Consider the following 72,089-nt stretch of genomic DNA (forward strand, 5'->3'; position numbering starts at 1 on the left):
GGGGTCAGGAAACTCGATTCTCGTTAGGGGCGCAGGGATGGGGACAGGGACGGTGACAGGTTCCCCGTTAGGGATCGGGGCCAGGGACGGGAAATTTTTTACCATCGAGTGATCGCCGGCTCCGCCCCCGCCTCGTTGCCATTCCTATCTAGGAGACGATGGTCATGTTTGGTGTAACTGTTAAAACAAATTATAGATTATAGATTATAACTTTAATCAGAAACTGTTAATCTGTTTGGTGTAGTTGTTGGATTATAGATTTAAGTTGTTGAGTAGTGTTTGTTAAATAAGCTGTGAAATAACTTTTTCAATTAACTTTTATTTTTTATTATTCACTATTTGTCTACATTTCTCATTAAAAATAATAATAATATTCAATAGTCCATTTTGGTCTTTTTCTATTTTTAAAAAAACAAAAAATAAAAAAATCTAAGAGTATAACCGTGAATTAATATGTCCATAGCAGAAGCTGATAACCAAAAATAAAGGGTGAACAGCTTCTCAGAATCAGCTTTTTTTACTCAAAATAAGTTGTTAGAATCAGAAGCTGTTTGAAATAAGTTTAACCAAACAGTCCAAAATAACTTTTTAAAAGTCAAAAGCCATAAATTGACTCAAAAAAGCCCCACCAAACGCCCCAAATGACCGAATATGTGGTTGATAGGTGAAAAAAGGTGTGACCCATCTCTCCATTGAAGTCATCGATTGTTGCCTTATCATTTTAACCACATTCCCAAAGAGTTCAAAGCTTGTTTGACATTGGTAACAATTAATGGCTGTTCATTTCCTCTACGTGATCTATTTTGACTTGTTTGTCTAATATTTGTAGTTTGGTCAAACACTTGAAAATTATTTTGGTTTTGTGCTAGGCTGCTACTCTAGCATTCACTAATATTCTCGCTAATTCGTGGATCTTGTTCATCACTTTATTTTGGCCATTAAAAAGTTGGTCATCCAAAGTTTGATCTCCAATATTTAATTTTTGTTGGTTAACTTATAACTATTGTTAACCCAGGGGTGGGTGGCCTTGTGGTAAGAACATGGGTATTAAGCCCCCATGTCATGAGTTCAAATCTCCCATGGGCCAATCTCCTAGGCGTAGCACAGTTGGTTAGGAGGTTGGATTTCAAGTTGTCTAACTAGTACTTAGTGTGGGTTCAATGCTCCCCCGTTGTGCGAGTCTTGACTTAAGCGGAGCTTGTCTTGGGAGGTCGGGGCAAGTTCCCAGGTTATAGTCTCCTCGCTCGAAACGGCTAACAGGACACCTTGGTGATCTCTACAAAGAGGCGCTGCCTTGGTCCTGCGGGAGAGTAGGGAGGATTTTCCTGTAACCAAAAAAAAAACTTATAACTATTGTGTTCTATCTACACCCTCTTCATGATGAGTATTGTTTCACTATAGTCTTGTTCTCACCATTTGTGATACAAGAAGGTTCTATTGGGTGTGTCAAAAATTATATATTATTTTTTTTGTCTTTCGAAGGTTAAAATAATAATTGCAAGCATGCCAATTAGAATTAAAAAATTCTTACAAATTAAATGTAAAGCCAAACACTTACTAGACAATTGTGAAAAAGTTCTTTTTTGCCTCAATGTATAAGACTTTATAATAAGGCCTCATTTGGGAACAAATTTTTTTCGTTTGGGAAGAGCTATTCCAGGTGTTTTTTGGCTATTTTAGCCACAAAAGATAAAATAAGTTATTTTAGCTACAAAAAATAAAACATCACATCTAATCCATAATCATTACACTCTTCTCTCACAAAAAAGTCAAAAAGTCAAAAAGCCCTTTCCAAACCAAGCTTTTTAGCCCAGGCTAAAATAGTCAAAAAAGTCAAAAAGCCAACCCACTTCCCAAACGGAGTAATTTTTTGACTTTTAAGCTAAAATATGATGTAAAAAAAACTTATATGTTTGGGAAGAACTTTTTGAATTTTTACAAAAATATGTATAATAAAATAATATAAATAATTAGAAGTGAGAAAATTGAATTCAACCCGTGAGACTTCACCTGACCTGCTGTCAGGTGAAGCAATGCCAAGGATAATTTTGCAGCATGTAGTGACCTGTGCATTAAGGGAAACATGGGGTTGTTGACAAATTTATCAAGAATGTGCATACGTACAAAATATATTTTTTTTTTTTGTATATAAAAATATTTTAAAAAATCTAACATAAATACAAAAAAACATATAAAAATATTTTTAAAAATCTTTAAAATATTAACATATGAAAAGTACAAAAAAAACAAACTCTTTTTTGTATTTCTTAATTTTTGTAAATATTTGTGAACACATATTTCACTTTTTTCATACATGTACAAGAAGGTGCATACGTACAAAATTAGTTTCGAATTTGTAATATACTACAAACAAAAAAAACAAGGAAAACAAAAAAACTAATTTCCAACGAGGGCTGCCTAGTACACTATCTTTGATAGAGCTACTGTGTATAGGTTTGTAGGCAACTGTGCATAGGTTTGTAGGATAAAAATTGTAAATTTTTTGATTTTTTTTTTGGTGACTTTTTGACTTGTAGGCTAAAACTACCACTTACCAAACGAGGCCTAAGTGCCACTTAAAAACCAACTTTTGTAAGAAAAATAATTAATGAAAGTGAATGCAGAAATAGAGAAAGAAAAAATGTAATTGAGCAAGTGAATAATGCAATTAAAAGAGTTGAATAACCTTGCTACTTTTACTATTTCGAAATCAAAGTAAATGCAAGTATAAGGAAATAAACTTCTACTTTAACTACCCCTAGAAAATAAAAAATTGAAAGGGAGTTCGTAGATTTTTCTGGGGCCTTTCTCTTCAATGCTTCAACTATTTATAGGCTTTTGGATACTCATGATAATCATTGAAGTACTCATCATAATCCCTACTCATTCTATTAAATTTGTTGCTCATAATTCTTTTTGTATTTTATTTGAATTTAAATCTTTGGATAAGTGTTCCACCGCGTCATTTGCTTCCGTGACTTGCAAAAGTCATCTTGTGCCTTTGATCTCTTGCCATGACCTCCATCTTCATGATCATAGGGTAACATGTGTCCAATTTCTATTAAAGGGTTAAATATGACACTAACAAATAGACTTAGAATTTTGTGCAAAAATGATTATAATAAAACAACACTTTCAAAATATAATTTCATATGAACTCGTAAATTTAAAAGGCAATTTCTTCATATCCACCTTGACACCCCTTGTTATGTGAGTTTTTTTTTTTAATATCCCTAAAAAAAATAAAAATAAAAAACAATTTAGAGAATTGACTCACTTTTCAAATTATTTGGAAAACTAACGCACTTTTTGAACATACAATTTTAACTTGAAATCGCATTTTTAATATGCAATTTCAATTGTATATTCAAAATGTGATTTCATGTTGATATGGATAACGACATGCTGACATGGCAAGTTGAAATCGCATGTTGATAATGCAATTTCAATTTGATAGGGCTTCTATTACACTGACATGGCAAGTTGAAATTGTATTTTTTAACATGCAATTTCAACATAAACTCGCATTTTGAAAATGCAATTTTAAGTTACGCCATTACAAAACCCATTATGCAAATAACATTTAAAATTGAAATTTAGAGGTTTATTAGCTGTTCTCCACTCATCAGCAAATATGAGCCCTGTAGGGAGAAATATGGGTCTCCTCACTAGCTAGCAATCAAATACAAAATTAAGCATTGAAAAGACAATTTCAATGTTGTTCCAGGACTATAAATGAAACCAAACAACACCCTCCCTTACATGCAACCCGTCTTTTATATGGAGATACAAACATCTATATTGCCACGACCCAAACTTGGTACCCAGAGGTTAGGTATCGCAACAAGACAAAAACTGAGGTTCTAACCAATTAATAATACAACGGAGTGAAATAAAAGGGTACCCAAATATTTATTTAATTAAAACATATACATTGGAGCTTTTATTTATTTATATTGTCAGAGGTAGACTATAATTAAAGTGCCTTGTGCCCACACCACGTGTCACGACTCAACCCCGGTTGCTTAGGGTTAGAATCGCAATTTGCTAAATAATTCTAATTTTAACAAATTAAGTAGCGTAGGTGCAAGGAGAATGTAAGTAAGAAAATAATGAAATAGATAACTAACTTCATTAATTACCCTACTATTAAAATAAAAAGGACATACATCCCTTGGGTTTTTATTATTCGGTGACAGACAAATATTTTAAAAAAAGAAAAAAAAATCCGCATTAAATTCCATATTGATCCCACTACACGAGGTTACAATCCTTCTTACATTTCGTCACCTGAAAGTGATAACAACTATAAGTACATAGCAAAGTGTGAGATATTATGCTAAGAGCATAGAGGGGCACAAAATAATCATGGATAGTTATTTTAACTAAAACATTAAACATTACTTAATTTGAATAAACAAACTATTTAAGTGGCAGAAACTGAAATTCAGAAATTATGTAGGCAAATAATCATAACCAGAGTACAGAACAGAATATAATAGAGGTCAATGTATCCATGAAAAACAAAAGGCCACAAAGTGATCATTCAGAAACTAATGGTTATTTAAGTCCCCCAAAGCATAAGACTCCCGTCGTGGTACTCACCAAAAATAAATATTTATATAATCATTGTCAAATAATTTCTAAAATTTAAACAAGAATAATGTTTGAGAGCTCGAAAATCTCCCCACCTAATCCCCCTAATGCCCAAAACGACGTCGTTTTGGGCATTATTATTTTTTTTTTCTTCGTCTTCTTCCATGTTCAGTCGCAGAGAGGAAGAGGGAGAGGGAGAGAAAGAGAGAAAGAGAAAGAGAGAGAGAGAGAGAAGAGAGCCCCCCGTCGTCGTCGTCTTCGTCCAGCCCGATCGTCGTTCCCGTGGTCGTCCAGCCCAGCCAGATTGCCGCTCTGCCCAGCCCCGCCTCCGCCTCCTCCTCCTCCTCCTCCTCCCCTGTGATTATGGCCCCCTCTAGTTCCTCTCCTCCTCCTTCCTCCTTCCTCCTCCTCTTCCTCCTCCTTCTCTGCTTCTGAAAAAATAAAACAAAATTAAGGGGATTCAGGGGAGCTCATTTTCGAGCTCCCTAGCATTGCCGTTTAAACAATCATATCTATGTGTTTCAATTTAAACAAATGGAGTTTATAAAATAATTAACGTACATGAAATCTAAATATAAGTTGTAGAATATAACTTGTATAAAATAAATTATGATAATTTAAAACATGCGTAAAATATATTATAGTAACTCAAAAAATAATATAACTCCCCTTAATATTAACCTTTACTTATTTTCTTCCTCTTTTTTTTTTCTGTTCTGATGCCCGTGTCTCACGGATTTACTACATCATCATCGTTTTTTTTTTTAACTCATGTTTATTGCCCGGCCCCCCCCCTCTTATACTTGGGTCATAAGGAGGTGATTCCCCCTTTACCAAGGTGAATCATCATCCAAGCATTAAATTTCCTACAGGTGACCTAAGTTTGAGACGCCATTGTTATGAATTGGGATCCTCCCCTTCATTTCGGTCCTTCATTCCCTCCTTGCAAGGCCTTCGGGCCCACTTTGAGGCCCAATTTTGATAATCCGAACCGTTCATATTTTTAGATTTATTCAGTATATCATACCTGTAAAAAATCAAGTTAATCGAATATCATAAAGTATGTGTTCGAAACTGTTTATTAAAAAATAGTTTGTAGTCTCAATTTTTTGAACGCATACTTTCTGATATCCGATCAACTTGATTTTTTACAGGTATAATATACTGAATAAATCTAAAAATATGAACGGTTCGGATTATTAAAACTGGGCCTCAAAGTGGACCCGAAGGCCCTGCAAGGAGGGAATGAAGGAGGGGGCTCAAAGAGGGGATCTGGACTCCATTGTTATGCCCAGGGCTAAAAGTGCTCCCGTTATTTACCTTTTCCTTAATTCCAATCTGACCCCAAAAGATTTTTATAATTTTTCATGATTATTTTGATTTGGCCCCAAACAATATATTAATCACATTATTATTTTTCTAATTTTATTTTCTATTTATTTACTTATTTATTTTTAATTAAATTAATTAAACAATTGAGATGTCACACCACACATTGGTCGTGCTATTTCGAACTTATGAACAAGGAATTAGTACTCTTCCCTAAGATTCATTACTTGAAAGTATTTAACAACTATAAGCGCACGACATAGTGAAAAATATTATACTAAGAGTATAAGGGCTTAAAAAAATCACCATGAATAATTATTTGATTAAACAAAGAATAGTTTCATATCAATAAATCATTTTAAATAATGGATGTATAGTGCATAAATTATATAAGCAAAATAATCCTTACTACAGTACAAAATAGAACAAAAGGTCAATGGATATTTAAGTCTCTCAGACATGGAACCTTCAGAAGGCCAGATATTTAGGTCCCTAGGCATGGAACCTTCAAAGGGTTACGAAGGTGACAACAAAATATAACAGAATAGAGGATCAGTGGATCCATGACAAACAAAGGATCACAAAGTGACTAATCAGAGGGTCAATTATTATTTAAGTCCCCCAAGACATGGGACCGTTAGAAGGTCACTAAAGTGACAATTCAAAAGTCAATGGTTATTTAAGTTTCCCAAGACATGAGACTTTCGTAGTGATACTTATAAAATAATTGTTCAAAAAATACATTTAATAAACAGTTATATCCATGGGTTTCCATTTTTAAGCAAATAGGATTCATAAAATAAATAATATAGTTGAAGTGTTAATATAATTTATAAAGTATGATTTGCATAAAATAATTCATAAAACAATTTAAAAGTACTCAAAATATAATATAACTCACCTTAATATTAATATATATTTTCCTTGGCTACGCCTTTCTCTCGTTGTTCGTTTGTTTGCTTCCATTCTTTCCTAATACACCTTCTATTTATATGAGACCTTGAGCAGGCAACTGGATTAGGATTGAGTGGCCATATGCTATGGCCCTGTTTGGTAGAGCTGTGAAAAAATGATTATGGATTATAACTTAACAGATTATAAGGCCTGTTTGGTAGAGCTTATAAGCTGCTTATTTCAATTTTTAGCTTAATTTAAGCTAAAATATTGTGTTTGGTGCAGTTTAAGTTAACCAGCTTATAGCTTAAATCAAACTATTTCTCAGCTTATCTCAAAAGCTGGTCAGGGAATGCTTAAATTTTTTACTTAAATGCACAGCTGGTGTGAGGGCTAAAATTACTTAAATGCCCTCGTCAATACCCAAATATTAATATTAATTAATATTACTATTAATTAAAAAAATAAAAAATTGCATATTTCTGAAGAAAAAGAAAAAAATCAGTATTAATTGAAAAATAAATATTAATTGGTATTAATTATTAATAAATTCATATTGTATATTTTTATATTAATTAAAAAAATAAAAAATTGTATATTTCTGAAGAAAAAGAAAAAAAATCAATATTAATTAAAAAAATAATATTAATTGGTGTTAATTATTAATAAATTAATATTGTATACTTTTATAACGAATTAATTATTAATTGATACTAATTAATAACAATTGTTGATTATTAATATTAATTGATACTAATAAAAATTAAATATTAATTTTAATTTATACTAATTAATAATTTTAGTATCAATTGAGACTAATTAAGCCATTAATTGATACTAATTAATAATTTAGTATTAATTGATACTAATTAAGCAATTAATTGATACTGTACGGGGAGCAAATATTCCGGCAAGCCCGTACTCCTTTCTTCCAAGCTCCGTTTATGTCCGATCACCTGCGCGCAAATAATGGTGAGCTACCCGGCGGTGTGTGGCCGGAAAAACCCTCCGACGATCAAGTTAGCACACACCTTAGGATAGAGAGAAAGAGGGAGAGAGGAGTTTAAGTGTAAAAAATTCCTTACAAAGTGTTCATCTGTCGCATATGGGGGGCGCAGACATGCTTATATACCCTCTGTGCCCCATATCTACTCCCAGTCATCTCCTGACACATGGCTCCGCTATCCCATCTATCAGCATGAACCTTGCTGAACATCACCTAATCTCAACTGCCTGCCATCACAGCTGAAGCTCGGCAGCCGAGCTGCTCTATCCGTTGTTGTGCCGTGCCGTGCTTCATACCCAAGCACTTCACTGGCTAAGACCAAGGAAGACCGGGCGAGGCGGCATCTCGCAAAGCCTAGCCCGAGGCACCTCCTGTGGTCGGCCTTTCTGCCGGTCAAACAGTTACCTCGGCTGACCACGCCTTTCCGAGCGCCGGTCACTCAGCTTGTCTGGCTTCGGCCATCCCCTGATCGAGCAGCTCGGTCCGACCGAGCACTGCCTTGCCGAGCAACTTCTTTACGGTCTGGGATGGCACACACTCGGCCCAAGTTCTGCCCGGCCCAAGTTCTGGCAGCCCATCTCTGGGCGGATAGTCGATCATCTCGGCCCCATGCACCGTTGGGCTTCCAACCTACTCGGCCGTTACCTCGGCCCAACTCCAGATCATAAATCACCCTCTCAATTGCCCCTTAATTCCGTCCGCGAAAGCGTGACTGAGATTACTCACTTCGACCGAGATAACATTTCTCCGGTCTTCAAGATGCCAAACCTCGACCGGGCTAGTTAACATAACTGTCTGCAAACTTGCCCGGTTATACTCCTCGGCTGACATCCTTTACTTCAAAAGTAGCTCTGTTGGCTCTTCGACTCTTCAACCCATCGCTTCAGTCCTGACGTCGCCATAAATGGGGAGGACACGTGGCGGGCTGTCATTGGTCATCGAGCAGCCAACCCGCCGTTTTTGCCAGAATTTGAATTTGGGCGGCCTCTCGTTCCTACATATACAAGACCCCCCTTATACAATTTCTTCCTACTGCTTCTTTTCCATCTGACGCTTCAGAGCTCAAGCCATTTCCTCTCAGCCTCGACTGTCATTCTTCGTGATTGGAAGAACAGCTCCTGCCCTTCACAGGTAAGACCTTCGATCCCTCTTGAGTTGCTATTTTCTTTCATATTACACACATTAGGGTACAAAAACGTAGCTCTTAGGGCATAGACCATAGAAACCGTCCCAAACCTCCCACTGTTCTTGGTGTTCTTCATCTTCCTGAAGAACACTGAAGAACTGGGGCGAACCGGGCTCCTGGTCTTCTTTTGATCCAAAAAACCAATCTGACCGAGCAAATAACATGTTTGTCTCAACCCCAGCAAAAACCGAGATAACAAAAGGACTTGGTCGCTCAACCGGGCTAACATCTGGTCTGCTTGGGCGATCGGGCTCCTTGGTTAGAATAGATAACCGAGGTGGTTTGGCGCTCTTAATGACCGAGCTAAAGTCCAGCTCCTTTTACGCGACCGCGCTCACACTTACACTTGCCATCCTTTTCCTGTAGAGTCCAAGGGGACCACTGTCATTCCTGAGGCTCTCAGGACCGAGCAGCAACCAATTACACAGTGCCAAACCCCTCAGCCGGGATACTAAGCCGGCCACAAATGGGGAAATTTCGCTTCCTAGTGGATACTCCGGCTGCGCTAGCTGCTTTCAGGGAGGAATACGGCGTCCCGGCCGATGTCCACCTGGAGCTTGCAGAAGAAGAGACCACGCCTTGGGGTAGAACAAAACAATGCCCCTTCACCGTGCTGTCGGTCGTCGAAGGAGGACTCCGCTTCCCTCTGAACCCACTCATCACCGAGTTCCTACGCCGAACCGGGCTAGCACCCACCCAAGTGTCTACCAACACTTACCGGATAATAAACGGCGTGCACGAGCTAAATAACCGGTTAGGCATTAGCCTAGGTTTAGCCGAGATCCTGCGCCAATACACCCTAGGCCACACCGGCGACGGTCTCGCCTATTATCTCAAGATTAGACCGGGCAGAGAGAAAATCGTGACCGGCACACCAGACAAGGATCTTCACGACGATGATTTCTTCTGGGTGTCTGGTAATTACGAGACAGCCGAGGTACCGGGCTGGATGATTAGCAAAAATTTTGGGAGCACATGTAAGCCGCGCAAATTATCTCGGTTAATACACTTTCTTGATGTTTCTGTACCTTAATCATTCTCTTCCTTGTTTCTTTTGCAGCCATCCAAGCCTTGCAAGCCAACTATAATTTCCCCAACGTAGAGGCAATCAGGACCGCGCTTCGCTACCGCGACCGAGATTGCAACCAATTGCTCGGCTACAGTCCCACATACAGATACTCCGCTCCCCGCCGGAGTAAAGTTACTGACTTCCTCCGAGCTCCAACACCTCCATCGGATCCTACTCTGCCAGACGTTCCCCTCATTCGCCTGACCGAGGAACAAGAAATGGCCAAGCGCAGCAGAATCAAGAACCTGCTTACCGCCACATCCGCCGAGCTGCCGAGCGTTGTAACTCGCTCGCCAGCCGCCGGTCAATCCAGTGGCGCTGTGGTCGCCCTTGCCTCTCAAGCGACCGGGCAATCCAGCGGAGAACCCTCTGCACGACGTGCCGGTAAAAGAGCTCGGGCAGACCCATCCGCCGAGCTGGTCGCAGAGCTCACTACCGAGCATCCATCTGACGCCCCCGTCCCAGTGCCGGCCTGGCGTCCACAGTTGAAGTACCGGGGTCAAGACATCCCGGCAACGGCTTCGATCAAGGCTGACAAAGAGCATCTGCTCGCCTTCGATCTGTCCAAAGCTCTTCTACTACCGAGCGACATGGTCAGCAGCGACCACGTCCCTGACACTCGGTTGGTCAAATCATCAGTGAAGTCTATGGCTAGGGTAAGTCAATGTTCCTCTGAAAATTTCACAAGTGTTTTCCCGGTCCTTTTCTAATCAACTTTGCTTTTTGCAGGCCATTCAAAAACAACACCTGGTTTTGGAGCGCATCCACAGACTTCGGCAAAAGGCCAATGACACAGCCAGCCAGGTCGAGAGCCTCCAAGCCGAGCTCGGCCGGGCTAAGTCTTCACTTGAGATGGCCAATTTCGATAACAACAGACTGCTCGGTTAGCTGGATGCGGCCGAGAAAAAACGGGATGAGCTCCAGACCGAGGTAGACGAGCTCAAAAATTCGAAGAAGAAAGCTTGCCGGGCTGTTAATAACGCCGGCTTTAACGAAGCCGAGCAGAGCTACAAGAAGCAAGTCTTTGCAACACAAGACATCTACTTCAAGGCTGGCTGGAAGTCCGCCTGCGAACACCTCGGCCAGGGCTCTGACACCGACGTATTTGCCAACCCTCCTCCAGCTTCGCTACTGGTCTACCTCGTGCCTTATGCAAACAACGTCTTCAGCGCTTTACAAGCTGAGACCGAGGAAGGACTTGAAGAGGGATATGATGAGACAGATTCTGAGACAGAGGAGGCCGAGGTGTAAGAGCAGCCCGGCAATGATGAGCCCGGTGCCCAAGACACAAGTCCAACCATCAACCTTGATGCTGGCGAGGACGAGTTTACCAATCTCTCCCCCCTAGTTTAGTTTTCTTTTCTTTTTTGTATTTTTGCTTTCAACGCTTTTGATGTAGCCGGGCTATGTCCCCACCTTTTGTATTGATTTTCTTATCAATGAAAAAGCCAAATTTTGCCAAGTGTTTGCGTGGTTGCCATCAATTCCATTTTCAGCAAAGCATCTCGGTATAAATCATTGTTTGAACAAAACACCTCGTCGACCGGAATTCATAACTCGGTTGAAGTACTTAAGCAGAACAAAACAACAAATTCATGAACTGAAATGACCATCTCGGTTGGTAATAACAAAGTTTGAACAAATCATCAACACTTCCAACCGGATTAGATCATCTCAGTTGGGAATCTGAAGTTGGACAAAACATTAACTCTTCCAACCGGAGTAAATCATCTCGGTTGGGAATCCAAAGTTGGACAAAACACCAACTCTTCCAACCGGAGTAAATCATCTCGGTTGGGAATCCGAAGTTGGACAAAACACCAACTCTTCCAACCGGAATAAATCATCTCGGTTGGGAATCCAAAGTTGGACAAAACACCAACTCTTCCAACCGGAGTAAATCATCTCAGTTGGGAATCCGAAGTTGGGCAAAACACCAACTCTTCCAACCGGAGTAAATCATCTCAGTTGGGAATCCAAAGTTGGACAAAACACCAACTCTTCCAACCGGAGTAAATCATCTCGGTTGGGAATCCGAAGTTGGACAAAACACCAACTCTTCCAACCGGAGTAAATCATCTCGGTCCTTAACATTAAAACAACAGTCCAAGTGCTAAAGCAAAATTACTTCTATAAATTGACAGAAAGAATTACATGCTGTAGTGCAAGCCAAAAAATTTCTTTGCACAAGAAAAGAAAGCAAAAGCTTTAAAAATAATATAGTTTCAAGTTGGCCGCATTCCATGGCCGGGGTATTGCTCTTCCCTCTAAATCCTCCAAGTGGTAAGCCCCCTTGCCGCCAGACCGGTGATCTTGTAGGGTCCTTCCCAATTTGCCCCTAGTTTGCCTTCTCCTGGCACCAGGGTGTTGCCCATAATCTTCCTCAAAACCCAATCACCAACCTTGAATGGTCTGGGGTGCACCGTCTTGTTGTATTTCTTGGAGAGCTCTTGTTGGTAGGCGGCCACATGGATGAGGGCCTTTTCCCGACGCTCTTCCACGAGGTCTAATTCCAAGGCAATAGCTTCGGCATTCAGTTCGGGCTCGAAACTCTCGCTTCTTAGGGTGGGCATGCCAACTTCCAAGGGTATGACCGCCTCCATGCCATAAGCCAAAGCATATGGAGTTTCCCTGGTAGAACGTCGCGGGGTTGTTCGGTATGCCCAAAGGACGCTGGGTAATTCCTCAGCCCATTTTCCCTTTGCCTTTTCCAGCCGTTTCTTCAACCCATCCAGTATAGTCTTGTTTGATGCCTCGGCTTGACCATTGGACTGCGGGTAAGCCGGGGTGGAGTTGTAGAATTCTATCTTTAAATCCTCGCAAAATCCTCTGAATAGGCGACCATCAAACTGGGTGCCGTTGTCAGAGATCAAGATCTTGGAGACGCCAAACCGCGTGACCATGTTCTGCCAGACAAACCGCTTCCCGTCTTTCTCTTTGATGGTTGCCAAGGGCTCAGCTTCAACCCATTTCGTGAAGTAATCTGTGGCCGTGATGAAGAATTTCCGGTTGCCCGGTGCTGTTGGCAGTGGTCCCACTATATCTAGCCCCCACATGGCGAAAGGCCAAGGACTGGTGAGGGGAAGAAGTTCCCTAGCATGCTAATGGATCTGATGGGCGAATTTCTGGCATTTTTCGCACTTGCGGACGTACTTTTGTGCATCGGCCTGCATGCACGGCCACCAGTATCCCTGCGAAATAGCTCAGTAGGCCAAGGATCTGCCCCCTATGTGGCTGCCACAAATGCCTTCGTGAATTTCATACAAGAAGGTCTCCACACTATTCGGGTGCACGCACTTGAGATAAGGACCAGTGAAGGACTTTTTATATAGTGCACCAGATGGAGAGAGCCAAAACCGCTCTGACTTCACCCGGATTTTGTGGGCTTCTTTCTTGTCAGTTGGTAGAGTCCGGTCTCTGAGGAATAAGATCAAGGGGTCCATCCAAGAAGGACCTAGCGCGGCGCTGAGTACATCCGTCTGCCCGGCGTTTTCAATGCTTGGTCGTGGAAGAAATTCAATTAACAGGGGGTTTGGAGACGTACTATCTACCATGGAAGCGAGGCCGGCCAACTCATCAACTCGGCTGTTTTCTTCACGGCCAATCTGTTAGACTCTGATTGCCTCAAACTGCTTGATGTGTTCCCTGACGAGAGCTTGGTACTTCGCCATCCTGTCGTCCTTTGCTTCGTAAATCCCAGAGACTTGGTTAACCACAAGCTGGGAATCACTGTACACCAGGAGCTCGGCAGCCTTCATTTGGATTGCGCTTTTGAGCCCGGCGAGAAGTGCCTCGTACTCAGCCTCGTTGTTAGATGCTAGGAAGCCAAGCGTGATAGAATGTTCAATGGTTAGGCCATCCGGGGAGATAAGAACGATACCTAGGCCGGCACCATGACGGTTGGACGCTCCATCAACAAAAAGCTTCCACATTTCCCCCACAAAAAGCTTCCAGCAGTCTGATGGGTCCTGAGAGTTGCGAAGGGCAGTGGGATCACCACTGCTCGGCTGTGCGGTTTCAAGTTCTGTGTTGACCGGTTTTAATTCAGTCACCCTTGGTGATTCGGCACCGGACTCAGCAAGTTGTTCTATAATGCTCAAGTCCGTAGGCGAATCATCAAGTTGCGGTGTTAAACCTGCCGCAGGTTCTGGGCTGTGTGGGTCCATTCTTTTCCCCTTTGATGATGCGGGACCGGACAGAGTGAATGGGTCGGTGATACTCAACTCCGTCATCACATCACCGGGTAGTATAACCGTGCAGACTGATGGTGCTTTAATGATGCGCGCAAACTCCGCGTCGCTACCTCCTCTAACTGGTTGTACCGTGGTTGGCCTTGCGTGCATCTCATCATCTGCCTCGGTAATATCGACCGGGCATACCGGATGAGTGCCAGGTGAGAACTCGGCGACAAAATCTGCCAAGGTCTGGGCTTTGATAGCAGTGCGCGGCTGGAACTTGACATCAAACTGTCCCAACTCGACCGCCCACTTAAGAATTCGGCCTGAAAAGTCCGCCCGCTTAAACAAGGCCTTGAGGGGAAACTCGGTCAGTACGACGATGGTATGGGCGTGAAAATAATGCGCCAACTTCCTCGAAGCCATCATCAATGCCAACGCAAGTTTTTCCAGCGGTAAATATCTCGTCTCAGCCGGCAGCAAGGTCTTGCTGACATAAAAAATTGAGAAGTGCTTTATTCCTTTAGCACGGACTAGCACCGCACTGACCGCATGTTGGGAGACGGCAAGGTAAAGGTAAAGTTCCTCTCCCGGCTTTGGTGTAACCAACAGTGGCGGAGTAGACAGATATTCCTTGAGCTCGGCCAAAGCTTGGTCATACTCTGCGTCCCACGAGAACTTTGACTTCAATGCTTGAAAGAAAGGGCGGCAGCGATCTGATGACCGGCTTATAAACCGATTAAGCGCGGCGGCCATCCCGGCCAGATGCTGTACATCCTTAGCCGAGCTGGGTTGCTTCAATTCTTGCACGGCTCTGATCTGAGTAGGGTCTACTTCGATGCCTCGGTTTGTGACTAAGAATCCCAAAAATTTTCCAGATCCCACGCAAAAGGCACACTTTGACGCATTTAAGCGCAACTTGTACTTCTTCAGAATGGCAAATATCTCGGCTAAGTCGGACAAATGGTTTGCTTCATGTCGGCTCTTTACCACCATATCATCGATGTAAGCCTCCATTGTCCGGCCAAGCAAAGGAGCAAACATTTTGGTTACCATCCTCTGAAAGGTTGCCCCGGCGTTCTTCAAACCAAAAGGCATAACTCGGTAGTAGAAGAGTCCCCTTGGAGTCGTGAAAGAGGTGATCTCTCGGTCAGGCCCGTGCATGGCAATCTGATGGTAGCCGCGGTAGGCATCCAAGAAACTGAGCCTGTTGTGCCCAGCCGTCAAGTCCACTAGCTGGTCAATGCGCGGCAAAGGGAAGCTGTCTTTGGGACAAGTTCGGTTGACTGTCTTATAGTCGACACAAACTTGCCACTTTCCATTCTTCTTGGGCACCACTACTGTGTTGGAAATCCACCGAGGGTAGTGCACTTCCTGAATTGCTCGTGCCTCAAGCAGGTTCTCAACCTCCTCTGCAACTACCTCGGTGTGATGCAGTGCCGATCTCCTTGTTCGCTGGATGACTGGCTTTGCTCCAGGGTAGACGTTGAGGTGGTGGTAGATGAAACTTGGATCGAGTCCAGGCATGTCGTAGGGCGACCACGCGAAGACTTCGATGTTGGCCATTAAAAACTCAACCATCTCGGTCCTCTCTGTTAGGTTTTATTTCTTGGCAATCCCGTTTGACAAAACTCCTTTCAGTTGTATTTATTTTCGCACTTTTATTTCAGTGAGACTATGAGTGTTTAGATGCGAATCCAACCCGAATTGTGCCATTCAGAGAAGTTTGTGATGCTAATGTTTTCAAGATTGCCACTTCGCTGATTATGACGGGGATCGAGCTGCCCGGTCAGCTCGCGGGGGTCCAGGGGGCAGCGCCCCTTGGCGGGTCCGGGGCAGCGCCACGGCGGGGTCGAGGGGCAGCGCCCCCGAAGCAAAATGCAAAAATGCATTCAAAGTTGCCATTCGATCATGTTTTATTTTTCCAGATTTTCCAGTTTTGGCCTGTCCGCTCGAGCGGGACATCGGGCGCTCGAGCGTGGAGCTTGTATGAAATCACAGAATTTGAAGTCTCCACTCGAGCGGGGAAAAGGGCGCTCGAGCGGACCGCGCGAATCCAGATTTCCAGATTTGATAAAGAGTTCGTTTTCGGCCCAATCTAGGATTACTTTTTGGTTCCCTATAAAAACTTGGTTTTCTCCCAAAACTATGTGATTGATTAGAACTGCTCCAGATCTTCTTTTTGGTTTCTAGGGTTTATATCTGGGGATACTTTGGGAGTTTTCTTTGATGTTTTTATCGAGTATTCAACTCATGATCTAAAGAGAGTACATCAAAGGTTTGTTTGTTATACACAAAAGAGAGAGTTATTCTTCAGTTGTGGATTCTGAAGAATTCGAGCCTGAAGCTTTGGTGGAATCCGGAGTGGCTCATCAGAAAGACAATTCCGTGGTGAAGATGGGGTTGGAAGAGGCACATAAAGGTTGGTTCAATTAGGCGTTGTGGATTCGCTAGGTAATTGAGAGTATACCTGTGTAATTCCTTTAATTCTTCTTAGTGGATTGTCTTGTGGCTGTTGCCCGTGGTTTTTTGATCACAGTTGGAGGTGTCCAATTGTGGTTTTTTCCACGTTAAATCATTGTGTCTCTTTGTATTGATTGTTGGATTGTTTGATTGGGATTGTTATATTCTGCTTTAAATTGATACATAATCACAAATCAACATCTAGGGGATTTCTAGATTGTTCAAGCCTGTTGTGCCCAGCCGTCAAGTCCACTAGCTGGTCAATGCGCGGCAAAGGGAAGCTGTCTTTGGGACAAGTTCGGTTGACTGTCTTATAGTCGACACAAACTTGCCACTTTCCATTCTTCTTGGGCACCACTACTGTGTTGGAAATCCACCGAGGGTAGTGCACTTCCTGAATTGCTCGTGCCTCAAGCAGGTTCTCAACCTCCTCTGCAACTACCTCGGTGTGATGCAGTGCCGATCTCCTTGTTCGCTGGATGACTAGCTTTGCTCCAGGGTAGACGTTGAGGTGGTGGTAGATGAAACTTGGATCGAGTCCAGGCATGTCGTAGGGCGACCACGCGAAGACTTCGATGTTGGCCATTAAAAACTCAACCATCTCGGTCCTCTCTACGGCCGTGAGACTGGAGCCGAGCAAGAAGAACTTGTCCGGCTGTTCCGTATCAATTCGCACCTCAACCAATTCCTCAACAGCCTTGTCTTCGGCCTTGGTGCCCACATCATCCAAGACACCCTGGTCCTTCGGTCCCTCAATCATTTGAACAAATCCTTTGGCAGCCCGGCTCCCGTTGACCGCCACGAAGCACTGCTTGGACATGACCTGATCGCCCCAAATCTCCTCGATTGCCCCCATAACCGAGGGGAATCTCATCACCTGGTGATAAGTCGATGCTACAGCTTGCATGGCGTGTAGCCATCCCCTTCCAAGGATAAGGTTGTACGTCGACGGCACCTGTAGCACCCAGAACTCAACTTGTTTGACCACAGATCCCGCTTTGACCGGCAGGATAATCTTTCCCAAAGGCCACTCTGGTTGTGAGTTGAATCCGACCAGTGGCGAAGTTGCCGGAGCCAAGTCTGTCTCCCGGAGTTTAAGCTGCTTGGACGCATCATAGTACATGATCTCGACCGAGCTTCCCTGATCGATCAAGATCCGCTTAACATCAAAGTCCTTGACGCGTAGTGTTACTACTAGGGCATCGTTGTGCGGCGTCTGGATACGCTCTAGATCCCTTGAGGTGAAACTAATCACGTCTTTTTCTTCAGTCTTCCCCCTTTTGATGGCAGGCTGTACCGACAAAACTTCCCTCATATGCTCTGTCTTTTTTATCATGCCCCGGAGTTCGCAAACACGCTCCGGTTCCACGATGCCGTGGATGACATTAATAACTCCTTGTGGTGGTGCGTCTCGGTCATCCCGTCCCCTGGGATCGACCGGAGCCTGATTCGGCTTCAGGCCGCCATCAATGTAAAGGTCTAGATGCCCGGCCGCAACCAGCTCTTCCAAGTGTTGCCGCAAAGGCAAACAATCCTCAGTCTGGTGGCCTTTCTCCCGGTGGAACGTGCAACGATACTGCGGATTATAGCCCTTTTGTCCATCGCCCAACTTAGCAGGAAACCGGACATACTCCTCGTCTCGGATTTCACTAAGTATGCGATAGATTGGAATCTTGAAGACCGTGGTTATACTAGTCCTTGCCTTCATCCTTCTGTCTGCGTCCACTATGTCATCTCAGAGGTAGTCATCCCGGTCATTCCGACGTCCTCTACCCCGGTTTTTACGGTTCGAGCCACGGTCCGATTCCTCTGCTCGGTCACTTGAGCGGCTGGACTCTTGCCCAACTGCGTGCACTTTGCCTGCTGTCTTCTTGTCTGTTGCTACCGGAGTGGCCTTCACGGTAGAAGCTGACGCGTCATCCTCTACTCGGATGTGTTCATTGATGCGCTGCATGAGTTGGCCCATGGAGGTCGGCTGGTGCATGGTAAGCGAGTCCCGCAGTCTATGTCCGACCGGGAGACCACGCTTGTATTGCGTGATTGCAAGGTTGACCGGGCAGTCCAAGATCTCGTTGAAGGTTTCCCAGTACCTTGAGTTGTATACCTTCAGTGTGTCGCTCGGTTCCATCTTGACACTTAGCAAATGATTGACTTCCTTCGGTGTCTTAGTGTTGGTTTTGAAGCGTGTAACAAACGCCTCGGCCAGCTGATGCCACCTTTGTATGCTCCCTTCCGGCAACCTCTCGAACCACTTTAAGCTCAGCTCGCCCAAACTTGACGGGAAGATTAGGCACATAAGTCCGTCATTGCGCCTATGTCCGGCCATAACCTGTCGGAAGTGGCTCACATGCATATATGGATCGGTCTTTCCGTTGTAAAGCGTGAACTTAGGCTGGTGGAAGCCTGCCGGAAGCGGTGTTGTTTCTATTTCCAGGGAAAAATGGGTGGCACTCAACCTAGCCAAGTCCGTATCTTCAAAGAGTGGCACTGCTTGGCGGGGTGGAGGCATTCCGACCTCCTCGCTAGTGTGAACCCCGTAGGATAGCCGCTGGAAAGCAGGTATTCTCTGGGCTTCGCGCTGACGAGCCCGCTCCTTTAAGACCGCCCGTAAATCCTCTGACTGAGCGGAGTAAGAGTACCTTGACGTCGTCGCCGGACGTGAAGGTTTGTAGGTGCTATCTTGCGCGCTAGACTTTTCTGCATGCGCGTCGGAATCACCAACCTGGTAACTTCTGGTAATAGATATAGACTGAGTACGTCGCTGACTCTGGCCGCCTGAACAACGGGATGGGGTGCGCTCACTGTGGTCTCCCACTCCAGCTACACCCTTCCTTTTGACATGCCGCTTCAGATCCTCCATCTCCGCCGCCATTCGCCGGATGACAGCGTCTTGATCCCTCAACTTATTTTCCAGACGCCTGGCGTGTGAGTCTCTCCTCCGCCGGTGACCGTCTGGACTCCGTGAATGTCCATGACTTCTTCCGCGCTTATCCCGCGCGTCTCCTGACTGGCCTCCGGTGGGCGTCCCCAAGTCCGCCATTGAATGGACGGCGGGAGGGCCTTCTCTCCTTCGGGTAAACTCCGGGGTAGCTCCATCTATGGCAGACAACGGGAACTCATCGTTGTTCGCCATGGACGGCGATCAGATGAACCTGGAAGACAAGATTTTGTCTGTCGACTTCTCACAGACGGCGCCAATTGTACGGGGAGCAAATATTCCGGCAAGCCCGTACTCCTTTCTTCCAAGCTCCGTTTATGTCCGATCACCTGCGCGCAAATAATGGTGAGCTACCCGGCGGTGTGTGGCCGGAAAAACCCTCCGACGATTAAGTTAGCACACACCTTAGGATAGAGAGAAAGAGGGAGAGAGGAGTTTAAGTGTAAAAAATTCCTTACAAAGTGTTCATCTGTCGCATATGGGGGGCGCAGACATGCTTATATACCCTCTGTGCCCCATATCTACTCCCAGTCATCTCCTGACACGTGGCTCTACTATCCCATCTGTCAGCATGAACCTTGCTGAACATCACCTAATCTCAACTGCCTGCCATCACAGTTGAAGCTCGGCAGTCGAGCTGCTCTATCCGTTGCTGTGCCGTGCCGTGCTTCATACCCAAGCACTTCACTGGCTAAGAACAAGGAGGACCGGGCTAGGCGGCATCTCGGCAAAGCCTAGCCCGAGGCACCTCCTGTGGTCGGCCTTTCTGCTGGTCAAACAGTTACCTCGGCTGATCACGCCTTTCCGGGCGCCGGTCACTCAGCTTGTCTGGCTTCGGCCATCCCTTGATCGAGCAGCTCGGTCCGACCGAGCACTGCCTTGCCGAGCAGCTTCTTTACGGTCTGGGGTGGCACACACTCGGCCCAAGTTCTGCCCGGCCCAAGTTCTGGTAGCCCATCTCTGGGCAGATAGTCGATCATCTCGGCCCCATGCACCGTTGGGCTCCCAACCTACTCGGCCGTTACCTCGGCCCAACTCCAGATCATAAATCACCCTCTCAGATACTAATTAATTTATAATGAAAAATAATTGTGACAATAATACTTCCATTACATTTTTAGCAAATGTATTAATTCTTATATTAATTGATACTAATTAATACTAATTATATTAACTTTTATTAATGAAATATTTTTTTTTAAATTAAAACTGAAAAAAATGACAAAATAATAATTTTTATATCATGTAAAGGCAGAAAGGACAATTATACAGTAAAAAGTTATTTTACAACTTATTAACCAAGCACTACTCTGTTACTTAAATCTATAATTTCACAATTATACCAAACAAATTAACAATTTATATTCACGAATATAAGCATGTTTTTAACTTTTGCCTTACCGTTGCTTATCTATAACAATTGCCATGTTTGCTTTTATCCACAACAATCACCATAATGTAATGCCACCTAGCAACCTTTTGTCATTTAATTATATTTTAACCCACTTAATTATGATAATTGTTTTATCATCTATTTGGTAAAAGATTCCTAATTTTAAGTTAAATTATATTTTGAATATTCTTTTTCAAGTGTCACTTTAACTATTTTTTATAAGGTAATTAATTTAGTTTAAGATATTCAAAAATAAATTATCGTATAATTTCTGTAAAAGGTATTATTCAGGTGTTACATATAAATATAGAGATTTTCTAATACAAACTAGAGAAGAAATAATACAAACTTGAAAATGCGAAGTTGCGTAATTACAAAACTCATTCTGAGAACGACATTTGAAATTGCGCAATTACTTGGTAGAGTAAGTGAGATTGTTTAATGATTTATGCAATTTAGTGGCACGGGTACCTTATCATCGTTCATTAACCATGCCTAGACGAAATGTGGATGACTATGAAAAAGTGCTTAACAAAATAAAAAATGAGAACAACAAAATGTTGATGTGGAAATGTCGACATTTCATGCTTCAACGAGCCACCGAAATGGCAGAGGCAAGCACTAGACAATTGACTAAAATCAAGTGCAATAATGTCCTAAGCAACGAAAAATATCTCTCCGACTACTACATGTCAAATGAAGAATGAAGAATTAGTCAAGTTCTATTTAAGAAAATGTTTGTTTGTTGTGTCATTTCTAAGTTGCTATTGTATATGTTGACGTATTTTTTTTTTTTTAGTGCTATATTCTGCGTTTTATCCTTATATTAAGTATTTAGTACTTTAAGTTATTTATGTAATGAAAAGTTTTATTAAATATATGAAGTCAATATCAATCAAATACTATGGCATTAAGTTATATGAACATTATGTAGACATATATTGAAACTCACAAAATAATATGAAAAGATTTCATAACATACGGATAAAATAGTATTATATTCTAAATATTATAACTTGACTAAAGGATTATAGATTTCATAACATACAGATAGAATAGTATTATATTCTAAATTTTATAACTTGACTAAAGGATTATTATGAAGAAATTTTATTATTTCTATTCTTTATTTGATATCTCAACATCGGATAATACTTGTTCCTTCCTACTTGCATTCAAGTATAATTTTGCTTCATGCATTAACCCATCCTTGGCGTGAGCAGTTGCTAGTTGATGAAATGATATCGATTTAAACGCATCGACATTCGGCTAACTTCTTCACGAATGCGGTTGTGACAACTCTCGTCACTGTTTACTAATAACACCACTGATTACTGCTAAACTGAGACTGATCATGATAAGTAATTGAATTTATTGAAATTTTGAGTTAATTGATTGAGTGTATTAGTTTAAATGCATGTCTATTTGTTTGTCTGCTAAACTATCTGTTCATGTGATATGTTTAAACTGCAAATTGAAGGCCTTATCGGCAGCCGAATCTGAAATTGATGGATGTTTTATACTAATTGGAATTTATGTGATTTTATGTTATATTTAATTGAAATTTGATTGGGTATGATTAAGTTAGATTTAATAATGGTAAATTACAAGAGTTGGCTTTAATCACCAAATTGTCATCTAGTGGATTTATCTAGGCAACTCCTCTCCACTTCATACATGTTGATACAACATTTCTTCAGCTCATTTCCTAGAGCAAAACCGACTAGAGAGAGAGGGAATTGGGAGAAAATAGAATTCATCAAAGATTGCTTGGAGAATTTGAAGGAGAATTGCATATTGAGCTTCTACATCTTGAACTTAAGACATAAGGTAGAGAATTTCCCTTCTTGATCATGAAATTTAGTAGATTCTTGCATGGTACATGGTAATTGAGTGAGTTGAGTCAAGAATTTGATTAAATTGTTGAATTGGAGCTTGATTCATGCATGCATGTGCATATCTTGAAATTTAGAGTTGTTTTCATGGGAATTGCTTCATGCATGTCTATCTTTTGACCATAGCCCATGATTTCATATTGTTTTTGAAAGAACTGGCTCTTAGGAGCATGAATTGGAAGCTTTGAAGTTGGTTAAATTCATGCATGTTGCATGTTCATCATGTTTTTGAATTATTGTTGAATTTGTGTTTAATTGAACTACATTTGGGCTTTGATTTCTCAAATTGACCTTTGAAACGTGTAATATTATGGGTTTTGAAGTGTTTTCCAGAAAATTAGCCTAACAGGATCGATTTTGGTGCGTTAAAATTGAGTTTTGAGTTTGAGGTTCAAATCTGGAATTTCCAGATTTTGGACTCACGCTCAAGCGGGGGATTCCACGCTCGAGCGTACCTACTGAATTCATGCAGTCCGTTCGAGCGGGAAAAGTGACACTCGAGCGTGAAATGCGTGTATCCAGTACTTTGCATGTTTTTACAGTCCGCTCGAGCGGGGGAATGCATACTCGAGCGAAGACTTGTGTCTCACGCTCGAACGGGTATCGAGCGCCCATCGAGCATGAATTTCGTGCATCCAGTACTTTTGCCATGTTTTACAGTCTGCTCGAGTGGGGAAAGTGACGCTCGAGTGGGGGAACCTTTGTCTGAATGTCCACTCGAGCGGGAAAACCCACGCTCGAGCGGGACCCCTGTTTTCTAAAAATTCTGAAAAAGTATTTTAAAGTGTATCTTTGCATCCTCATTCCATCCTAGGCATTCTTAGGCCTAGTTTAAGGCATCTTAATGAGGATATTGATGTAAAACCACACCGATTCAAGATAGAGATTAAGTTATTATTTCCCAACTGTGTAGCTTAGTGTGTGTTCACTCTGTAACTATGTAAGGTTGGCATCTGAGGACGTATACTAGCTTATCTATAGCCCAGAACTCTGTGAGTAACAATGTTGTAAAGATATGTTCAATTGAGATTATTTTCTGAATAATGACTGTACTGCTTTATGAAATGGCACTGTTTGCTGAATGAATGTTTGTCCTATTTGTGTACTGTATTCGTGGCATCTATAGCAATTTACTGTTACTGAACTGTTACTGCTATTGTTACAGAGATCTCTGTTGGTTTCCATGTTTGGAACCATTACTGATGGCCATCATTGACTGCTCGGTCTGTTAAGACCTGCTATACTGTTTTGCTATTGGATGTACCACATATGACTATTATAGTTTCTGAATGACTGTTATGGCATGAATTATGAGCCACAACTGAATGACTGTTATATTGATAAATGACTGTTTTCAATACTGAAAGGACATTCATTCTTAACCTCTTTACACATATGTTATTCACTGGACTTTAACTCACTACTTATATATATATATGTAGGTGTACAGGCACTAGACCGTTGCTAGGAGCGTCGGGCTAAGCTCCCGTTTTGTCAAAGCCAACCACCGTGCCTCACTGTGAGGTTCCAAGTCCTTCAAGTTAGGGTTTTTTGGGGTGTTTTAGTTTTCCCCCTTTTTGTATCTGGTTTTGTAACACTGTATAGACTGACATGTGTACCCGTACTATACTGTTATGGTAGGGATTTGGTCCCTAACTTGAATGCCTGTAAATGATGTATGTATGTATGTATACACTGTTTTGTTTTTGAATGTGAATATATATGAAAAGTCTTTTTGCATACAGACTGTCACAGTTCATTGAACATTTTTTAACTACTGTTTTGGCTTCCGCCAGCCCCTGTACTCTGTATTACTGTTTTACTGTTAAGTAGGCTTTTGGTAATCTCGGATTACTGGCCGGTTACGGTGCTAAACCCATAGGGGTGGGTTTGGGTCGTGACAGCGGTGTAATGCCGTTTGTAGCAATTGGGAGGTATCGATGGACACGTTCTTTGACCTTCTTCTAGAAATTCGAATATTCTTTTCTTCACACAGCTCTCAAAGAATATTCGCTTGGGTAGACAAATATTGCCACTCTATTCTCATGGTATTCATGGTGGCCATTGTATGAAGAAGATTAGGGTTCAATGGATATTCAAAATCATCATTTAAAACCCAATGACGACCCATTGCAATATATAAGTCATTGACAGTGTATCTTATAATGAATTATTATACATAATCTCATAACAATATATGGATACAACTGAGTTAGTTTTCACATGTTAGTATATATTTATAGCAACTTGAAGTAGCTATGTTGTAACTAACAATTGCAAACACAAGTCATAGGTAGCTAACAATCGAAATTGCATGACAGGTATACTCACATGTTGAAGATGCAATTTTATTTGAAATTGCATATTGAAAATGCAATTTCAATTTGCTACGATAGTAGTCCATGTTATCATAAAATTGTATTTTCAACATTCGATTTCAAGTCAAAATTACATGTTAAAAATGCGATTTCAATTTAAAATCGTATTTTTAAATTGCGATTTCAAAAATCGGGTTAGTTTTTCAAATAGTTTGAATAGTGGGTTAATTCTCTAAATTATTTTTTTATAGAATATTTAAAAAAAAGAAAAAAGAAAAAAAAAAGAAAACTCCTGGTTATGCTACATCCTTCATGGCACATTACAATAAAATCACAACTTCTAAAAATATATAATGAGTTAATTACTTAAAAGTTTTATTTACAAATGTTATGATAACTTAGGTTCTATTTAAGATTTTTTGAACCAATAAGTCCTATTTAGTAAAATTGAGAATAGTATTAATTTTTCTCAATTTTAAAAACTAAGAACATTATCAATTTTGCATAGTAATGTTCTAAATAATTGTTTCATCAACTGATAAAAAAAGAGGGTATGAGATTAAACATTTTTTCCTTTTTACTTATTGGTTTGATTCAACTATCTAATAAAATCGAGAATATTATCAATTTTTTTCAGTTTTAAAATTGAGAACATTATCAATTTTTTCATTTTTAATTTTTTTTTTCTAGTTTTGCATGTCCATGTTCATCATCATGCTCCTTTATAGACACAAAATTTTCAATTTTGCTAAAAAAAAATTCAATTTTTTTAAAAAATGTTAATTTTTTTTTAGTTTTTTCAATTTGAAAAGTGATGCTTTAAAGTTTTAAAAATCAAAATAAATGTCAAAATCATCACGTTCCCTTATAGATAATCATAAACTATGAACAATCATTGTTTGAAAGGCAATTCATATTATTAAAATTTTAATAGGATTTTAAGGTCCAAAAAATCTTAATTAGGACAATAGAGTATAACTTCATAAATTAAGAATTGTTTGTAAACGTCCCATTTTTAATTTTAAAAAAAAAAATTCAACTAAAAAAATAAAATCATGTAAAGATAATAGTAAATTTTTTATTTTTTTATTTTTTCATCACTTACATTAAATTGTTATTTATTTTTAATTTTTTTAAAAATAATTAATTTTAAAAATAATCAAAACATAGCCAATAATGTATTTTGCTAAATAATTTTGGATGTCCCATATTTTCATAAATAGTTTTTATTTTGCAAGTTTTTGTAGAGGTGAGAGAATTACCAATTTTGTCAAAACCCTAAACCCTAACTTGTCCCCTGTTTTCTTCCTCGTAGCACCAATACTACTACTACTATCACCCTACGTTGTTCTTTGAACGCCGACACAGAAGCTCTCTCTGGTGTAACCAGCTCCACTGTTTTAGCTTCGAATTTAGAGAGAGAGAGAGAGAGAGGGAGATATGGCGTCTGTGAGCTTGAAGAAGAACTACCGCTGTGTTCAATCTCTGCAACAATTCTATTCCGGGGGACCCTTTGCCGTCTCATCCGATGGATCTTTCCTCATATGCGCTTGCAACGACACCATCAAGATTGTTGATTCTTCAAACTCGTCCATTAAATCCACCATCGAAGGCGATTCTGAGCCTATCACTGCCCTCGCTCTTAGCCCCGACAACACTTTTCTCTTCTCTGCCAGCCACAGTCGCCAAATTAGGGTTTGGGACCTCTCCTCCCTCAAATGTTTGCGTTCTTGGAAGGTACTCTCAATCAACTTTGTTTGTTTGTTTGTTTTTTTTTTTTTTTAAATTGATAAAATGTTTCGAGTATGAAAGTTTGATAAATGGCACCATGTAGGGACACGAAGGACCCGTGATGGGCATGGCTTGTGACGCCTCGGGTGGATTGCTAGCGACGGCGGGAGCTGATAGGAAAGTACTTGTGTGGGACATTGATGGCGGATTCTGTACACATTTCTTTAAAGGCCATAAAGGTGTTGTGACTAGTATCATGTTTCATCCTGACCCGAATCGACTGATAGTGAGTTTTGTATTTAGAAGCACTTGTCAGTTGTTATATTGTTTTAGACGGTATATGGCAATATTGAATTATGTTTCTCTGTTTTCTGTATTACATATTGGCATATCCATGTAGCAGTTCTTTGATTTGTTTTTGGGTCCCTCAATGTGTTGTAATTATGGTGATTATGTCGGAAAAAGTATCATATGGTTAAGAATTTATGAAACATCCAGTTAAAAACTAATGATCAGAAAATTAAAATAAGTGCCTTCACCAAAGACAAACTTAAAGTTGGCTAAGAAATAAGATGTTGGGTTGGTCATGTACAACTGCAACAAATGACTTTTGTGGTTGCATGTAATTTGGTTCAAATAGGAGGAGCTCTAAGGTAAAGTGGAATGAGAAGGGACCCTTTTTTTTGTCCCTTCTTGTCAGCATTATGTATTTGATAGAGTTAAGTTCGCAAATTTTTTTTTAGCAATCCCTAGCATTCTATCTATAATAGAGTTGAGCCTGCAGGACAAATGTGCATATGTAGGTGTGTGCACAGCTATGAAGCACGGATACGGACACGGACACGCGAAAACGCAAATTTTCAAAAAATAGGGGATACGACACGCTAGGGACACGTTCAATATATGTAATTAATTTTATTTATATATGTCATAAAATTATTAAAAGGTAAAATTAATAAAAACATATCATTAAAATTAACAAAATTAATCATTGATTAGTAATCAGAAATAAATAAATAAATAAATAAATAAATAAATAAAATAATGAAATCAACCATATAAAAGACAGAAAAGAAAGAATAAAATAAAATTGGAAAAAAAAATAAAAGTGAGAGAGAGAGAGACAAATCAACCGTATAAAATAAAAAACCAAAACAAGATAAGAGAGAGACTGAGAGTAACTGAGAGAGACAAAGAGAGAGTGTCTGAGAGAGCGACTGAGAGAGACTGAGAGTAAGAGAGAGAGAGAGAGAGCGACTGAGAGAGACGAAGAGAAGATCGGAGAAGAAGAAGAAGATCGAAGAAGAATAAGAGGAAGACCGAAGAAGAAGATTGCAGAAGATGGAAGTCGTACCTTGGATAACTGCAAGAACAGCGACGACAGACCACCGACGACAGACGAGCGACCACCGACATGCGAAGAGCTACCAGGTGTGGCGAGCCTCTCTCTCTCTCTCTCTCTCTCTCTCTCTCTCTTTCTATCTTCTGTTCTCTCTGTTCTTTCGAATTTAGGGTTCAACAATTTGTTCTGGTTTTGTTATTTACAAATTGACTCCATAGAATTTTCATAAATTATGAATTTTACCCAGCCGTGTCCCAAAGGTGTCCCCAAGCGTGTCCAGAACGTGTCCGGTGACAAAAAAATTCAAAAAAAAAAGGGGACACCTTTCACTGCGTGTCGGACACATGTCCACCGCGTGTCCGACGCATGTCCGTGTCCGACACGGATACGTAGCCTTCTCCAAGGTATCCGTGCTTCATAGGTGCACAGTTTAGAAGCTCCCGAGGGCGGACATGCTCTTGGAGACAATCCCTACTTCCATTCCTAGGACTGCTCTTTCTTCATGTTTTCTATCTGCATTTCTTCTTTCTTCCAATTAAGGGTTGGTTTGGGATGTTCTAAAAAAGTTCATTTTTTGACTTATTAGCTTATATGGGTTGGGTTTGATGTGATGTGTTAGAGAGGTGATGTGATTTAAATAAGATGATGTGACTTAAATAGGATAGTGACTTTTTGACTTTTTGTATTATTTAGTTTATGCCAAACCAACCCTAAATATCCTGCCTTTGAGCTATCAACAAGATTGTAGAGGACAACAGGATAAAAACGTGACTGTGGATCATCCTTAAGAAGGAAAACTAATTGAATCTTAATGGAATTATTCACGTCCAAGATTTTTTACATAGTATTGTGCAAGTGATGCAGTGCCACTTAAAAGAATGCTTCACCACTTAAATTGAATTGGATCTTAGTTTGCCTTAATTCCTTCTTAGAAAGTATAAGTGAAGAACTTTTACTAGTACTAGTTGGTCTAGTTTGGCTGCCCAATAGTTAAATTGAGAAGCAAGAAACGATTTCTGAACATAATAATAAGTGTTCAGTCCAAAGTACGCTCATGGCACTTGGTGTGTGTATCTACAAGAGGTCAAGTATTGTCACTGGAGTTGGGATGTGAGACTTCTATTGATATATTTAGAACATAGTTTTGCACTACCGGATGAGCAATGCTGTGGTGACCACCAGTTCAGCTTATTGGTAAAAGGGTTGTCAACTGATTAAGTTTCTAACTCCTCATGTGATGGCAGATCAGTAGTTTGCAAATACGCAGCTCAAATAATTAGCAAGATCTTACTTGCTGATTTTTTTTTCTCCCCAGGCAAGCCATAGTAGATGATGGACGTATATTAATATTATTTAAGTAGGTGCAGCATTTTAAGGGGTATTCTTGTTGATCTCTGCACTTAATTCTTATTGTTTATATGATCATTGCGGAGTAAGGGATCTTTTTCTCCATGAACATGTTTATTATCTCTTGGTAGAAGTATCCCATTGATAGCTAGTGATCCCAAATAATTTGATTGGATTTGATCAGCACGTGAGAGAGGGATGTGAGAACAACCCTCTTTTTTGCTTATGTTATAATTACTCGATTTAACAATTCACATGGTTTTGCTTTCCATGCATGCTGTTAGTATTTGGAGATTGTTATATGGTTAACCTGATTCACATTTAACACCTGCATCTTTGTGTACACTTATAAATTTTTGAGCATGACCCTAGGCAACATTTATACTGTAAAATTTAGTTGGACCAGTGGGTTTTGCCACTGTTCAAAAAAAGAAAAAGTGGGTTTTGCCAAGGTGACATGTCTGATGCCTGTAAAATTTAGTTGGACAAGTGGGTTTTGCTACTGTTCAAAAAAAGAAAAAGTGGGTTTTGCCAAGGTGACATGTCTGATGCACCAATTAGCTGGACAATCTGGTGTTGGTATTTTTATTAGTTGGTTTAAAAAAACTGTTGTTAATTTTCACCATTGAGTAGTCATTCAATTCTTGCTGGACTTTTCTATGATCATATGGACAGCTGTTGCTTTTGTTTGGTAGAGCTTTGTGAGGAAGCCCATTTTAGACATGTTGCTTGTTGCCATTATTGTGTATTTTACGTCACTTAATGCCCCTTTTCTATGTGCCTTTGTTTATGCAAAGTGCAAATATTCTCTTGCCAATGTACTTGATCCCTTCCAGAGCTTTTGGTGGCTGACCATTATAGATGGTGTTTGTAGCTTTTTTCTGGAAGTGATGATGCAACTGTTCGAGTCTGGGATCTTGCAACCAAGAAATGCATTGCAACGTTAGACAAGCATTTCTCAGCAGTAACTTCCATGGCAGTATCTGAAGATGGATGGTCCTTGCTCAGTGCTGGAAGAGATAAGGCAGGGTCCATCTTCTTTTGATCTTGTTTATAGTTATGTTTTTTTCTAAATGATTCTGGCTTATTTGTTTGTTTATGTTTTGGCATATTCAGTCTCCTAGGTCAACTAGAACATGGAAATAAATTAGACGCTTTAGGTTGCTTTTAGTGAATGGGTTAGTTAGATTAAATTTGCACATGCATGGTAGAATTATGTTAGATTCAAAGACCAAAGGAGAAGGGTTGAAGTAAAGGTAAGAAGATATATGCCTTTTTTTTATAATTGTTGTGCAGTTACAGTCCTTGTTATTTCAAGTACACTTATAATAGGCTAGCAAAACCATCCATTTATTTTGCATCCTTAGAGCATCTTCAATGGTTGGTATTGAAATGGCAATGCGAAAGCCAAATGTTGGCATGCTACATTGCCAAAATATCATAATTTGGCAATGTTCCTGTTAAATATCTTAATTTGGAAGGTTGCATACTATTGGAGATAATTTTGGCAGAGAGTTGTTGTCAAATTTTGGTTTTGGCATGGAGGGTAGCACACCATTGAGGTTGATCTTAGTAAATGTGATAACAACTGCAAATTGTAAAAATATTTAGTAGCACATACTGGTAGGTCATTTTTTGCCACCTTTAATTGATGAATATGTTGTTTATATTGGTAACATGTTTTTTGTCCGTGCCAATGACAAGATTCTTATACGTATTCTGAATTCTAGTCAAATTTATTTGTTGATAAATTTTATGCTTGAGTACTTCTGGTTTTGTTGTTCGTATACTCATTTTCTTCACACCAATCAAGCAATTCAAAGTTAAGATGTTACCAAATATTAACTATTGGCCCACTTTGCATATTATACTTTTGGAAATTCTCCATTTTTGAATTTTTTTTTTTTTTGTTGATCTTGTTTACTATACATCTATGCCTTGTCATATTTAATCATAGTTGTTAACAGTTTATGCATTACTCACTGGTTTGCTTTGCCCTATTCTCATGATCTAGTTGTCAGTTACTGGATGATATGTAGACTTATTTCAGGTTGTAAACGTGTGGGATCTTCGTGACTATGGCTGCAAGATCACTGTACCAACATATGAGGCGCTTGAAGCTGTTTGTGTAATCCCTTCTGCATCTCCTTTCACTTCTTGTCTGGATTTGTACAAACAGCAGCATGGGAAGAAAAGTGCTTCATCAGCAATTTATTTTATCACAATTGGTGAACGTGGGATTGTACGGCTATGGAACTCCGAGGGGTATAGTGCTACAACATGATTATTTATTAATTACTAATTGGAAATATCTCGTCACTTGAATTTGGAATCCTTTCTCTTGTAGCTGTTTGGTTCTATTGAGAATGTGGTTTTATGTGATTAATATTATTATTTACGTGTTTGTTTTTATTCTGCAACAGTGCAGGTTGCCTTTTTGAGCAGAAGACTTCAGATGTTACTGTCCAAACTGATGAGGAAGACTTGAAAAGAGGCTTCATTGCTGCTGTCATGTTACCCTCAGATCAAGGATTGCTGTGTGTCACAGCTGACCAACAGTTTCTCTTCTATTCGCCGACTGTGTATCCTGAAGGTTGTTTGAAGTTAACCCTAAGCAAAAGGCTTGTAGGATACAATGAAGAAATAGTGGATATGAAATTTCTGGGTGAGGATGAACAATTTCTTGCTGTTGCCACGAGTGTTGAACAGGCAAGTTACTCAATGTTTCTTTCTGCTAGAAAAGCTTCTGTTGTACTGGTCATACACTCCAAGTCTGGTTGATTGATATTTCTTTTCTCTGTTTTTCTAAGCGGCATCATGATTAGTTGATCTTGGATCTTTTATGGGTGTGTGGATGTTCTTAAACATATAGCTCAAGTATATCATAACTAACTTTTGGCAAGCACTTAGATTGGACATAGTTGCAAAATCGGTCACTTGTTTTCCTTTTCTTTTTCTTTTTCTTTCTTTCACTCCAAATCAATGATTTAACTACAGCAGGATCTACTACGGTAGCCTAATCAAAAGGAATTGAGTCTAAGATGTACATGCTAATGAATTCTCTTAAAGAAGCAAACTCAGTGGGAACAAACTGAAAGCAACAGAATGATAGATAATGAATTGAGTAATTAAATATGTTTTATAATGAAAGCAATAGATGGATGTTGATGGGACAAGTGTCTTTATACACATGAATGAAACCTTTGGCTGTCTTTTTATGCATTTTAAGTCTTTGCTTCATTCAGTTTTAGGTAGCTATGTCTGATTTTCAGTGGAACATTGATAAGTACCTCCCTTCATCTGCCATGTAGCTTTTCTTGCTTTTTTACATTGTGAGCCCATCTGTTCACGTGTCCTGCTTGGTTGGGATGATGAACACATGATCTTTGGGTGATACTGTGTTTCTCTTAAACTAAGCATTAGTGTACACTTCTTTATGACATTTACTGCTGACTTAGATGCTGTGCTTCAATTATCAATTATAGTTTTTAGTGAAAGGTTGAATTAGAACTTAGAAGTACCAGGTCAGTCCTTATTTGTAACCTAATTTTGTGTCATGCAGGTCCGAGTGTATGACCTTGCATCCATGTCATGTTCCTATGTGTTGGCAGGTCATACTGACATTGTTCTATGCCTTGATACCTGTATAACAAGTTCTGGAAGAGCGCTTATTGTAACGGGAAGCAAGGACAACAGTGTAAGCTTTCTTACTCACTTCTGCCCATGGAGTGAATATCTTCTTCTTTCTGATTTTTGGGTTGGGGTTTGCTTCCTAACCATTTCAGCAGCATTTTGATTGCTTGAACTCAAATACAATCTGTTAATAGTTTGGCTTCTGCCACAATTATTTGACGGACTGAAGTCATTGAACCACAATTTGGTTTCAATCAGAAAACTAAAACTGATTTTGATTGAGCACAGTTGCTGTTTTCTTGGGTCCTTTGTTCATAAGATAGTCTTTTGTCCCAGGCATATCTACTCCCACTTTTCTGTTGTTCGCTACATGTGGAGTTTGTCTGTCTCTAATTCCATTTTCTTCGTAGGTTAGGTTATGGGAAGCTGAAAGTACACATTGCCTTGGAGTTGGCGTAGGTCATATGGGAGCTGTTGGAGCTGTTGCTTTCTCGAAGAAGCAGCGGAACTTCTTTGTTAGTGGCAGTAGGTGAGAACTTGGTGTATTTTCTTTGGGTTATATAAATCACTTAATTACCCAAAAAAGGTGAGAGCTCACCTAGAAGTCCACAATTTAGTGGGGTACCCTTTATTATAGGTGCATGCTAAGGGTTTGTTTGTATATATGACTATGTGGATTGTGATGTGTCTTTGTGCTATTTCATGGGCAAATGGAGCAACAACTATTTCCTGTAAAATATCTCTCCAGTTTTCAGAACCTCTGAATTAAGTTGATCTATTGATGTTTAACTGCTTATAGATTTTAAATTGGATCAGTAATTGCCTCTTGTGCACCTCAGTTTAGATTGTGACCTTAATGCCATAACATGGTGCAGGGATTGGAGAATAGTAGTCTTAGTCTTCTTTCTCTCTTCAGCTATTTGTTCATGAAATAAAACGTTAATTTTATGTGTGAGTTTAATTCCTATTATTCTCTTGTTTAGTGACCGTACCCTTAAGGTCTGGAGCTTGGATGGTCTCTCAGGCGCGGAACAACATTTGAAAGCAAAAGCAGCTGTAGCAGCACATGATAAGGATATAAATTCTCTGGCCATTTCCCCAAATGATAGTCTTGTTTGCAGTGGATCCCAGGTTAGTAAGTTACGGGGCACTACTTCAACATTGTAGTTCTAATTTTATTTGATATTATTATTGGATGGTTTTTATTGAATAAAATTGTTACAGATAGCAGAAGGGCATATGTTTTTTCTGGCTTAATTGGTGCATTTCTTTCTTTCTTCTCTCCCCCCCTCTGTGTCAATGATCAGGACCGCACTGCTTGTGTATGGAAGCTTCCAGACCTAGTATCAGTGGTGGTTTTAAGAGGTCACAAAAGAGGAATTTGGTCAGTAGAGTTTGCTCCAGTTGTTCAATGTGTTATAACAGCGTCTGGAGATAAAACAATAAAGATATGGGATATATCTAATGGTTCATGTCTAAAAACATTTGAAGGGCATACATCAAGTGTATTTAGAGCATCATTCCTTACTCGTGGGACCCAGTTTGTTTCATGTGGTAATGCGGCTAGCTCTTACCTGATCTAGCTGTGCTATTATTTTGATGCTTAATTTTGTCTTAGTTAACTTTCACGGAAAAAATGGCATTCATTTTTAGGTGCTGATGGCTTGGTGAAGCTGTGGACAATTAAAACTGACGAATGCATTGCAACTTATGATCAACATGAGGATAAGGTTCTGAACTAGCTTTTAATTGTTATCTATATTATTCTTACAGATAAGATACTCTTTTCTTATTTCATTTTGTAGGTCCGTGTAGACTAGAATTTGGATTTTGGAGGTTGTAATTTTCTAGATTCTTTGATCCCTATGCCTTAATGTGTCGATTTGTGTAATTTTTTTGCGAGTTAAATTGATTTGCAATGATGAGCATGCGTATTGATACCTCATATGCATTTTGTGGGTTTGTCTAATTGCATTGTAGGTATTTGGATTATTGTAGTTACTTCACGTTTGGCTGAACCTTCTTTTGGATGGAAATTAGAAACAACAATCACAATGGTAAATGACATGTATGATGGGGTTTTGACTATAATTAGCTTACTTGCTAGCGAAACAAGTGAATTTCCAATTATTGGTTGTGGTTACAACTTAGCTTATCGACTTCGAGTTTGTTGGTTTGAACCTGAGGGCAGCTACTTTGTGTAATAATGCCGAAGGGTAGGTCTGTACCTAATCTATGCCTTCAAGGCTGTATCCAATGGGGACTAAACTGGGTGTCCTTTTTAATTATTTTGTCGGATTACACTAAAGGTCAACGTTGAGTCCTTATCTATTTACATTATTCCTGGTCCTTGGATGAATTAACTAGTTACATTCTGGATGGTACTTATTTGAAAAAAAAAATAGATACATTCAGGATGATATCCCATTGTGGATGAAACTAGGAGACGAATTAAAACTAGAAATTTGAAGAGAAGCATTGAAGTAAAAAAGGCTTAAAATTAATAGAACTAAAACTAAATATATAGAAGGGCAAACTTCACCTTACCCCTGGGTTGCGTGCGGTTTATCCCCTTGACATTTGGAAATCACTACACAACCCCCCTGTAGTTACTAGATTGAAGTGCACAGTTAACATTTTCATCTAACATAACAACCCGTGCATGACACACGCTTAATGTGCAAATAAGCATGGAAATATAATTTTCCCTCCGAATTAAATGACTAAAATACCATCTTCTTCATCATCAATTTCCAAAGTCAACCCTCATCTTCATCATCAATATCTAGATCTGGAAACCTCTACCTAGAAGGGGGAAAAAAGAAAAAAAAAACAAACGAGGTAAAAAGACTATTAGATCTATAAAAATAGAAAGAAAATATACAATCTTTTAAACTTAATTTTTATATAATTATATTTTATAGATACATACATAAATATAGATACTGTAATTTTTATACATATATATATATTTGCTAATTGTCTAGTCACTAAGGACATGGCCGATTGTTGAAGCTTGTTGAGCTCCAACTGAATGGCCTTGCAAAAGTAGAGAAAGATTAGAATTGAGGATTTCAAAACCGAATCGTCCAAACATGCTTTAGATGACAACGAATCGACCTGATTCACTGCCCCCAACAACACCGCCACTCCTCCTCCTCTATCGTCCCGCCTCGACAATGGCATCCCCATTTTCCTTTCTGCAAATTCACAAACCCTACCTCCTCTTTAGCTCCACAAAATTGCCTCTCTCTACAGAAAATTCTATTTTCTTTCTCTACAATTTTGGTTAATCTTTCTCGCTGTGTAAATTTCTCTCTAGAACTCTGGTATTCATACCTTTCAACATGAGCCCTCTCTCTCTCTCTCTACAGTTGCTCTCTCTATATTTTGGTTCGGCAGAGAGAGAAAGAGAAGCTTCTGATGGACATATACATAGATATAGATAGAGATATGCATATAGATACATACAAGCTAGTCCATGTGTAGGTGTTGACAAATCGATATATTGTATAATGCTCAGATTTCAACCAAGAAAAAAAGAGAATAATTGGTTTGAACTTTAAACTTGAAGGTATATTGAATTTTAATTAAATAAATTTTTGATGGAAATTATGTTGTTTAAATTAATTTGTTAAATCAAACCCTAATTTCACATGTTAAAACCCTAAGTTCTCTCCGCACAACTCTTGCTCTTCTCAAATGCACAACTGTTGAATGAGAAATGGTAAATAAGGGTTATGTATAAGGGTAAAATAGTCTTTTTACTTTTACCGTTAACGGTGTTAACTGAGCACTTCAATCTAGTAACCACAGGGGTTTATGTGGTGATTTCCAAATGTCAGGGGGTAAACTGTACGCTGCCCAAACCAGAGGGGGGTGAAGTGAAGTTTGCCTTGTATAGAATGTTACTCAAGTAACAACAGGAAATATAAATAACAAAGATGTGAATGTCAAAACTAAAGATACCAAAAGTGAACAATTTAGTTATCTAGGTATTCTTCGTTCCTGTAGTAGTAAATAGAAGAGAAAATCAAAATTTTCTTTGTCCTTTGATTATTAATAAGAATGGAGAGGTGAAGATGATGTGACCTGTAGAATTAAATAAGGCTGGTTCAAAGGGAGTGCTTCTAGCATATTATACAATCGGCGCATATAAACAAAATTAAGAAGAAAATTTTATAAAACGACTATAAAGCAACTAAAAATTAACACAATAATAGAATGAGTAGCTGAAATGAGGATGTTAAGATAGATGTCTGGTAAGACTAGGAAAGTTATAGTTAGAAATGAATACCATTAGTGAAATGATAGGAGTAAAAGTAATTAAAGATAATATGGGGGAATATATTAAAGATAGTTTGTTCATGTACAACGAAGATCGGTAGATGCAATATTAAGGAAGTGTGATATGATCACTGAAAATGAAATGGTTAGAGGGAGGGGAATACCTGAACTCTGGCATGGGATGTTGTAGTAAAAAGACATCAGTTGTTTAATTGAACTGAGCATACAACTATTGTCAGAGTGAAGTGGTGGAAAATGATTCATTTAGCTGATCCTAGCTAATTGGGATACAAGGCTTGGTCTTGTTTAGTAATCATAAATTCATAGTGGTAAGGAATAATACTTTAGATAAAAAGGAAAATAGGGGTAAAGGAAGAATACTTGTCAAATAAATGAAATAGTGGTAAAGAAATATGAAGAATATGATGTAGGTCAGACCTGGTTTACAAGGCTTCCATTTTTATAGCAGGGTGTGGGAGAGGTAGTAGGTCTTACATATGAAGAATTTAATGATGTTCCAAATTGACCATGGCTAATTCCATGGGAACCCAAAATAATGATGTATGTTTTTACCAAGTCAGCCTGCACAAGCACCCATGCATACTTATACAGCATGTATTGAATGATTCAACTTTTGCTTCCGCCTAATACTTATTTTCCTTTGTATGATTTTCTCCCCACGGATATGCAGCTGTTTTACAATCTTGTTTTTTTGCCCTTATAGTTTGGATTATTATGTCGTTTCTCGAACATATAACTCCAACTGCTTTGTTATCGTACTTAATTTACCTGTTCGATCTTTTAAATGTATGGCATTTTCTTATCAATTCTCCATATAGTTTTTTTTTTTCTAATTTTAATTTTTATCTTTCTTGTAATTGAATTTTTTTTTTGGGGGTCAATGATTACTTTGATGGCGTCATTCATTGTATAATGGTGCGTGTTAAATTTTATTGTCATCTTGTTCTTACTATATGATCTGCAGGTTTGGGCCTTAGCTGTTGGGAAGAAGACAGAAATGATTGCAACTGGTGGCAGTGATGCAGTTGTCAATTTGTGGCATGATTCTACTGCTTTTGATAAAGAGGAAGATTTCCGTAAAGAAGTGAGGCATCTCACTTGTTTCATTAGTGTTTTGTTAATGCTTTCTGAAACTCCTGGTGCAGAAAGAGAATTTTTCTGGTCCTAGTGACTGCCAACTTTAAATTACATTTTAAGACAAAATTTATGAATTTTTTCAATGGCGTTGCAGCACATAGGTTTTCCCATAGATTTAGTAGATTAACCCCTTGTTATTGTTGCCAAAATTGTGCAAGTGCCTGCTGAATTGTATTTGCGTGGGAATTTTTCAGGGCCAAGTTTTTTTTCCTCGTGGTAATTAGCCAAGATGATTATGGTGTTTGATTGCACACTTGCTGAACTTTAATTATGCTTCAGTCAATTGTTGTTTAGGTCATCTGCATACTGCCTGAAATAACAACCTCACGTGGAGGGATCTCCATCCATTTGACTGCTAGCATGGTGCTTAGTAGTTTTAGCTTTCATCTGTTTAAATTTTGGGAATGTAGGGACTTAATTTATTCAAAACCAATGCACATGTATAATTTGCTATTTTCTTACTAGTTTAAAGTCTTTGAAGCTCTTCTGTTGGTCATGCAGGAGGAAGGGGTTTTAAGAGGTCAAGAACTAGAAAATGCTGTATCAGATGCTGACTACACCAAAGCAATCCAAATTGCCTTTGAGCTTCGCAGACCTCATAAACTTTTTGAGTTATTCACTGAACTCCGCAGGTTGGCAATCAACTCTTTATTTTCTCTAGTCTTTATGACAATGCATATATTTGATTTGAGTTCCCTGCAGGAAGAAAGAGGCTGAAGTTCAGATAGATAAAGCGCTTCATGACCTTGGCAAGGAACAGTTTCTTCAACTCCTTGAATATGTCCGCGAATGGAATACAAAGCCAAAACTTTGTCATATTGCACAGTTTGTTCTTTTCCGGGTTTTCAACATCATTCCACCAACGGAGATTGTTGAGGTGTTATTTTTTTTTTCCCTGTATTCTTGCTATGGCTTCTAAAGTTTAAAATTAACAAATTATTACACAGAAAACTGTTATATTAATTGTTTGCTTGGTTACTTTAAAGAGCCCATGAAGTTGGTATACAAGCATTAATTATAAGTCATGATCTACTAATTTGGAGTTGATGGGTTGCATCTGCCGAAAACCTACGTTGGAAATATGAAGCTCAGGAATTCTAAATGAAATTCTATACTTGTCTAATCTGAGCTTTTTGGTTGGCTGTATTAACAGAAGTGTTGCAAACTCTATTAAAATTAGGTTTTCTATTTTAGACTTTGTTACTGGAAATTCTTGTTAAGTGTGTAATTTGGATTATTAAGTCCAACAAGTAACTTGGGTTTTAGGGTTCCATCAATAGGTAGATATTTGAGTTGAGAAAATGAGAAATGTGGGGTTGTGTGAGAGGGGATGTGAGTAGGGTTTTGACACCAGCCACAAGCATGATGGTCGGTAGGTAGTGATATGGCTTGGGATAAAGGTTATCCAAGGTGTGGTTGGTGCATGGGTTGCTACAGCTTGGGATTGGGTGTCTGTTGAGTTGTATGTTGCTCCTCCACCTATTGTGCTTTGGCTATGATTATAGTGGAATTGTTTATCTTCTGTGGAAGTATGCCAGCATTTACCGAACCATGTAATTTTTTGTGTTCTTGTGTGTGTTTATGTTTTTGTTTGTTAAATTATTATTTGGATCTTATTTTGTTTAAAAACACACATAACCAAACCAAGCCAAGCCAAGTCTTAAGTCCCATCAAATGGGGTTGGCTACGTAAATAGAGGCCTTAATTTGTAAATAGAGGCCTATTCATCTTCTTTGCTTTTGTTTGTTTCTTAAAGACTCGGGACCTAAATTTGTAAATGTTCGGTTACAAAAGGCTGTGAGTTGGTTTTTAAGTTGAAATAGAGTTGATATTGTTAACTGCTTGATTGATGCAAGTCTAGAAGCTATGTTGTGTTTCAGTCAGAGAGCAGAATAATCTTCTATGTTGGTGCAGTTTAATATTTTGCCAGTTACTTTAATTTTGTTGAGTTGGGATTAATTTTACTTTTGAAAATGTGCATGTTGGATTACAGATAAGAGCCATTGGACAATTACTGGAAGGTCTTATCCCATATTGCCAGAGGCATTTCAGTAGGATAGACAGGCTGGAGAGAAGCACATTCCTCTTGGACTACACTCTGATGGGGATGTCGGTTATTGAACCAGAAATGGAGGGAAGAGAGGTGAAAGATGTGCCTGCACTGCAATCAAATACTAAGGATGCAGATGAGGAGCTATTAGCAGAAATAGCTGATAAGGAGGAAAAGCAGACTGACGAGGTAAAAGAGAGAGCCTCGAACTCTTCAAAGAAACGGAAATCAAACAAATCTAGAGACGTTGCATATAAGAAAGTGAAGGGGGCGGCTCATGCCAAAGTTTCAGCTGTTTCATCCCCGGCATGATACGTCAGACGATTATACTACAGCCTTATATTTGTTCATTCATGAATTTTTGTCCAAATTTCACGCAAAAGTGAGGCTTCTACCCTTATAGGTTTTATTAGTGTCTTTTTTTGTAGGGTCCTGCTGTAGAAAGCATATTCATCGTGCCTGCTCTGAGGGGGGATTTAAGATGGTATATCATCTAAATACGCTGGACTTTGAAAAGTATTGAGTTACAATTCATTGTACAAGTGGTCCACAACCATGTTTTCTAGAGGATTAACGAGGGCACATTTCCCCCCTAGGTTATGGAGAGTTACTGTTTTTCTGTTTTGTTTTGTTGTGTGTGCGCGCGTGTGTTAAGATACTCAGGTGGAGAGCCTAATTTATGGCGGCATTTGTTTATGTTGTCAGTTTGTTTTTTCTCCTTTTATCTCTTATTTTTTTTTTTTGGCTTATTAAAATAAAAAAATGTTTGGTACACATGTTTTTGGAACACACAAAAATTGTTTGGTGATTAGCTAGAGATGGGAAGTGGCAAGAGGTGATGGCGATGGAGTTGAGAATGAAAACTTGATCTAAAAATAAGTGAAGTTTTTCTTGACACTTAAATATATATATATATATATATATATTTATATTGAGGACAAAAAACTTTGAAAAACACAATTTGAAAAATATAGTGATTAGTTGATGCAAGGGAGAAAGAAGCCAATGGGTTGGTTTGAGAGTAAGTTATTTTAGAATTTTTTTGATTTTTTAGTTAAAATGTGAGGTTAAAAAAATTAGTATATTTAGGATGAATATATATATATATATATATATTTTGCTTTTTACAAAAAAAAAAAAAGGTATAGAAAGTAGAGGATAAAATTTTTGATTTTTTTGTATGATTGTCTGACTTTTTAATTTTTTTTTAATAATTTTTAATAATTTTTTTTTATTATTATTGTAACTTCCCAAACTTGTTCTAAAGAAAAAGAAATAAGGAATGAATATGATATTTTGTTATTTAGGCTGCATGAGTCGGGGAATTTTCAAATTGGAAAATATTTTGAATCTCTAATTTTAGACCTCTAAATCAATCTCAAAATGAAGAAAAATAAGGAATGAATATGATATTTTGTCATTTGGGCTGCATGACCCGAGGGAATTTTCAAAGGGAAATTTGGCTATAAACCTCCCTTATCTTTCTTTTATTGTTAAAAAGACTAAGAAAAAAATTATACTTTTAAAACCCCCTCATAATTATAAAGTCTTATATAAAGGATAAAATTTATTATTTAAATATTTTATCAGACTATTATACCCTCAATTAAATCTTCCCTAATCACAATCTCAATCTCTCAAGCATCGTCTGATACAACTATTGCATATACATAGATGATGACTCCATGGCTAGGGTTTCAAAGGAGATCTGGTCGGAGTGACCAGATCTGGTAGCAAATGCCTCCATAGAAACAATAAGAAGATCAAAATAGCAAAAGTTCATCCTCAATCAATGGCTTCGTTGTTTGCACCTAAGGAATAAGCTCTTTGTCTCAAGATCTGAATAAGCTCTTTGGAGATTTGAAAGCTAGGGTTTTGGAGCAGATAGGGGAGATTCGGAGTGTGGTGGAGATGGCTCAATTGGAAGCGGAGAAGAAACATGATGAGGTTGTTGATGAGATGCTTGCGATGTTGAATGCGAAGGCTGAAACTTCGAGATTGAAAGAAGTTGAACAGGAGGTTGGGAAGGATGTGGATGAGGAACAGTAGAATATATGTATATATATATATATATATATTTGTGTGTATGAGTGTTGTTGAACACATGTATTATTTTCATTGAGATTTGTGATTGTTGATGGAGTTTTAGAAGTGTTTCTTCTCAATTAGATATGTTGATTTGTTGATTAATTTATTTTGTTTTTGTTTGTTTGTTTTTTTTTTTTGATTTATTTTTGTTGTTTTTGATCTAATTTCATTTTGCTCTGTTTTTTTCATTTGACAGAACCAGAGTAAAATTTTACTCTGCATGAAAGTAAAATTTTACTCTGTATGAAAATAAAATTTTACACTCCGAAACTAAAGTAAAATTTTACTCTGTATGAAAGTAAAATTTTACTCTGTATGAAAATAAAATTTTACTCTGTATGAAAGTAAAATTTTACACTCTAAAACTAAAGTAAAATTTTACTCTGTATGAAAGTAAAATTTTACTCTGAAACTAAAGTAAAATTTTACTCTGTATCAAAGTAAAATTTTACTCTGAAATACATAGTGAAGATGGCTTAATAGAAGAGCTGATAGATATGATGGTAATATAGTAAAAGAAACAAGTTTTAAAATATCCGGGGGTTTCAAAAGTACTTATATAATTCTTGTCCTTTTGAAAGACAAATTAGATAGTGAGGGGCTATCACCAAATCCCCCATTTTCAAATTGGAAAATATTTTAGATCTTAATTTTAGACCTCCAAATCACTCTCAAATGATGTGTCATAAGTCATATTATTTGAAAATTTTATTAAAATATAAAAACTATCTAATGAGTGCTTGATATGTTATTAGGAGTCGAAAATTGAGGGTCCAAAATGGGGATGTAGTATTTTTCAAGTCAAAATGAACTTCCAATGTCAAAAAAGAAGAAGAAGAAGAAGAAGAAGAAGATGATGTTATAAATATGATAGGAGTGTTTGTTAAAATAGGTAATAAAGACAAAAAAATAAATAATAAATAATAAATAATTAATAAATAAGATAAAATATCACATTTTATATGTTAATCAATCAATTTTTTTTTCTCAGAATGATTTACTCAATTATAATTTTTATTTTTTTACAAATCATCCTAAATATAAACACAATTTATTTTTATTTTTTTTCATTTCATAAAATAGTCAACGATTAAAAAATTAACTAATAATTAAAGTTCCTAAATGGAGCCTATATTACGGGAGCAAGGATTTCCTCCTTGACTTTCTTACTTGACTCATTACTTGATGGGCCATTGGGTTCACTTTTGGATCTAATTTCGATGATCCGAATCGTTCACATTTTAGAATTTATCATGTACATCATACTTGTAAAAAATCAAATTGATTGAATATCGGAAAAACTAAAAACCGTTTATTAAAAAAAAATTAATAAACAGTTTTATTGTTTAATAAAACATTTAGTTCACTTGATTTTTGATATCCGATCGACTTGATTTTTTACAGATATGATATACATGACAAATTTTAAAATGTAAACGGTTCGAATTATTAAAATTCCACCCAAAAATCGGCCCAATTGTCTATCAAATAAGAAATTAAGGAAGTGAATGAGGAGATTCTTGCTCATATTACGGTTGGGGATTATGTTTGGCGGACATTAAAAAATATAATATATATATATATATATATTTATTTATTTATGTTCAAGTCTTTTGAAAAAGAAAAATGCATTGGAAAGTTCTATTTTGGAAATTTTCATATTTTAAATGGTTGATTGATAAGTCTTTATTAAGTGTTGGTTTGAGATGTTCTAAAAAAGTGTATTTTTGACTTATTGATTTATATGGGTTGGGTTTGGGTTGAGTTTGATATGATGTGTTAGAGAGGTGATATGATTTAAATAAGATGATGTGACTTAAATAGGATAATGACTTTTTATATTATTTAGTTTATGCCAAACTAATCCTAAGTGTAGTGTGTGGCCAATAAGTCTTTTTTCACATGCGGATGTGTATTGATTAGACAAATATACTTTCACTAGTTAATTAGAGAATTTTTGTTTTTTGAATGTATGATAGGTATGGTGTGATACTCAATGTAACAATCCAATGATGAGACATTCCAAAATAATTAAAAACTCTATAATGTACTTTTCTCAAATATGACAACGTGACATGTATGATGTGACACTTCAAAATTTTTATTCATCCTTAATGTACTTTTTTCAAATGTGACAACGCGATAGGTATAATGTAACAATAAAAAAAAAAAACCTCCTTAGTATATTTTTTTCAAATGTGACAACGTGACAAGTATATTGTGACACTGTAAAAAAAAATTAAAAACTCCTTAACGTATTTTTCCTAAACGTAACATGTGACACTCTAACGTGACAGACTCAATTTGATTGAATTACTGCATATTTTCACGTCACAGGCTAAAAAACAATTAATAAAGAATTTATGTCTCACACTATACATGTTAAAAACAACAAAAATTTAAAAAGTTATTAGTGCAGACAGACAAACATTCTATCACCTTCCCCATATATAACTACGCCACTTATCTTCCAGTTAACAAATAATTTAAAAAATCACTTAATCACTAAAAAAAAATATTTAAAACTTGATAGATTACAAGTCACAAAAACGAAATCGAAATCGAAATCGAAATCTACCCGTCAATTCCCCTTTAAAAAACTTTATTTAAAAAAAAACAAAAACAGGAGAAAATAAAGAAAGAGGGAAAGGTTCAGCAGCAGCAGCAGCAGCAGCAGTAGTTGCAGTTGCAATTGGAGTGGTGTGTTTCGTACATCCAAAAATAGAGAGGAAGAGAGCATTGAATGGCAGTAAAAGCATAGCAAGGCGATGAGGAAGAGGAACCTCCACCTCCACCTCAAGCGATTCGTCTGCGGTTCTACCTCTTCCAATCACCTCATTTCTTCTGCAACCAACTCTTCCCGACCACGCGTCAGTTTCACTTCTAATTCCTCCTATATTATTTGTTTCTTTCATTCCTAATTTCAATTTCAGTTTATTATTGAATATATTTGATTCTGTTCTTTTATCTGTTTAAATCCTTCAATTTTAGCATTTTAATTCTGTTTTTTTTCCTCTCCTAGTTGTGCACTTGTATTATATGTATTTGCTGTCGAAATGTTTGTGTTCATGTTGGTTTGAATCAACAAGATTTCGTTTTTAACATTTGAGCTTTATAATCTTTTTTTATTTTTTTTTTAATTTTTTTTTATGGGGTTGAATACACACACACATATAGCATCAATCAGATTTGGAGAAGGGGCTTTGACTTTCTGGGAAGTATTGTACTATCATAGAGCACTTACGGCATGTTTGATTAGCAGGATTATAGCATAGGATTGGGATTGCTAGTCTATGTACTCACAATCCCATGTTTGATTGCGAAGATGTACGACAGATATTCAATATGACGAAATTATAAATTTTTTAATATTGAGAGTGGTTGAGAATTATAATTTTAAGTATGAAAGAAAAAAAAAAAATGAATACGTAATAAATGGTTAATTGGATAACTAATCTTACACACTAACTCATGTGATTATTAATCCTTTCACTATTAATCCTATTAATCGAACAAGCCTCAGGGTAGCAATTGTTAGGATGATAGCTATTCTTCATTAATTGCATTTTCACTTGAGGGTTGAGTTTGTGTATATTATTTCAATGTATTATCGAGAAATTAACTTCTAAAACTTACAATTGACGTTTCTCCGAGCCTATAGAAAAAAAAAAAGAAAAAGAAGCTTGATTTGAAGTGCATGATCTAACAAGATTCTTTTTGTTGAGTTTTTGCAGAATCTAGCTTCAGCACCATTTGTTGGAGATGAAGCTGAAGCAGTTGCCTCTCCTAGGTGATCCTTCACTTCCAAAAAAAAAAAAAAATATAAAAAAATACCACTTTGTGATTTCTTTTGATTTTCTTCGGCTATTAGATTCCATTGGCCTTTTACAGCCAAAGGGTCGTGCTTAAATTAAATATATTATAGCGTGTTTGTATTATCTGACTACAGATGTATATATTTACATATTTATGTAGTCCATATACCTACAAGCTAGTAGGTTACCACTTACCAGTGGTTTCTTGGAAAATACTTTGATACAATGATACCTCTTGCACTCTTTTGATCTTTAGTCATGACACGCGACAGTTTAAAAGGTGAAACACAAACAGGACTCAATTCAAGATGTCCTGCATCCCTATGTTAATTCCTTGATACCATTTTTGGTTGAAATTTGTAATTGTTATTAATGTTGTTAACATGATTCAACCTTCACTTAATCATTTATGTTCAGTTTTATGTTATGTACTCGTAGTGGGATGCTTTTGGGGTTACCAAGGGCGCCCAACAGCTCCCGATCTCTTGATCTAGTTTCAATATTGCAATGTGAAACAGAAAATGAGAGTCCAAGTCCGCAACTTTTATAGAAGATCCATTTATTGCAAAATATGCCAGAAATGGACTACATTACTATATCTTAGAGTCGCCACCTAATCTTTTTAGAAAATTAGGAAATCCGTAACTCGTGCCAAAGGCCATTGTCTGTCATAACTAGAAATGTCTCAGTTCGGGACCTTAGGTATGAGAGAGGAAGGTCATGAATTGAACACCCCACTCACCCAATTAAAAGGTCTGCCTTCACTAAATCATAATATGAGTTTCATAAACATTATATGCTCATGTTCTGATTATTTATTAATGCTGCAAATTACTATGTGAAGCAATCAAGTATAGATTGTGTCATTTATTTTGGTATGCTTTGATTTTATGCATTTTAAAAGAGTTTTGAGATATGTACAACTCAATCCATAGGCATAAGAATCAACATTATTCCAAATTAAATAACACAACCTCCATCCACTGGCAATCATAGAGTAATATCAACTAAGCAAATAGCCGCATGGTATGGCAACAAATATGATAAGGGCCATGCACATGCAATATGCTAAAGCCGAAAATTCTCACCTAGTACTCCAAGATAAGCTTCAAGAAATGTTTTTATATATATATGATCCTATATGCAATCAACTAATGTAAGACACTCACAATATGCATCCAGAAGTCCAGATACTAAGATATGACATGAATATCATATCAAGGCATGGAACAACACAATTCAAATAATAAATCCCATAAATGTGGATGAACTGGACTCGAATGCATGGAAAATGGATTCAATATACAAGTATGATAAATGAAACATGATGTAAATAAAAGGGTAAGAAAGACGTGGGGTTGGAAGTTATTACAACAATTCAAATGAGAAAGGATGGGAGAGAGATTATTACAACAATGAATTGATTTAGCTAAACTACTGCTGAATCTAACAAATCATGCTAAGTAAAACAAATAAACCATCTAGGAGCTCCAGAACCACCCAAGGGAACATTCCCCAGAAACTGCTTGCTCTGTTCTTGGGAGGAGGCATCCGGCCAGACATAGGATAGACCGGCCGAACAAGAAAGTAGCTAGCCGAATTCTTCTTCCGGCTGGGATTTAGGTCAGTGCAGAATTCTAGGACAGAGGCCAAAAGACACTTGCTAAGGGGTGTTCATCCCTTCTAATAGCTCTGCCCATAAGGATCCCTTGGGGAAGGGGTAGATATGGCTATAACCTCAACAATGATATGAATAGATATATATATAACAAATATTTTGTAACAAATCAACAATTAAATGGATCAAAATCAAGAATGACTTCAAGCCCAAGAAATGGATAGGAACCTACAATTTCTCTTTGTGAATAAGGGTAAATTAATATCAAAATCCATTCTATTAAGTGGAGAGCGTAGATTAATGCAAATCATTTCTTGGTGAAAGCTTTGTTTCAAAGTAAGAGATTCATCAAAGGATATTGATAACTCCTCTCCTATTCAATGAGACATGGGTGTTTCCACCCCTTTTCATGTTCACAAATGATTGAGAAGGGAATATTCAACACCTTTGACATAAAACCTCTTACCTTCCTTCTAAAAAACTAATAAAAACGAAAACCAACCACTTTCTCAACATTAAATCCCAAAAATCATCCAACTAACCCGATGAAGCAATCTCAACTAGTCATTAAGATTGAGCATGAGTTGAAGCATATAGGCCAATATGCTAAGACGATGAGATATGTGATGAAAAAGTGTATGAAATGAGAGAAACAACTCTACATAATCAAACTTGTAGATGGATGGCTACTTTCTACTCCCTCCACATCTACAAGGTTCCAAAAATACCTAACAACAATGGATTATAGCACTGGAAAGCAAGAAAATGGTAAAAAGTATAAGAAAATGAAAAGAACAATCAACTCAATGGATAAGTGGCTATATCCTAGTTCCCTCCACATCCATGAGGACCCATCACATGATTTCAACAAGCTAATAGTGAAGTACAAAGCTTATAAATGAAGAACAAGAGAGAGAAGATGAAAATAGTTCAAAAGTTTCACCTATTGAAAAAGGGTGAACTTCTTTATTGTCAAACTCTTTCCGAACACCCTCAATGTTCTTGAGTAAGTCCAAGAATCCGTAGCACGAGCTCCAAGTCAAGGTTTAATGGTGTTTTGGTAGTGGGTGTACGAGAAATGAAGGTTGAAGATGAAGTGCAAGAGATGGGCTCTCAAACAAGTCTTTTAGTCTTTTTAAATATTTGGTAACCTCTTAGAAATATTTCTCAACCTTAGTTTTAGCTTTAATGGAGTTTTGGATGGTGTATCAGGAAAGAAGAAGTGAAGAAAAGTGAGAAGAAGGTTGAAGATGATGTGTGGGTGTAGACAAATTTTGTAACCCCTTTGAAATGAAGAAGGAGAGGTGTATCTATAGACTTTTGAGACAAAGAAAATATTTGAGAAACTTGCAGAGGAAGCCCAAAGGCAAAATATCTAAGATATTTGTGTAAAATTTGGAGAAAATGCCGAATTTTCCAAAACTGCTCTGTTACCCGGATAATTCAGCTGGCTAGACAAAAAATCATTTGGCTAGACAAAAAATCGTTTGGCCAGATAGTTTTTTAGAAGGGGAAAACATGATTTTTTCTAGGAAATTCCCATTTCTTCCACTCATTACTACTTTGTCCTTGCTCAATTTACTAAGAAAATATAACACTTGAATTTTGAAAATGCGAGTCTCGGAACTTTGTAGAAATGTTTGAATCCACATGAAAAAAAAAACACATCTTGGAAAAGATTTAAAAATGGTCTAAAATAGTTTGGCCAAAACGGATGTAAAGTTGGGATTAAGGCTTGAACCTGGCTCTCTTGCTGAGGAATTCGTAAGATAACACATTCTAACTTTCGTCATCGGGTGTTCGGAAAGAGAGCCCAAGTCTTAGGGCTAGTCAAAATGGAGTGTCTACACTCATATAAATGTGAAGGTGGTTATATTAGTGTTTGATTTTGGAAGATCAATATCTGGTTTTTAATTATATGGAATGGAATAGATTGTGCTGATCCTTCCTCTGTAATTGTGCTACCAATGTTTAACATTCCTTTTCTCGAGGGTTTTGTATATTCCAAATCATCCCACAAACAATTTTCTCTATCAGGAATTTGTACAAAGGAATGAGAAAAATGTAAACGGTCTCTTGAAGAACTGGTAGTGCAAGTATGATGTTTAGGAATTTTAGTTTGCTTAGAGTATGATGGATATTGTGATGTCGTTCTAGACTAAGTTGGAGTAGTTTATGATTGTGTTCAATCTCTGTTTCAGCATCAAATGCTTGGAATGAATAATTCTGAAATTTTTTTGTGGTATTAATTGTCGGCGAGGTCGGCAATTTTTTTTGAGATGTGACTACCAATGAATGAACCATTCTGCAATTTTTGCTCTCGTTGAAAGGGAAATTTTGAGAAGAGAATTGAAAAGAACTTGTCATTGATTTATATGAGAAAATGTTGATATGAAAGTTGGATTATAAAATGTATAAACTGAGTTTTAAATGATGTTTATGTCCAGCGAAGAGAATGTTGGTGAAGTTAGACAAAATGTTTAAACCATAAAATGCACATGCCTAATATAGGGTGGTTTTGTTACTTATCAACATTTTTTATGTCGCTATCTATTTTGAACTGTTGAACCAAGGAAGGACACTTATTTTGTAAGACGGAGTCATGTTTTTAGTCAATTTTCAAATGTGGCGCCAAACTTGCTCGACTTGATTCCAAGTTTTCTTTCATGTAGACAGTAGAGAGATACTATATTACAGGTTTTGGTTAGAGGATTTAAGTAATTTATGTTAAACTCTGATATTCTTGTCCTTTTATTTTGGAAAAAGTTGTATTATTTTAATTGCATGTAATTGTGTATATCTATGGATAATTATTATTCCTCATACCTTTCATTATGCAGGGAGGCCCCTGGAATTTCTATTGGTCTTAATTGGGCTCTGGCTGGAAGAGGTGTAATTGTGAAGGATAAAGCTTTTCTAAACTTGAAGCCTTCTGAGCTACAGCAGAAAGGTGCAACTGGTGCAGGTAGTTATACATTGTTGAATTTATTTCTGACTTTATTTCTTTCTCTTGTAGTGTTACTTTGATTTCACCTTTTCGTTTTTCAAATTGTGTAGAGTCATTATCTGGACTTCCAGTTCATGTCAGAGGAAATGTTCTTGGAGGATCTTCAGAAATTTCGAAGGCACAATTTAGTAAACTTTTAAAGCAGGCATGTCCGGACTTGTGGTTTTAAAAATAGATGGTCAGATTTTCTTTCCTTTTTTATTCTTTATGAAAAATAGCTGCGATTCTTTTGAAGCTTTGTGGTACCATCACTAGTAGTCACAACTATCTTCCAAATATCCCCCAAGACTTGTCCACTTTAGATATTGTTTAGCCAATTGTATCGACCTTCTCTTGGTTTTTAATTGTTTATTAGAGTTGGTAAGTGGGTGTGCTCCCCACCTTACTGATGAAGGTTCAAATTCTCTCCCATTTGCTTGGTTCACTGGCTTAGGGGGGTGGCCTTTGAACCTATGTGACCTAGAACGTGGATCGTTCCAGTACGGGGAACGGTAATGGGAACGTCGTACGCCACATGCTCTAAAATGTGGTACGATAGGGTAGACTTGTATATATAATATACTTGTGAATTTAAGGTATTTTTAGAGTAATTTTCTTTTAACTACTAGGCATTTAATAAAATTTAGTTTTTCTTCGTCATGAAGCAAAACATTTCTATGAGTGTTATGACCCATTTTTTATGTTTTGTCTTGTCAAAACTTAGCTTATTTTAGATTTTAATTCATTATATTTGATTTTTTCCTTCCAAGGAAACATTTAAGGAAATTTATTGGAAAAAATTTTGAAATTGTTTCAGATCACTAAATTTATCATTTTAGAACGGAAGTGTACCATATTTTGGATCATGCGTATCAATACATAATTCGTTTGGATATTAGCGTTTTCTGGTAACATAGCGTTGAACCTCGAGATTACCTTTGTGGAGTGGGTTCAAAAGGGCGTAGGATGGGTTCTTAATTATCGAAAAAAAAAAAAAGGAAAAAGAAGACATGTCGTGCAAATATACTGCCTCCGTTTAAATAGATTTCTTGGAACATATTTTGATGGTTGCCACATTGCTATGTTTTAATACATGCATCTTGTTCCCAGGTCACAGCACACATATCGTCTATCTCCATAATTTTTGTTCATGACGGTGCTATTGGCTCATCTCCAAAATGTGATGCCAAAGTTCGTATAATAAGCGACAGTCCTTCTGCTGTATTGTCACTTTCCAGTGTTCTTTGGAGAACCCCTACTCGTGCAGTTTCCCATGATTCCTGTCCTCTGACAATTTATGTTGCCACATCTATAAGGTATTCTCAATTGTAATTCATCATATAATTTTAGCACCTTCGGTTATTCTTAAGAACCTAGAAATAGTAATCCTTCATGCCTTGAACTTTGACGTCTTATGCGCTTGTGAACATGTCAGTAGGGCTTGTCCATTATTTAAGACTTGGCAGGGCACTTGGCTGCCCTTTTTTCCTTTTTTTTTCTTTATTTATTTATAGCTAATTGCTTCTAATATATTTGAGTGTGCTGAAGCTTTCTTTTTGCGAGAAGCAGTTGCCCAATGCCTTTTCATTCATGAAGACAATTGCATACAACATGGACTACATATTTTTTAGGATTATATAAGAATAAAAACATGCATAATATAGTATATTACAATCACTGCAAAAGGGGTTACCAACTTTGTACCGCATCTCTTTTAATTAGAGAATGCTGAATCGATGTAGACTGTAATCCTAGCCTTCCAAGCTAATGGCACGCATTCAGTTGCCACTACCCACTTTAAATTCTCTCTTGTATATTCTATTTATTAATTCACATATATTTCTTCATATTATATAAGAATGAATTAATATGTTAATTCTTGTAGTGGGTATGTTATGCATCATTTGCAAGGAATATCTTGATATATCAAGCTGATTAATCATGTCAAACAAATCTAATCAAGTGTTCTCGTCCATACTTGGTGGAAAAATACATGATTTCTGATACTTTGGTATGGCAGATAGCATTGCTAAAATGTGCCCAATTTAGTTTTATCTTCTTATATTCTTCAGTGGGACTTATTGATGGTGGAACCTGCTGCTTCATTTCGGGGAATCCCTTTATGTTTTAACACTTTGTTATATTACACCTACCAGATTGTTGTTAATTATTTACTATGCAGTCCAAGTGCTGGGGATGTTCTTGGTCTTGGTGCTCAAGGGAATAATGATTTTATTGCTGCTGATGTTGAGCGATCATCGCTGATTTTATGTGGAAAAGCATTCACTGATGCAAAGGGTACAAAAGAAGCATTAGCCGCCTTGTCTGGACCTATCATAACTTCGCGAGGAGGTCTTCCTCTATCTGCTGGGTAAAACCATCTTCTTTTGTAACTTCGTTACAACTATCAGAAATATGTTCTTACACCAGATGGTTGTTAATTGCAGGCTTCTTGTGTCTGGTGAGTCAGTGATTCTTTTATTTGCTTCAGAGGATACCATTCAAAGCTGCTCAGATATGTTGGTTCCCGGGGATCCTGGTGTAGTTCTTTCTTCAGAAGGTGCTTCACCTTTATTCCATAATGGAAACTGTGTAGGGTCATATCTATCAAAATTGCCAGCTGCTGTTATATTTGTATCTTCCGATAGGTAAGAGGACTATTTTAATGTGGCCCTATTTTTCATATGGTTTTTATTGATCTTGAGAAAGCATATAATCTGGTGGGTGTTAGGGAAGAAATGGATAACAAAAGGGTACATTGGTGTGATTAGAGACATATTTGAAGGTGTGGTGACCATTATTAGATCGCCTGCTGGAGAGATAAATGAATTTTTAATTATTGTGGGATTACACTAAGGATTAACCTTAAGTCTTTATCTTTTTGTTTTAGTTATGGATGAGTTGACGAGAAATATTCAGGATGATGTGCCATGGTGTATGCTTTTTGCAGATGATATCATGTTAGTGGATGAGATTAGAGAATGAGTTAATACCAAGTTGGAGACTTGGAGAGAAGCACTTGAATTTAAAGGATTTAGGATAAATGTAACTAAGACAGAGTACATAGAGTGTAATTTTAGTAACAGTAAGTAATAATGGAAGTAGAGGAGAAGTGAAATTTGAGAATCAAGAACTACCTAAAAGTGAACATTTTCATTATTTAGGATCGATTATCACAACGGTTGGGGAGATTGGAGCGGATGTGGTTCATAAAATTAAGACAGGGTGACTTAAGTGGAGAAATGCATCTGGGGTACTATGTGATAAACGAGTATCCATTAGACTAAAAGGAAAGTTCTATAGAACAACTATTAGATCAGCAATATTGTATGGGACAGAATGTTGGGCAACTAAGAAATAACATTTAAACAAGATGAGTGTTGTTGAGATGAGGATGCTAAGTAGGATGTGTGGTAAGACTAGAAAAGACAAAATTATGAATGAGTATATTCATGAATAGGTAGGAGTAGCACCGATAGAAGATAAGTTGAGAAAGAATGGATAGAGATGGTTTGGTCATATACAACGGAGACCAACAGAGACAGTAGTGAAGAGATGTGATACAGTAGCAGTAGATGTAAATGTTAGGGGAATGGGCAAACCTAGATTGACGTGGGCGAGTGTAATAAATAGAGATATAAATCTCCTTAATTTGACTAACCAAATGGCCGTTGATAGAGTCAAGTGGAGAAGAATGATTCATGTAGCCGACCCCATTTGATGGGACTTAAGGTTTGGTTTGGTAATGCAATGTGTAAATTATCTTAATTTTAAATGGTCAAGTTGTTCTTTGAACGATACTGTTTTGGCCAATTAAGTTTTAATCATTGTATTTGATTAATAGTCATCATTCTAAACATCAATATTGATATACAAGACAGGTTCTATATGACCTGAAAAGCTGGTGGTTCAACTGAAACCAGTCACTATCTTGGTGTCATGCAGTCTAATAAACAGGCTAGATTAACTCATCTTTGAAGGACTGATCCAATAGGTGTTAATATGCATTACGGATCTCAATGCTGATATGTGTAGTGGCATATGGTGACACCTGATATATGTCCACTAATATAAACTAGAAGGATGGTTAATGCTAATTCCAGTGTAAGGGAATTAGTTTATTTCAATTATTTTTTTTTGTAAAAAAAAAATGTGAATTGTTTTTTTTTTTGGGGTAGGTAAAATGTGAATTGTTAAGTAGATATTGCTTTTTTTTTTTTTGTATACGACATAAAAAATGCAATTCAAACTCACAAATTTTTGCTGTTAAAAAAAAAAAACTCTATGTTTAGTTAAAAGTTTGGACCTATCACCTTGTCAGTTTGGCAATCGGGTTTGAACTTGTAACGTTGTTTCCAATATTGTCTACGAAAATTTGAATGTTACTTCTGTAACCTTTGAAGGCTTGCCGTTGACTGGTTTGAGTGCAAAGGTGTGTGTTGCTGCTATAGTTTGAATTTGGTAAGGTTTAATCAATTCTGAGTCTTCATGTCTTTCCAGTTTGGAAAAAGTTGAAATCTTTCCACATCCAAATACCTGCTTTACTTTCCAGTATGGAATTTTAGTTTATTTTTCTTTCTACATTTTTCCAAGCATCTAATATGAAGTAGATCGCTTAAGAGTCAACAATCAAATTTCCAATGAGACAACACTTAGTTTCATTTTTTATTTACACCTAGGAGATTCTTTTTCTTTTTTCTTCCTAATATGTAAGCGGACAAATCTTCAGACGCCGAAGTTTAGAAGATGATTTGAATGTGATGGGACAAGGTATGGACCTGTCTTGATTCTTATTTTGAAATTGTTTTCTGGCACTCAAAGAGTATACCTGCCTGAGCTAACTGTTTGACTTTGTCTTGCCAGCATTTTTTTCCTTAAAATGATGTTTTTGGTTTACCTTATGCTGTGGCTATCTTGCAGCATTTTTTTTTTTTTCATTAATATTTTGTTTTTACAAACTGTTATTTAGTTGCTTCATTTCATGCTATCATTCCTTTATAAAGTTAGCCTGTGTTAAAAGAAATAGCATTCCTTTTTGTTCAATCAGTTCTGGAACTATTCCTTCTGCATCAAAGCTCTCTCCTGGACAAGCAGCTTATCATTTCCTGGCAGGCTATCAGAATGGGAAATTCATGCCTGCATACAGCTTGTGTCCTTCAGCCGTTGACCCGTTGGAGCTAGCAAAGGTTTTTCTGTCCAAGGTAAATAAGAAACCTACATGGTGACCAGATTTTTTTTGGAGTGAAATCAATTATTATTGACTTTTTGTAACTTAATGATGAGATTTGCTTTACATTTTGCAGATAAAAGACGACCAAATTCCATCCTTTCTAATTAATATCAGCGAAGGAGAAAAGCAGATAAGTGGTAAGGGGAACAAAGCAATACCTATTATTAAAAGACAATCAAATTTCACTCAGTGATGGACTTATTAGCAAAACCTGTTAGTTGTAAAATAAAATTGTTGAATGCTGAAGATATATGATGTCACTGCCCTTTTGTCTGCACCACAAGAATTGTCTCTTTAGGCTTGAGCTTTTTTGTGTGTGACCCACTTTGTGAGCTTTGTTATGGTTGAATTTTTATATTTTTTTAGGAAACAATTTCACCAAAAAAATAAAAATAAAAATAACAAATGAAGGAATTTAGGGATGCACTCAATTTTCTGCCCTGTTATGAGTAGAATATGAGAATTGGTAGTTGGGAGACTTGGAATTAGCTGATAAACCTAGCACAGTGCTTTGAAAAATCCAAAAGTCTTCCTATTTTTGTTGCATTAATAAGAAATACTCACTTGGGCTTTTGATTGATCAAATTTGGGACGGAAAAGGAGAAATAGATTGACAGAGATCATGGAGAGGAGCTATGCACATTGTCAGTGTAGACAGAGGCAGCCATTGATCATATTGGGCCTATATTTTCTTGTTTTCAGGCTATAATTCAGATTGCAAAAGATAATGCTTTTGTGTGTTTATTCGCTTTTTTTTTGGATTCACGCGCGCGCACACACACACACACATAGACTCGATGTATTGTTGTGGAACAGTTTTATTGATTGGACAAACTTTGGTTATACATACCTCTCTCACTCTCTCTCTCTCTCTATATATATATTTTCTGTTACTCAAATCAGGCACTGCATCACACACTGGCACGTGTGCGCACACACCCCAGATACTCTAAATAACATTTCAATGCTTTGATACTTCTCTTCATTAACAGCAATGCTCCATAAGTACTCGTTAATAGGAGCTGAAACCTAGTGGTATTTTGCTTTATCTTTTCAATCTGCTTCAAAGAAGTTAACAAACTCTTTTGAATCTTGCTTCATGATTTTCTAGGCAAGGATCTCGTTAAGTTTGTGCAATCAACCTTATTATCCAAGAATATTCCACCATTTGAACACAAAGGTTGGTTTCATGAATGTTTTGCATCCCCTGCCCCTTTTGAGGCAGCTATGAAGATTACTTACTCTCTAAACTTCTTTGCAGGTGGACATCTCCACAAAAAGTACAAGAGCTTCTTATCCACAAAATTTCAACAACTACCTGAGGAATTCTCATTCTGAAATCTGCTTGTCATCATCATCCCATGTTTTTGTTGCGGATGTACAAATGTGATGCCTTCCTTTCATTCGTTCTGTTTGTCTTTTTGATGAGAGATGCCTTTCTTAACTAATCTGTAGCTCTGAACATTTGTATAATATATGCTGTGCTTACACACATCAGTCTTTATAACAAATTTTGTAGTTCCTCAGAATCGCTTATGTGAGAAATTAGGCACAAATTCAGATTGTTGCAACTATTGAAGTGCTGATTTTGTGAAGTCCTAAAAACTATAATGGGACATGCTAGAAGTATTATGTTTTCAACCAAAGATCATATTGAATTTGCATACTGATAATGGATTTGAAATGAGTGAGTCTGGGTTTAATTTCAAATACATAGGAGGATTGGTCCCATTGACTATTGATGTTATATTTGAGATAGTTGTTGATGGTGAAGATGAAGGCAATACATCATATTAGTTTACTCCTTGAAGACTGGAAAATCAAATAAACTTTGGGATTCACACTGATGTAAGGCCTTCAAATCCATCTATGAAGCTTGTTCGAATCCAAATCTCCGAGCGTAGGAGAACCTTTAAGGCTTTAAAGAATGAAAAACAAATGTATTAATTCAAATTGGTATAAGTCGTCCAAATACAACCTAAAATCATTTTGGGATTCGAGTAATGGACACATCAAGAACTTGCACTGGGCGATGACATAATATAGCATAACATAACATAACATGCAAATTATGATGCATTTGAACCAATGGATTTTTCTACAACACCAGCTTGGTATTGTTAGTGATTATTATTGGGTTTATTCCCCCTAAAGAAGCCCAATATGAGGGGGTAAAAAAAAAAACTTTTATCGTTCTACCTAAAAAGAAATTGTTGTAGGTAAGAAGTTTGCTCGGAATGCTCTAGTTCAAACAAAAGATGTTTTTCCAAACTGAGGTTGTTGGGGTGTACTATATAGATTAACATTTTGGCTTATTAAGCCAAAAGGTCAAAAAATTGTATGTCAAAAGTTAAAAAAAAGCTAAAAAATGGCTCAATTTTTAACTTCTCAATTATAGATTCTAAAAAGTCAAAATCAACCCAAAAAAAGCCAAACACAAAGTTTTTTTTAGCTTATAAAAAAATTTAAAAAATAATGAAAAAAGTTAATGCTAAACCACCACTCAATAGTTGCGATTGGTAGAAGCGTTCTCTTAATGGAAGTTTGATGTTAAGTATATCAAAGGTGTTGGAAATTGGGTTGGATTTGACCTGAGCATCCATATGGTTATAAATAATTCACACTATTTAATAAATAAGATAATTAAGGAATTATCTAATGAGGTGTTTGAGTTGTTGTCAGAAGAGAATCTCTATATATTTGATATAGAGAAAAACAATGACACATATTATTATTGTTGTGGGAGTTTATCTGAAAAATCTCTGCAGAATTTATATCTGTGTTCTTCTCTCTTAGGTCACCATTGTAGAGCCTAGAGATTTGGAGTGTGGATAATATATTGAAAAACTTTGGTAGCTTCTCAACTGACTACGAAGGGTCTTCTAGACGAGGCTTGTAATTCAAGCATCCGATCCAAACTGTTTTTGTTTCAGATAATATAATTTCCCTCATATTTTTCATTCATGGTATTAGAGCCGTAATTGCTTGTTTTCGCCTCATGATTTGCATGCCATAGATTAATCCATGTTTAATTCAATACTATATGTTTTAATATTGTTGAATATTATGACATGTTAAAAAGGTTTTTGGAAAATCTTAATTTTTATAAAATTCTATTACAGCAGATTTTTTAACTCGAAAATCAGAATAAAATAATTCGTTTTTAGTAACTGAAATTTTATATTATGAAATTAATCTTTGTAAGCTTTTCATCCATATAAAATGGGCCTTAATCGGAGTTAGATTGAAAAAGTTATGGTTTTTCAAAGATTTTTGGGTCAAAATCACTATTTTTGAGAAATTCTGGGAAACCATGAGATTTTGAGAAGTCGGAGTGACGCCAGCATGACGTCAGTAGAAAGCAGCGGCAGGGCGTGGCTTAACGGCGCAGAAGCGCAGCTTGGTAAGCGTGGATGATGTTAGTGCATTGCGTGCGACTGACGTTATCAATGCACAATGCGCTCGCGTTGTAGTGTGACACGTGTAGTGCGTGGTGCGTGGACGTGCCTGTGCCTGTGCCTTACACACGCAGACCAACAACCTTTGGGCGCTTGGACGCGATTATCAAGGCACGTGTGATGCAAACGTGGCACGTGGGTGATCATCGCGGCTTATTCTATTTTTTTGTATAATTGGTTTGGCAACTATTTTTCAGAATTAATTTATTTTGAATATTCTTTGAATATTCTCACATGTTTATATATATTTTAATTCTAAAAATTACTGAAAATTAAAAATATAATTATGAAAATTGCGGAAAAATTAAGAAAAATTCTAGAAAACTATTTTTCTATCTAATTAATTATCATGCATAATTTGTTAATTCCTTTTAGTTGTTTTAACATTTATTTTTGTGCTATTAAATTGTGGAATTAATTTATTAATTGTTTAATATAAGTTAGTTGAGAACTAATATATATTTTTGAGTCCTAGATCTTCATGAATATACTCTTTTCATTAGTAGGAATTGTAGTTTGACCTCCATCCTTTGGCCATTTATTTATTGTTGATGTATGTTTAGATGGATGGAGGTAATATTGGTAATTTTTTGTGCACATGTTTATTTATTTATTTTGTATTGTTAGAGGTAAACCCCACAAATGTATTGGTGAAATGGCATCCCCGTGTTATTTATTTTTTATTTATAAGAATCAATGTACTAGGATTCTTTTAGGTTGTAATTATTTATTTTTTTGGATGTATTTTTCCATAGCTATGTAAGGGGATGTGTTTCACTGTTACCAATACATTTCAGGTTGCCTTAACATGTTGCACCATATTACTAACAGGGTTTCAAGTGGAGCCCACATGCAAAATTGTATGGCGCATTTTTAGACTTACATATATTATGCATGATTTGATATTGTGGAAATAAGAGATGGTTTTGCCTCTTACATAATTTCATTCAAAATTAATTGGGTGCCATACTTCAGCTCACATAGAGGGAGATGATTATGAGCTTGGCGAAATTTTTCAATCTCTCCATGTAAGTAGAAATATTATATACCAATTGTGTTTTTGGGAATAAATTTTTTAAAAATGTGCTAATGTCAAACCCTATGCAATCAATGTAGTGAAATTGCCTCTAAGAATATTGTCACTGACCTCACCAAAGATGAAATCCAACATTTGCTTAATGAACAAGAAGTCATAGAAAAATTGACTGCCCTTAAGATTCGATCTGAAGAAAGGACCACTACCCAACATTGTCTTGACATGGAGACCCATCAGAATTGCGTCAAGGGAGATCGATGCGAGCGCTATACTATGCTTAGTAGCATGCACAACGATCTCTTAGGGTAGTTTAAGACAAATCCCATTGCTCATGACATGTGGAATCAACTGAATATTACTTATAGGACCACACCTACAACCGAGCTACATGCTCTTATTTTGAAATTTGAGTAATTTGGGCTTGAAGCAGAGCGCTTGGGGTCGCACTGTAGTATTTTCCTTGTCGCCCAAGCAGGACATCGTCAGGCATTCAGGCCTAAGCGTAACAGACAAGGAAAACGTGATGGTACAACTGGTAACCTTAGTCCTAAGAGAGGTAATGTGGGGAAGTGCCGTCGAGGCAAGTGCGCTGGAAATAAAAACAAGACCAAAGTCAAGTGCTATAACTGTGGAAAGCGAGGTCACTTTGCTCGGGAATGCCTTGATGCAAATAAGGTAGACCTTTCACTTAACTCTTTAAATACTTGTGTTTGTTCACATGTATGTGTTGCTAATTCTCTCCATGGTTGGATTGTAGAACTTAAAAGCAATCCACCACATAGTTAAAGAAATAGTTAAGTTCGTGGATTATAAAAAGACACCTGTAGGCAAGCAGTTTGTTACTTTGGGTAATGGAACTCGAGAGGAATCGCACTTTGCTTGAAACGTCCAGGGTGCACTTTACTCCTCCATGATGTGCCTTATACACTTGGTGTCTAATGTAATTTTTATCAGTTATTACGTTGCTAGGATTTGGTTTTACTGATAGTCAGTTGGATTTCTATTTAAATAAGGGCTTGTATGGACAATGTTTTCTTTTCAATGGTTCATTTATGCTAGATTTGGATTTTTTCTCATATTCTTATGTGTCTTGTGATAATGATACATTAAAATTCTGTTAATTGGCATGCTAGACTTGGTCATATAGGAAAAAATAGAATGACTAGACTAGACTAGTTAAAGAAGGCCTGTTGAGGCATCTTGGTAATGTAAGTCTTCCTATGTGTCAGCCTTACTTGGGAAGAAAGGCCTGTAGGAAGCCATTTGGAAAGACATCTAAGGCTTTATATCCTCTAGAGTTAGTTCACTCTGACATTTGCAGACCTATGTGTTAGTAATGGGCGCCCATGTGGCATGACCATTTGTATTTGAATTTGAATCTTATCCAAATAGGTTTTGAAATTGAATTCAAACCTATTTAGGATAACCACTCAGGATACAGATATTATCTCCATTAACTGATATGGATAGATAATAATAAAATATTATATATCTGGTATATGGGTTATGGGTGAAAAAAAAAAGAAAAACAACGTATGATCTGAGTTTTACCCATATACTGACTCTCTCCCAAAAACAACGATCAAAGTCATTTGCACTGTGATTTGTGTGGGTGATATTCAATCTGTGATATCACTTCACTGCTGGGTTGGTTTATCAGATTCTGGAAGCACGTGATTTACCCACGAGATTCTATCATCTAAAGGTATGATCTAAATATTTTTTCCGCTGTTTTCTTTATACTTTGATTTACATTGGTATCAGAGCCATAAATATGGGTATTTTCGTGCTTATTTTTCTGCATTAAAATATGTGTATATTTTTTATATAAATATATATACATGTATATGCATGAATATTAATGGAGGAGGAAGATGAAGTGCACGGTTTTCTTTTTTGCATTTTAACTCCATTAGATTGAGAGAGTGATATATCTCAATTTTATGTTGTTTAAATGTCATTTTTAATGCCATAAATATTTTTATTTTCAAAAAAGGAGTCCAGCAGTACAAAAATCGGACCAGAAAGCACCCTGGAAGGCGGCGCGTGCAGACCACGCGTCACCTGACGTCGTGAGCCGTTTTCCACGCGTCCCACGCGCAGCCACGCGCTCCCACGCGCCGGATGCCCTGCTGACGCGCCTGCACGCGCCATCACGAGCGCGTCAGCAGCGCTGTCCACGCACGCGCGCCCTCTGCGCCACGCACGCGCGCCGTGCTCTGAGCCGCGGGTTGAGCCGGGCACCGAGCCGCAGGCTGAGCTACGCTCCAAGCCGCGCCGAGCTGCTCCTTGAGCCGACTCGCACCGAGTTGCGATGAGCAGCGGAGAGCCGAGCCGAGCCGTTTTTCCCGCCTGGCTTGGTTCTAAGGCTCTGTTTGTTTGTTTTTAATTCTGAATTGCATTAATTGGCCATAATTTATTCATTATAGCTTTGTTTTAAGCATGGTTGGTACCGTTAGACTCAGAATTAAATTTTATATCTTCTGTAAAATCTTGAAAATTTTATGAAAATAAAAAATATTTTTCCTGAAATAATAATGCATTATTTTTGCTTTAAAATGCATCTGGTGTTGCATGATTAACTTTCTGGGGCTGAATTTTTTATTGTAGACTATTGATGTAGTTTACTATTTACTGGTATAGTTATAGCATTTTATCAGATTCTGGAATATTTATTTCTAATTTTATGTGTGTTTATTAGTTATTTAAAATTCCAGAAAATACCAGAAAATTCCAGAAAATTTCAGTATGATATACTTTCTGTTATGGCATAATTTAAATATTAAATACAGCATATTTTTTGGGTTTGTAATATGTTGTAATTAGAGGAGCATGATTATTTATTTATTTATTAGAATTCCATTATTAAATGAATATAGCATGAGTTATTTGTAAATTTACATTAAGAAGCTATTGTATGGAATTTATCATGCTTTGTATATGCCATAGTCAGTGGGAGGTTATTCGGTTGAGAGAAATCTTTGTAGATTAACTCCCGAAAACCAATATTTTGCACATAAATTAAACTAAATTTTGGATAATTGTCACTTGTGGCGCAAGAGATGATTACGAGCATAGCGGATTTTCGATCTTGCGACTTGTGTAATATTGTCACTATTTAATTTAGATTTTTGCGGCAAAATTATATTATGCTAATCAAATTAATCCTAATGCGAATTTCTCTCTAAATTGATTTAGCTTATGGAAGTTAATTTGGTTGACCTAGACTTAGTAGAGATGTTCAAATGTGAACAAACTAATCACATTCTTTAGATGAGCAAAAGTCTTGGAGACTTTAGGTCAAACCTTAATTGAGCCAAAGTAAGGAAACATGACTCAAAGTCACCGTGGTTTTGTTGCTTTGTTTGGCATAATAAAAACTAATGTGTGTGCTATGGTTAGCGACACGCTACGTAGTTTTGGTTGGCGAGTTTTGGAGTTATGAAATTAGTAAGCCCTCAATAGATCTGTATATGATCTTGACTATTGAGCTGCACGGATTGACTTTGTAATTTGACTTGTAAATAATGTTACATCATTGGATGAAGTAACATTCATGAGTCACGTCATCCAAGAAATGCGAGCTTAAATAAATTAGTCATTAAGTGTAAGACGAGTAGCCAGTTTGAGCAGTGTTTTGCTCTCTACCCAATTATTGGGAGTGGATGGAGCAAAAATTTCGTGCACTATAATAGTGTGCGTTGAAATATCACGTGAAGTTAAAAGATTAGCGCTTAGAAGCTGCAAAATCTATTAACACTAAGTGAAAAGATTAGCGCTTAGTGGCTGCAAAATCTATTAGCATTGCCAACTTGTCTAAGTCTGGACACTTACTGTTTCCACACTTGAGTGTGAGACATGGATGAGGTGCTTCTTTGTGTGATTCCTTTACTAGGCTAACGTTTTGAATAACATTTACCACTAAGCGCAAACGTTGCAACATAGTAATGAAAAGGTCAAGGCCGACAAGGTTGTTATGACTCTAAGAATTTGACACATCGCTTGTGAGAGCATTGTGTTGAAATTAGACTCTTTAGCCTCATTCGCGCTTAAGTTACTTCAGGAGCTGCCATAGGTGATAGCTTATTCTCTCCTTCTTGTGGATAGTAGAATTAATTGCAAGTAACTATGAAGCGAGAAATAGATATGGAAAGAGGAGTATCGTCATCTTTCAACTAGATGTATTAAAGTGTATGGAGAATAAAATTGACTTGAAGGTGCCGGGGATTAGCACTTACTAGTTAAATTTGCGACTTAGGCGCAGTTGATATCTCCATGACATCCTTTTATGATCTAATGAATATGAATTAGTCCTGAGTCATTACCTAGTTGGGCCTAAACCTTTTAAACTTATCTTCGAGAACTCACACATTAAGATGATTGGAATTAGTTTATGACATTGGTCATGAACCAGTGGCTTATTATACTTAATCACATTAATGAGATGATGACATGATGGTTTGAGTAGGCCTTATCGGGCCCACTCGCTTATGACATCCTACTCTTATATGAATGTGTAACTTTGTTCGCAATGGGTGCGCACAAGTAAGTAGGAAAGCCATAGAAGGTCATTTGTTTTGGCGCATTTAGTCCACTATGATATTTGTGATTAGATATGTGTGAGGGTATGATAGCTAAGCCTCAATCTCGACACATTTATAGATTACGATACGCATCTGAGTCAAGACTATTTGATCTCTCATAAGTCAAAAGTTTTGAGATGATTTTTGACATTGCACATATGAGGTTGAGATCAATTAGATAACAGCTTTCATGTTTTTAGTTTTGACCAAGGTGGCGAGTATCTATTTGAGTTATTTTTTTTTTTTTAGAAAACTCTGTGAAGAGAGATGGATGCTTAGAAAATTGATTATTCCTAGCACTCAACAACACAATGGTGTAGTAGAGACAAGGAATTAAATATTGTTAATGTTAGGTGGATAATGGCGCAAAATGCTTCCCAATTGGAAATTGCACTAGTTTGTTGCCTATATCCCTAACTAAGTGCCCTCCATATCAGATTTTACACTCCATTTTGAGTAAGAGGTTAGCGGAGAGCCATCAATGGGCGATCTGTAACCGTTAAGCAGCTTATCTTTATTTTACTTCTCATAAGATTGCGAAGTTAAGACCTACGGTTCTATAGCGCATTATTGTATGCTGTCTTGTAAACACAAAGGGTCATGTGGCGCATTATTGTATGCGGTCATGCAAACCCTCCGGGTCATGTGCATATAGGTAAGCAGCTTTGTGGTAGTGTAACTAACTCACATAAAGTTTTATTAGTAAAGGTGACGTGAATAGAGTTTTCGGAACTCTATAAGATGGAGAATTCCAAGCATAGCGCTCTATGTAGCCTAGTTGAGAATGGAAAGAAATTTCCAATATCCTAGGGACAGTGGGAACGATGTGCCTACTAATGGATTACTCCATTAGAGAAGAATACTCTACATTCTTAGTTGCGTGGTAGCGAATGTGAAAATTTTCCACGTCATCACTGGGTGATTGAGAGGGAAACATTCATGATTGCTCCACAAGATGATAAAGAGCCTAGGATAATGCCCAAGGCTCTAGTCCCCTATTTTTAGAAAGTGGATCAATGTTGCGCAGTTTAAGACAAAGTCTTTGAGAATTAACCTTTTTATAATTTGGTTGACTTTCCATTATGACGCAAAAAGTTATGCGTAATTTGGATAGTCATTGTTGAGGCATAAGGCTCGCTAGATATCGAAAAGTTGCACCATTAAGGAAAGTGTAGACCATGAGAAGACTTCCTCCTGGGGAGTGAGGTTATTTTGACTTAGGCTATGATTGACATAAGTTCGGAACATTGATTTGTGGACATTGTGACCCGATTTCTCGTTAGAGAATTGGATAAGTATATCCATAGGGATTTACCTTCTGCTTTTATGATGAAAAGTTAGGAGCGCAAAAAGGTTGCTAGTTCCAATAAATCTTTTACAGCCTAAAGCAGTTATCCAAACAGTGATTCTTAGATTTCGTCAAGCCATGATAGGCCAACGATGATCGATGAAGACCACTGAGGCATGATCAATGGTCCAAAAGAAGTTTTTCCTTACTTAGTCATTATGAGCCAGGAATTTATAAGGTTGTCGCCACCTAGGGTGGGCAGTCCTCTATTTTAGATATGATGGACATGGGTGATGTAATTTATATGCTCGGATGTACGATCCTTAGGGATTGTTTTAGGAAAATTCTCGGTTTGTCTTCGATGACTTGCATAAGGAATATCCTAGAACAATTCTAGATGCAAAATTACAAACCCATTGACTTACCTATCGGTAAAAGCCAGAGCCTTAGCTATTAAGTGAATCCTCGGATTGTCTTTGGGAGAAACAGATGACCTATATTCCTCGATCTTTTCTTTGTTGTGGGAGCCTAAAGTACGCTATGTGGGCGTATTCGGCATGATAAGTGTTATCTTTGGTAAATGGTCAACTGAGTTGTTTAGACATTGACCTTGCTCATTAGACTGTGGATAAAATGCTTTACTAGTAGTATATTAATTTGCTCCTTGTAAGATTCAATGCGCTAGTTGGGCGCATCTGTGCTAGTTGGGCGCATTAAGAATGAACGCAAATTGGTCACCAAAATATCTTTAGAGAGGTTATTGCGCAAGAGGTAGTGATCTTAAATCATTTAATGTGAGGCGCACATGGTGGATTCCGTTGTATATACTTATCGCAAGAGGTGCTGATAAGGCTTATGTTTGGAATCTATAATTGCTCAAGTTGTGGTCAATTTTTTTTAAACCGATCACTTATTTTGAGATGATGGGATGTTGACACTATTATGGTTTGTGTCATAATGATTAGCAGATGATGATGTCAGTAGGCAAGATTGGCTCACTCACACGAGCAATCGCCCTTGGCACTTGGGAGCGAGCAAGGATGAGACTGGTGGTTTATTTTTATTTGGAGCCAAGAGAGGCTTAAATCATCCACTATGTATGTCGCCTTGGTTATAACCAAGATGAGGTCGTGTTAAGGACCAAACATGGATGTTAGTACCCACTTTCCATGTTGTGCTTGTTATGATTAGCCAGATGCGAGATCTCATTTGGCGCCTAGAAGGCGAGCAAATAGAGAATTCGGGTTAGGCGCTAGAAAGCGACTAGACTAATATCTGTACAGTGTATCGAGTATGGCGTCACTCTTTATGGAAGAGTTACTCCACCGTAGCATGTATTCATACTATATGTGCTTGGCGACCGAGTAATGAGGTGAGAGAATGGATCCCTGCTTCCTCACCGTGTGAGTCTTATGTGTCATTATTGATATGACTTTCATTTATGTACCCTTTTGTGACTTTTGACTATGTCATAAGGTAAGGGGTTGATGTTTTGCTACTTTGGTATGTTGCCTGCGGTCATGCATGATTTGGCCTTAAGGGACATCACTGGGAAAGCGGTCAATCCTAAACTAAATGGCATGAGTGCAAAGGGAAGATCATCTAGTATTACACCACTGTTGTATATTCACTGCCGGCAACTCACATCGCTCTGTATGAGTGGCGAATTGAGTGTGAATATATTGCAAGAATTGAGAGGGTCAAACATGCTCTTTTTGAGGGATTAGAGATGTTTTTTTTTGGACCGGTGTAATTAGATGGATCTGGGGTATATGAGACACTATTTCTGTTCTTTTTGGGTTGATGTCTCTATGCTGGCTCATTTTGAGTTTCTAGTATAGAGCTCCCACATGCAGGTGTTCTCAGCAGTCGCACGGTGCAGTGGCTAGTATGAGATTGTTCATTTTTTTGGGAGATTGAGATAGAGATGTGGCAGTGTCATGCCAACTCATGTGCGAGTGGGAGATGTTAGTAATGGGCGCCCATGTGGCATGACCATTTGTATTTGAATTTGAATCTTATCCAAATAGGTTTTGAAATTGAATTCAAACCTATTTAGGATAACCACTCAGGATACAGATATTATATCCATTAACTGATATGGATAGATAACAATAAAATATTATATATCTGGTATATGGGTTATGGGTGAAAAAAAAAAGAAAAAAACAACGTATGATCTGAGTTTTACCCATATACTGACTCTCTCCCAAAAACAACGATCAAAGTCATTTGCACTGTGATTTGTGTGGGTGATATTCAATCTGTGATATCACTTCATTGCTGGGTTGGTTTATCAGATTCTGGAAGCACGTGATTTACCCACGAGGTTCTATCATCTAAAGGTATGATCTAAATATTTTTTTCGCTGCTTTCTTTATACTTTGATTTACACTATGAATGTAAAGGCACGCCATGGCGCTTCTTATTTCCTTATATTTATTGATGACTATTCGCGATTCAATTATGTCTATTTGATCTCACATCACTTTGAGGCATTGGATTGCTTCAAGTGCTTTATGGTACTAGTTGAGAATCAGACAGACAAGAAATGGAGCATCCTTCGAATGGATTGAGGGCGTGAATATTTACCACATCAGTTCTAAAGAATGTGTGAGTAAAAGAGAATACACAGGCAATTAAAGATTCAAGGCACTTTGCAACAAAATGGTATAGAGGAGAGATGGAATCGCACTTTGCTTGAAATGGTTAGATTGATGATGGTACAAGTCAACCTCCCTATATCTTTTTGGGGGGATACTCTTATGATTGCTGCCTATATCTTAACCATGTACCTTCAAAGTCAATTCTAACAACTCCATATGAATTATGGAAAGGCGCAAAACTTGATTTGGAGCATTTGTGGCCTTGGAGTTGTGCAGTTTTTGTTTATAGTATTTCTCATAAGCATGGAAAATTAGGCCCTAGAGCAAATAAGCAAGTGTTTGTTAGATACTCAAAATGCTCAAAGGGTTATGTGAACATCCTTTTTGTCATGACCCAAACCCGTCCCAATAGATTTAGCGCCGTAACCGACCAGTAATCTGTGTTTACCAAAGGCCTGCTTAACAATAATGACAATAATACAATATAAAGTGGCTGGCGGAAGCCAATCAATAATAAGATAATGTCCAATGAGCTGTGAGGACCTGAATGGAAATAAATTTTCATATACATAGTCATATCCATAACCATTTATGCCCCTAAACACATATATACAAGACAAAATACAAGTTAGGGAATTAATTCCATTATCAAAAACAGTGTTAACAATAGTCTTAAAACATTCTTTTCACGTAACAAACTCAAAAAGGGTGAATTTGAACCACCCAAAAAGCCTTGACACATGCTAGTTCGGAACCTTGTAACGAGGCACAATAGTTGGTTTGACAAAACAAGGATTCGGGTCAACGCCTCTACCTTTTATCCGGTGCCTGGTCACCTACATATATATAATAAACTATGAGCTAAAGCCTAGTGAATAACAAATGCGTAAAGAGATTAAGAATGATGTCCTTACAGTCTTTGAAACAATCGATTATCAATAGAACATTTTCAATCAGTATTGTTTTGTCAAACAATCGTTCAATCGTTCAATTCAATCAATCATATTCATATAGGTCATACATGGTACATCCAATAGCAACAACACAATAGGTCTTAAAGACCGAACAATCAATTAATGGCCATCAAACAATAACAATAGTTCCAAGATTTGGAACTGATAAAGATCTTTGTAACAATATCAATATCAACAACAATAACAATAACAATACGCTATGGATGCCACGAATACAATTCAAAAGAGGATCATCATTCAATCAATAGAAAGTAACCGTTTAGAAACAATATAATTTATCATTCAGAAAATAAATACAATTTGAACACATCTTTACAACATTGTTACTCATGGTGGGCTTCTCAATACACGTACTATAAGGCACTAAGGATGCGTCGTCCAACCTAAACAAACAAATTCAAGCACAACAACTTAATGACATTCATATCGCTAGCCAATTCTATTTGATTCGGTTGTTACTTATTCGATAACTAATCGTCTTTATTAATTCGGTTCCAATTTTTCATTTATTCAATCTAATGCACTCATGAGATGTAAATGATCATGAAAACACTTTAAAACCATGCAAACGGAGGCTCGGAAGGTGGAAAAGAGAAGCGAAAAACAAGTCAGGTCAGTCCAAATAGGGCCGCACGTGCGGGGGTCCCAGCCTCACGTGTAGGACCATTACCGCACTTGCGCTCACAGGTGCATATATTTCAGAATGCAACACAAGCTTGCCCTGTTTTCCGCACGTGCGGTTCTAGAAAAACTGGAATCCAAAAATGGTTCTTGTTTTGGTCTACAATTCCACCACGTTTTAGTTCCAAATTCAAATGTTTTAAACCCATAAATGTATTTAAACAAACTTGCATTTGAGCCTTCAATATGAAAAGGGAGATCAAAATAGGGATTAAACTTGAAATCAACTCCCAAAGTTTTAATTTGGAAAGATCAAGCTTCAATTGAAATATAAAACATAAACTTTGTAATTAAAGCTTCAAGGTCAAACCTTATAAAGAATTCTCCTAAATCCATGCGAGTCATGCAAGAATTTATGTGCAACTCCAAGAAACAACAAGAATATGGAGAATTCATGCCATGCATGTTAATCTTTGAGCTAAATTCTTACAATTCCTTCATTAATTATTCAAATGAGTTCTTAACATTAAATTACACTACTAATCTCTTATTTATTCATGGTCTTTACTTAAAACAAGCCAATGCTTAAAGGATTATGAGGGAAGCATTTCAATTTCATAAAATTGATGGAAATTCTTACCTTAAGTTTGTGAAGTTATGGAGACTTCAAGTTCTCCTTCTCTTTCTCTTCTTCCTAACTTCTTTCTTGTTAGGTTTTTATTCTTGGCAACCCCGTTTGACAAAATTCCTTTAAGTTGTATTTGTTTTCGTACTTTTTATTTCAGTGAGGCTATGAGTGTTTAGATGCGAATCCAACCCGAATTGTGCCTTGCAGAGAAGTTTGTGATGTTAATTCTTTCATGATTGCCACTTTGCTGATTATGACGGGGATCGAGCTGCCCGGTCAGCTCGCGGAGGTCGAGAGGGTAGCGCCCCTTGGCGGGTTCGGGGCAGCGCCACGGCGGGGTCGAGGGGC

The 72,089-nt window shown here is 37.5% G+C and overlaps 2 protein-coding genes across 2 annotated transcripts; both read left to right on the top strand.

The window, feature by feature from the left end:
• The first annotated feature begins 26,480 nt into the window (after positions 1–26,480).
• Positions 26,481–41,514, top strand: TOZ (Transducin family protein / WD-40 repeat family protein). The gene is made up of 14 exons (XM_028256938.2): positions 26,481–26,999; positions 27,097–27,279; positions 30,557–30,706; positions 31,733–31,947; positions 32,106–32,391; positions 33,245–33,379; positions 33,726–33,844; positions 34,299–34,446; positions 34,623–34,869; positions 34,969–35,045; positions 38,588–38,707; positions 39,262–39,392; positions 39,463–39,637; positions 40,754–41,514. Exons 1-14 carry the CDS (start codon positions 26,703–26,705, stop codon positions 41,120–41,122), a joined length of 2,652 nt encoding a protein of 883 aa, XP_028112739.2. The 5' UTR covers positions 26,481–26,702; the 3' UTR covers positions 41,123–41,514.
• Positions 41,515–45,377: 3,863 nt separating this feature from the next.
• LOC114310841 (uncharacterized) lies at positions 45,378–58,193 on the top strand. Its single transcript, XM_028256939.2, has 11 exons — positions 45,378–45,768; positions 46,633–46,688; positions 51,172–51,296; positions 51,389–51,483; positions 52,428–52,633; positions 53,500–53,688; positions 53,765–53,965; positions 56,365–56,518; positions 56,621–56,684; positions 57,659–57,727; positions 57,809–58,193. The coding sequence occupies exons 1-11, from the start codon at positions 45,667–45,669 to the stop codon at positions 57,883–57,885; spliced, it is 1,338 nt and encodes a 445-aa protein (XP_028112740.2). The 5' UTR covers positions 45,378–45,666; the 3' UTR covers positions 57,886–58,193.
• Positions 58,194–72,089: the final 13,896 nt, after the last annotated feature.

The sequence above is a fragment of the Camellia sinensis genome, chromosome 1 (genome assembly GCF_055761805.1).
Source record: "Camellia sinensis isolate YWXY chromosome 1, ASM5576180v1, whole genome shotgun sequence".
Taxonomy (NCBI): domain Eukaryota; kingdom Viridiplantae; phylum Streptophyta; class Magnoliopsida; order Ericales; family Theaceae; genus Camellia; species Camellia sinensis.

What these genes read in the sequence shown, in the direction of transcription:
- TOZ (XM_028256938.2), top strand. Translation starts at nt 26,703, where the DNA reads ATGGCGTCTGTGAGCTTGAAGAAGAACTACCGCTGTGTTCAATCTCTG. An exon ending in TTGCCACGAGTGTTGAACAG is followed by an intron (nt 32,392 to 33,244) that starts GCAAGTTACTCA and finishes TGTGTCATGCAG; the next exon opens with GTCCGAGTGTATGACCTTGC. An exon ending in TTGTTTGCAGTGGATCCCAG is followed by an intron (nt 34,447 to 34,622) that starts GTTAGTAAGTTA and finishes GTCAATGATCAG; the next exon opens with GACCGCACTGCTTGTGTATG.
- LOC114310841 (XM_028256939.2), top strand. Translation starts at nt 45,667, where the DNA reads ATGAGGAAGAGGAACCTCCACCTCCACCTCAAGCGATTCGTCTGCGGT. An exon ending in ATATTTGTATCTTCCGATAG is followed by an intron (nt 53,966 to 56,364) that starts GTAAGAGGACTA and finishes TTGTTCAATCAG; the next exon opens with TTCTGGAACTATTCCTTCTG. An exon ending in CAAAGGTTTTTCTGTCCAAG is followed by an intron (nt 56,519 to 56,620) that starts GTAAATAAGAAA and finishes TACATTTTGCAG; the next exon opens with ATAAAAGACGACCAAATTCC.